The sequence below is a fragment of the Chanos chanos genome, chromosome 9 (genome assembly GCF_902362185.1).
Source record: "Chanos chanos chromosome 9, fChaCha1.1, whole genome shotgun sequence".
Classification (NCBI taxonomy): Eukaryota; Metazoa; Chordata; class Actinopteri; order Gonorynchiformes; family Chanidae; genus Chanos; species Chanos chanos.
The window spans coordinates 16,060,470-16,132,558 of NC_044503.1; the positions used below are offsets into that span (position 1 = coordinate 16,060,470).

At 41.8% G+C, this 72,089-nt stretch overlaps 2 protein-coding genes across 2 annotated transcripts; one reads left to right on the plus strand and one right to left on the minus strand.

The window, feature by feature from the left end:
• The first annotated feature begins 5,655 nt into the window (after positions 1 to 5,655).
• On the plus strand, positions 5,656 to 14,608 carry LOC115821312 (dystroglycan-like). Its single transcript, XM_030785102.1, has 3 exons — positions 5,656 to 5,663; positions 11,682 to 11,916; positions 12,299 to 14,608. Exons 1-3 carry the CDS (start codon positions 5,656 to 5,658, stop codon positions 14,606 to 14,608), a joined length of 2,553 nt encoding a protein of 850 aa, XP_030640962.1.
• Positions 14,609 to 20,486: 5,878 nt separating this feature from the next.
• Positions 20,487 to 59,600, minus strand: LOC115821419 (metabotropic glutamate receptor 7-like). Its single transcript, XM_030785248.1, has 10 exons — positions 59,091 to 59,600; positions 45,065 to 45,281; positions 39,891 to 40,026; positions 39,173 to 39,327; positions 38,348 to 38,485; positions 35,876 to 36,076; positions 34,426 to 34,568; positions 31,192 to 32,127; positions 21,895 to 22,147; positions 20,487 to 20,536 (listed from the first exon to the last, which is right to left on the minus strand). The coding sequence occupies exons 1-10, from the start codon at positions 59,598 to 59,600 to the stop codon at positions 20,487 to 20,489; spliced, it is 2,739 nt and encodes a 912-aa protein (XP_030641108.1).
• Between the last annotated feature and the right edge of the window lie 12,489 nt (positions 59,601 to 72,089).

The window sequence follows — 72,089 nt, forward strand, 5'->3', positions numbered from 1 at the left end:
CCTTTGAGTTGGCTTACTTCAGGTGAGCGCGGATGGACGGGTGTTCCGAGACCTCAGGCATGTTTGAGCACGTGTCAGGTGGACGAGCTACGCGAGCTTTTTATGGCTGTGGAACACCACACCAAAAACAGACTCCTGTGGGTGACGACGTATACCGGGTCACTGCAAATAGATTATTGCAGTCTTCAAGGATGTAGTTCACGGTCGATTTTAAACCCTAACGGATAGCTTATTTGCGTCATGATTTTATGTAAATAATCCCGATGAACTTGTGTATGACGAAATATTAAAATCAATGTTTGAAACCGACAAATCAAGTAGTTCGTGACTGTCCGACTTGTACTAAACTTTTAAGTCTCAACTCTGAGAAATGAATCATTTATACACTTTTAAATGTGCTCTCTTGTACATATTGTGAACGCATGAATAAACAGTGTTATGAATTTTTAGTTCAAAATTAATTTTCTCTTTCTACTCTGAAGCTTGCCGTGTCAAAACTACAACGCAGTCTTGCATAGAGTAAGAGAAAATCTCTTCGGTCTAAAACAAACCAATAAAAGAGTGTGTCAAAAGTATGGATAATGCGCTCAACCTCGGCTCTGGTTTTGCTCGTTCATGACAACCTGAGAGGGTAGAAGAGAAGTAGGCTCCGTGTAGCCTTTATGTTTTACGTTGAATTTAGCTAAATAAAGCCTGTTTTCTTTTACCCACCTCCTGGCTCCTCTGTTTCTGTTTGTGTGGACACGTTATAAAATTACTTCCCTTACACCTAAAGAAAACGTGGTTGGGTCCAAGGTGAAGATTCAGGTTTCGCTGTACTGACGTAATCACCCTTTTACAACGACCAATAAATGATCCTTGAGGTTGTGACAGGCTAAAATGTCTTTGGCTTAAAGTATTCCCGGCTCTCACAGACAGATGGGTATAGGCCTACTACACTGATTAAACTAATGTGGGCTTAAAGGCTGGCGCGACACGTGTCTATTGTAACGGTTCTTACTTTTCCAGTGAATCTGTCTCTTGTTCACTCTGTATTGAAAGAACAGTGAAATTAAACATAGCGACAGTGCGTATTCTCATAACTGCATGGGAGCGCGCTCTCCCCTCGCAATCACTCAGCTTCTGCAGCAAAATTAATGTATGATCCGCACATCCTGTACTCTCTCTCTCTCTCTCTCTCTCTCTCTGTGCGAAATTTTGTGAAGTTCCAAACTTTGATGCCAATGGAAACATACAAATGAAAAGAGATTATGGTCTTTAACTAACAATTCTTTCATCAGAAAAGTATTTGAAGCACAAGGAGTGTTTAGGCTTTCTGCACAATGACATGGAACACAAATACGTTAGGGTGATTAGTTCTATTGGAAACAGGGGGAAAATGAAGCCTTTGAATGTGTCATCTCAAGGTAAATTTGAGAGGTAAGATCCAGCAGAGCATACTGACAGTGATAACTTCAGGCTTTTCAAATAATGGCAAACACAATGCTAAACTTCCTTGGGAGGCATTTTCTGGAATAAGGGAAGATGAAAAAAAGAAAATAAGGTTGTGTATCCCACAGATTATATGTGCAATCACAATCACAGGTCACAAAACAACATCAGGAGAGCCCCAGCTCACGACAGCCTCACAAAGGCCACTTCCCACAGAGTTCAGAAAGCGAGAGGATCCCCCTGGGATTCAAACAATCTGCAGTTTTTGTGCTGCCAACAGCCTAAGCCCCATCCTCAAGTCCAAACAGGTATACCTGAACTTAATGGTACTCTGAATGTTTCAACACATGTGGGGAAAAAATGTGCACTCACCCTGTTACATCTTGAGTGAATGGTGTTTCGGGGGTTAAACAAATAAAAAGGTGGACAAGTAAACCAGCAGAGGCTTACTTTTTGCTGTGATTTTACAACAATGGTTCTTTGTCTCACAGAAAAGGTTAAATCCAGATAACCCTGATTTAGGGACTTGGAGAGATTATGAATCTAATCTATTTGAAGAATGTCCTTACTGGAACAGTTTCTCATTCTCTACTGATTTTTTTTTTTTTTTTGTAGTGTGAGCTGCTGTGTGTGTCTTTGTCTGTGTCTGTGTTAAGGTAGGCACTTTTTTAGCCAAGTGTATTTAGGCCTCACAGATGCTGTTTTACATATTCTCTCTCTCTCTGTCTCTCAGTTTCTTTATTTCTTTTCCTTTTCTCTCTCTCTCTCTCTCTCTCTTTCTCTCCCCATGTCAACTCTTATCTTCCTCTAACTCAAACACTCAGGCACCCCTATCTATGACTGTTTGTCAGAATGCCCATTGAAAGAACATGGAGTGAATTAGACTTTCAAAGTATGAATGTCTTTGATATGTGTGTCTAATCACCAAGTGAAAGTGTAACTCAACTCAAACATCTCTTCCTTTTTTGACATTGTTTTTTACATATATAGAGCAATGGTGAATGTGTGGTTGTCAAATGCTTGTTTCTTTTGGGAAGTCAGAGAACCTGCCGGGTTTCACATTGTGCTGTAACTGAGACTTGCCTTTGGCTCAAGGACTTTAGCTCCTAACCTCTTCAAGATAAATTTGAGCTCTCCTCTGGACACTGTGTGAGTGTGTGTGTGCGTGTGTGCATGTGTGTGTGCGTGTGTGCATGTGCACACGTGTTGATGTGCTTTTTGAAGCATTGAAACTGAAACAGCAGTCTAATGGTCAGTGACCCGCCTTAGAATGCTGTCCCCAGCAATACAGCTTCTAACACCTGCCTTGTCATCATGTCATTTAATTATGTACTCTACCAACAGTCCATATACCACAGCCCACAGTCAGAACCAGCGCAGTCCAGAGGAAGAGCACAGACATCACACATCTCTAGAGGAAGGACACTGAATTTCATACCTGCATTTTTTTACTTTTACTTTTTGTCTGCCTCAAACTGCAAAAAGCATCTCAGTTCAACCCATTCATTGTCGATTGCTGCCTGCATCCCAGACATTTCTCTGGGGGTGTTTCTGTTTCTGTTCTGTTCCGGGTGAGAACACGGCAGACATGGGCAACACATTTGCAGCGGGCATGGGGGTGGGGTGGGGTGGGGTAAAAGGGGGGGGGGGGCAGAATACATCACGCAGGTGAGGAGAAAGACAAATGGGAGGGAGGAAAAGGGCAGGCTGTGTCTTACAGGTATGTGTAAGACCTAGATTAGAGTTCAGTAAGGAGCTGTAAGCTCTCTTGTCGCATAGCCGCCAGGCAGAGAGGAAAACCGCCAAACAGAGTGGTGTCTGTGTGTTTTTATCTCTGGACTGTCTGGACTGTCTCCTGAAGGTACAGTGCACAAACAGCAGTCATCTGTGCTTTGCAAAGTGAGTACAAATTTTACAGCAATCCACTATACTTCCTGAGGCTACGCCGCACAGCACTGTAGTATGTTTTGCTATTTCACTCGGAATTAGAGAGGGTTCAGGACAGGATCTTTGGATAGACTGTGACGGACTATTTTACTCAATGAGGATGGTGCTTTGGTGTCTCTACAATAAAGACTAGAATTCAAGACCTATTCAAGAGTGCAGTTCTTAAACTTAGCGTAGTTCACAAAGATTTGAATGTCTGTCAATTTATTTTAAAGAGTTTTGGACCAGATTTTTTTTCCATTTTTTAATTTTGTTACAACTTCTGGAAAAGCCGATTTAAAATATACAAGTTTAATTTCTGAAGGTTTTATAGTTTATGAGAGAGTGCCAAAATAGGAGGGATATAAATGCAGTCAAATCATGATTCTATCATTCCATATGGACCTATAACAATGTCACTAAGCCCTGAAAGAGAAAAAGAGAGAGAGAGAGAGAGAGAGAGAGAGAGAGAGAGCGTAATGATATGATATTCTCAAATCTTTATGGAAACTATTCTCATTGCATGTAAGGATAAAACAGTGAAGGCTGTCTGTTCTGAGCCTGTATCAGGAGGAAAAGGTGACTGAGAAAAAGATGGCCAATCCACTGGGAGTTTTATGCAGGGAGAGAAAGAAAAAAGAAGAAACAAAACAAATGCACCCAAATACCAAGGCTCTAAAAGTGATTTGGAGATTAACTATTCTTGTCCATACCTAAATATGAGAATAGAACACTGTAACCTAGATTCAGAGATGGGCCTGTTTGAGTTTTTTTCACTTTCATTTTCATCCCGCTCCTTAATTCTCTGTTAGAGACTGTTTTCATTTCTTTTACCTTATTTAGAAAAATAGCCAGTCCTCCAGGCTTTTTCAGCATTGGTTTGGTCAGTGGGTTTGTACAAAAAATGATTTACCAAAAGGACTATTTTCAGTGTATGGTTTTATTTTTGCCTGCCTTTTGTTGGCCATAACTGAACTGAGCTTGCCTCATTCATTTATAAGGGCACTTATTTGTCTTAAGACTAACAGACTGCTCTGAATGGACCCCAGTTTAACGGCAGTTTCTGGGGCTGGACATGTCTGTTCCCGCACCTGCTGACTAAACCTGAGGAGTGTCAAAGAGAGGGAAAGAGAGAGAGAGAGAGAGAGAGAGAGAATCAGACACTTCTGACTCACCCACAGATGGATGTTACATCATGTCTACAACGTTTTACAGACACCCACTTTGAGGTGTCATTAGTTTTGGCATATATCTGTCACAGCATAGCCAGGCATAACATTACAGAGACAAATCTGACAACGCTGAACTGTGTGTGTGTGTGTGTGTGTGTATTATCTGGGCCCTGTTTGTTTCCTTTTTTTTTTTTTTTTTTTTTTTTTGGATTGTTGTTATAGGTTTATGATTGCAGTGGTGCACAGACGTACAGATTGAGACACAGAATCAGAATGGAAAGTGGGTGAAGGGGTAGACACGGGGCGGCAGGAAAATTCCTTGTAGGTCTCTTCTCTTTTATGCGACGTGTTTGGGCTCGCCCCTGTCAGGTATTAAAGAGTGCTGTGCCTTGTTTCAGAGGAACTCTCAGACACACAAACACACTGACCGCATACATTCTGAGATAGCACCCTGAGCTGCTACATATGGAAACACTGCCGGATACAGTGGGAGGGCTGACATGGAATAAACTCTCTTTCTCTCTTTCTTTCTCACTCTCACTGTCTCTCTCACTCTTTTCTTCTCTCTCTCGTACCTACACGTTCTGCCACAAACCCACTCAGTCTTGTTGTCAGTCAGTTCTTGTCTCAGGAGTTGCAGCTCCTTTATTGATTACTGTCAGATCAATGAGGCTCATTATTTGTCCCCAACAGACAGCCAGTACAGTGATTTAACCAGTCCCACAGACATTTAGCAGATCTTTAAGGCTGGCTCAGCTGTAATTTCATTGGATCCCAGGTGAGTGAGAATAAAACCGTACACACAGCTCACAGTAAGGATCTGGGATCCAAGGTGTGATATTCTACCGTTAACCTCCACACACACACACACACACACACACACACACAACAAAAACAACAACAACAACAAAACAAAATGCCATATGCACAAGATTAAAAAGGAAAATCATTTTATACACATTCTGTTTCTTTGAAACATTAAGCAATGGTACCAGAAAAACAAAACAAAACTTTTTTTGACAGTTTTCTTTTTTTTCAGATTTCTGGGAGTGTTTCTCTCAAACACAGAAAGATGTCTTTTAATATTTCAGCACATTGAGCTGAAATATGGACAGCTACGAGTAAGATGTCTCAGTCACTCTGATGGCGCTGTGGGGTTTGTGATAGTGAAGCTGAGAGTCAGCGTAAAGTGCCAATGGGTCAGGGAAGTTTTTTTCATTGTATGTATAACATCTGACGAACAGGGGGTATTCCAGAAAGCGGGTTTAGTGAAATCTCTGAGTTAGTTAACTCAGAGCAAGTAGTAAACCTCCTAACTGAAGAGCTCTATGGGTTTGTTTTGCTGGGAGAATGAAGTCATAGGGCTCCTCTATAAGGAGGTTTACTACTTACTCTGAATTAACTAATTCTGAGTTTTCACTAACCTGCTTTCTGGAATATCCCCCAGGTCACTATAGAGCTGTAAGTGAGTGTATTTTGCATTTGTAGCACCTTCTTTTGAGCCTGACCCGGCACTTGGATACCTATTTTAATTAAAAATGGTTTGTATGAACAGATGGTGGATTAAAGCAGGCTAGTTTGTGCTGTGCTAAATTATAAACATGGAACTATATTAGACTGGATAAGGAGGCATTGCTTTTTGGGATATATATTTCTGCACCAGGGAATCTTATCAGTGAGATGTGGTTGTGCCATTTCTCTCTCTCTCTCAAATAATAAATGTAAATGAATACAGATATTCTATCCATATTAATACAGATATATTTAAAGGTGAGAAAAGGCACAAGCACATCTCCACATGTCATATGCACACAAACACACACACACACACACACACACAGAGAGAGAGAGAGAGAGAGAGAGAGAGAGAGAGATTTTCAACAGCTCTGTCATGCCGTGTCATTCATAGGCAACTGAGCTGCAGTAAGGTAGTAATGAGGTAAGGTAGTAACGAGGGTTACTGTTCCATTGGATGTAAAGTTTATTCTTATTTTAACCGTCGCCTTTACGTTTCCATTACGTTGGCCTTTCATCACTCTAATCATCATAATCAGACACCATTTTCTCATACCGCTCTCACATCCCAAGGACTCGCTCATAGATCGATTAATCGAGACTACCGCATCTCTTCAACGAGAGGTTGACATCAATAGACATTCTTTGGTCTTCGCCCTCGGTATGAAAAAATGGATCAGCAAGGAAGGAAAAGGAGGCAAAAATGCTTATATAATGACATGTAAGAGCAAATGTAGTATTAAAATTTGTATATTGACGATAGCCTTCGTGGAAATTCGTGACAAGGATTTTTCCTTGCTCCTCCTTCGGAGCAGGTGCATTTCGATGTGTTCTACCCACGGCTTTATTTTTGTATTATGATTTTATTTATTTATTTTCATTGAAGGCAATTCCGAAGACGAAATGGCTATACATCGACACAGAAAAATCGCAACCATAATTAGGTTTGCTCTGTAATTTCATTATTTTCGGGGTAAGTACTTAGCCGTTTGAATAAATGGATGTAGGTGGGCCTTTTTGCAGCAGCGGCTTCTTTACCGTCACTAACTTAGCGAAACAGCTGAAGGAGATGTAGGCCGATGTCTTGGAACGCCGACGCTTGCCGGAACATGAAGGGTAGATCAATTAAAACTGTTTCATATTACGGTCATATCAACAGATCGATCGGTGATTTCTTTTTCAATTCTTATTTACATTATGCCTCTTGTAGCTGTTAATATGGTGGAGTAACTTCGTTTGAGAGCTTGTATTAATCGCAAATATGTATCAACGTTTCTGTCGAATATTTATGCTTCATTGTCACAGATCAGTTAATCAGTGTTGAACGAAACGATTGTGATGATTTTGTTAGTCTTAAATGCTGTCTCGTTATGATATATTCATGGTAGGCTGTTTCCGTTTATTTGATTGGAGTTGTGTACTCGTAAATTATGCGTACCTGTACATTTCCCCATTGTTTATCAAGATCTAAGACTGTCTCTTGGATAGATCAACATGCTTGTCTTAGTATAAAATTCTCCTGTCTTTATCTAATACCTGTTTGTGGAAGCTATTGTGTGCCTGTAGATACTCTCCAAACAGCATTTCCCAGCTAGGCTGCTTGCAAAAATACTTTCCCCAACGTTACGAGCGTTCTCAACTGACTCTCATTTGCAAGGCGGCTTCTCTTCCGTGAAAACACAGAAGGTCTATATTCCTATATTCTCTATTCCTATAGGCAATATTTTGTTCATAACCTGTAGGATTAGGAGATAGTACAAGCAGATTCTGTACAGGTAAAGTCCGATGAGTGTTCAAAGTACTGGTATTCCGCAGGACGGGGCTCACATTTAAGCTACAGTCTAAGGCTCTTTATACCGTGAGTGAGTGTGGCCCAGTTTGAAATTGACTCCTGGTCCCTTCAGGCCATACTGTAAGTCATAGGTTTCAGTTAATGGTGTTACCTCTTGGTTGGTTTATTGAGTCTACGGTATTAGCCTACTTTAGCGTATCCTTTCACTGTAGACCTCTCAGCTCTGTGCAAGAGAAGGGAGCAGGGATTTTGCGTGTATGTGCGCGCGCGTGTGTGAATTTGGTCACTTGTGTGAGCATTTCTCAGTTACACACACAGAGAGAGAGGGGGGGGGGCTAGTGGCGGTGAGCATTTGTGTTCTTTTTTTCCCCTCTGTGGCTATTAAAGAAAAGGTGTACAATGAAGCTTACAGCAGATTTGCAAATCAAGAAAAATAAACTGAAAGAAGTTCACAGACCATCATAGCAAGCTCTACTTATTGTCTTTGTTCCAACGTAATGGGGACTGTGTCACACGTGTGTGGTGTATTTGTAGGGATAAAACATAAGCTCTTCTCACTCCATGGAAAGAGATCATTGTGTCTCCGTGTCTAGCTAACAATTATAGAGACTATGTTGTTTTGTTCTTGTCTGTATAGTATGGTGAACATAATTACACATGTTCACTGTGTAGACATATAGTTCCTTTCATTAGTTGTTTTTTTGGGGGGGGGGTTGCAAGAAATTACATTGGATTATTAACAGAGATGAAACATGCCACATGTGTTTCTCTTTTATGTGTTAGGCTTTTAGGCTGGTACATTCTGTAGGTAATTAATTTTAAGGAGTTTGTGCGTCCAGAAAAAAACCCTAAGAAATGTGTCGCCAACCAGGCATCACATCATCATTTAACATGGTAGTAACATGCATTTCACTCAGACCAGATATTTCTAAAATTACCAGCTGTTCACCGCCTCTAGGCTTCTGTGGTAGACCTGGGGGTATTTCAGAAAGCGGGTTAGTGAAAACTCAGAGTTAGTTAACTCAGAGCAAATAGTAAACCGCCTAATTGAAGAGAGCCCTATGGGTTTGTTTTGCTTGGAGATTGAAGTCATAGGGCTCTTCTATAAGGAGGTTTACTACTTACTCTGAGTTAACTAAATCTAAGTTTTCACTAACCTGCTTTCTGGAATACCCCCCCTGAGAAGACCTAATATTTCTGAGTAAATACCATAAACAGACCATTAAGCCAATCAGGAGGCAGTATGAGTCACTGCCACTCTGCTGATTCAAAACAAACAAGCAAAAACACTGAATTGTCCTCTCAGAGTAACTCAGAGGAGGTGCTTTTGGGTTTGGACAGAAATGTGTTCATGTTGCTTAAGACTTTATGCTTCAAGTTTCTCCACAAGCCCAGGGCACTGAGTGATACAAAGTGCTCAAAACAAAAACAAAACTAAGCTTATCAGTAAAACTGGTTTAGTGAAGAAATGAAAATTCCATTGTTTGTTTGTTTCATTTGGAATATTGCAGCTGGTCGGTTTCAGCAGTTTCTTGTGAAACACATGAACATATGGCAAAGGAGAAGTGATTAGTCAGTGTCTGTAAGATGTCCTTTATGTTAATATTTTCCTGCTTTCAGAAATTGATGCTCTTAGAGGGTGGTCAATAGAAACTGTTCTGTTTGTGGTGTTGAGCCAATAGTGAGGCTCATATGAACTCAGTTATCTGAACTGTGAATAGTTTATTTATGATATCTTCAGTCAGAAGCTTGGATTTGGCCAAAAAAGACCACAGACCTCATTAGTTCCTTGATTAAACAAACCCTTTGCTGGTTTTTGTGAATATAGCATACTGAAGTAAAATGAACGTGTCGCAAAGGACATGCGTAGTGTGACAGTTTGTACAGTGGTTCATGGTTTTCTGGGATTCATATGTGGGGCACAGCATCTGAAACCTACTCTGATGCAGAGTACTCACAGGGGGCTCCGTTTAAGACCACTGACGGAGGGAGCCGATCTGTGCAAACTCACCTCAGAAACGGCACAAATGTAACAGAGCCATGAACATAGAGATATGTCTATAACAGTACACAGCAGATATTTGGGGGAAAAAAGGCTTCTGTTGTCATGCTGTCTCTTTGGTATCTTTGTTATGCATTTGGTAGCCTGTCACTGATAGGTTTTTGTAAACAAATGAAAACCTGGGGGAAACAGATCTGAACTGAAAAGTACATCTTAAAAGCATTAGTTGCTGATACAAAAAGAATTGGTTCTGTCGCATGCTTAGTTTAGAAAACAGCAAAAATGTCTCCATAAAAGTTTCTTATTTCATGTAAGAATTATCTTCACTTTGAAACTTTCTCACAGTTAATCCATTGACGGAGGCTCCTTCTTTTGAAAAATAGAGATAGGTATTCCACAGGTGATGTCTGGTTTCTGGTAGTTCTTAACAGAACTCTTGGTTCACCAGAAATTAAACTCCAGTCTTTGACATGTGGTCAAACAGTTTTTCATGGTTGAATGCATTTTTTCTAAAACTTTTTTTTACTTCCTCTTTCTCTTTGTGGCTGAGAAACAGTTTATCATTTAGTGGGTTAGAGAGTACAGTGGACATAAAACCCCAGCTTCACCGTTCAGACTAGTACCCATGTACCAGGGCCCAGGCAGACAGCCACCCACTGCAGAGCTGGCACTGATGTCCGCCCTGGGGTCAGCTAATTAAATCATGTCATCTGGTCACACAACCTCTCACCTCACTGCTGTCTGCGGCCATTTCTGCAGCACTGACCAGTAGAGATTAAAGTGTCAGACATCAGAGTTGTAATAATAATCAGTAGTTTAATAGTTCTGCCAATACAAGAATAAAAGCATGTGTCATGTATGTTAAACTACATGCTCTGTGACAGATTAGGCCTTCATGTATTCTTGATCAAATATTGTTACATTTTCATGAAGCTTTTTTCCTATTTCTCAGTGCTTTACAGATGAGTTCCTGCTTGAAAAATCCTATATGAATGTAACTGCACTCCTCAAGTGGTCTTTGCAAAATCCCATTAGAGCATCTTTACCTGTAGACCGTACCACTTCATGAGACTGCTGCAGGGACAAAAATAGACGCCAGGTTTACTCAGCCATTGAGTTTATTAGGGTGATGCATGGTAATGGGTGTGTAGTGCATATGCGTCACGATTCCATCTATTAAATTAATAAGTAGTTGTAGTTGTAGAGCACTGTTTATTGTTTCTTGAAGTAAGAGCATGTCAGTAAATTGCTAAAATATTGGTGAAACAACTTGTTTAAGGAAAAAACAAAGCAGCTTCAAGTGAGTATGGAAAGAACTTGAAACATATTTAGAGTAGAACTATTCCTTCTATTTAAAGCATGTTGTGATGGACCTTAAATTGGTTGTAAGCTAAATGTTATGGTTGAAAATTTCCTGTTCAACACCATTGAAATATATTAATAAAGGCCTATTTTTCTATTCTGTTATTGCTGTTGGGAAAACAAGTCATGTGCTTGCTCTGGCCTGGAGTTTCCATCTCTAACCAGACTTGGCAAACATGCCTTTTGGAATTTCTGAGCTGATCTCATTTGTTCTTACCTTTTCATTTCTTTGTCTCATTTACTCTCCTGTTGTCTCTCTCTATTTTTTTTTTGTCTTAAAAACAGACATCTCACTATGACTGCTTGATATCTCACTAAGCAAACCTTGATGGATTGTGACGGTGGAGAGAGGAGGACGAGTTGAGCCCACAGAGGACGAGAGAATTCAGCTCTGAGGATCATTCTGACACCCCTGGACCTGACCTGAAAACAGCTGCAGGATGAGCTGGAAGTCCAGAGTGTTTGTAAAGGGGGGCGGCAGTAAGGTGTGCAGTGTTTGGGGCCTCTTGGTCCTGCTGTTTGCAGCGATATGGGAGTCTGAGACACTAAATGTTGAATTGGAGGCATCCATGCACTCTGGCATGCTCTCCGATCTACACAGCATCGCAGCAGCAGCGCCTCCTACTGGTATCCCAGACTCCTCTGCAGTGGTGGGGCAGCTTTTCCAGATGAAGATCCCAGTGGTATCAACAGACTGTGGGACCAGATCAACAATGGTGAATTGATAAGAATTTTGTAATGCGCTTTCTCTTATTTATTTATTTTTTTTTCAACTTCTGACTGTACTTTGTTTTTGCTTTCCTTTTCCCCCCCAAATGAGTAAACAATTAGTATTGCCTTGAATGACATCTTATTAAAAGAGCTGGAAAGTAAAATAATTTCCAAAACTAAAATGCAAATATGTACTCGAGAGACTACAGTAATGTAGGAGTACCTCTTATTCAATTACAGTTTATAGTCCTTGACCCAAGTGCTGCTGGAATGCTTTTTATCGGTACAAGCAATCAAATGTAGACGCATGCTGCTTTATCTTATTTGTCTTGAGAACAAAGCTTTGGCTTCTTCATCTTTTCATTTATTTCTCCTGTCTCTCACCAGCTCTCTGAAGTTGGCAGGGCTGAATTACCTCCCTGGCTGCACTGGGATGCAGAACATTGTCTTCTGCTGGGTGTACCACTAGAGGGCGATAAAGGGCTCCATCATATTAGTGCATCTCTGTTAGAGCTGGACAGTGAGAGCAGCACCAACAGTAACTTACCCCAGCTGGAGGTGTTTACCATCACCGTGGCATTAGAGGAACAGTCAGAAGTAGAAGTCGTCCCTTTGGTGTCTCAGGTCGAATGTTACTTATCTGCTGCGTGTGTGTGTGCAAGTGGTCAACCAGTCACGGTGCTAACAGTCATCCTTGATGCTGACCTTACCAAAATGAGCTCATTGGACCGGGTCGCCCTGTTGAGTAAAATGAGTCATTTTGCCAACGTGGCTCCAGAGCAAATGCGAGTAATGCCAGTTGTTAATAACCGTCTTTTTGACATGTCTGCATTCGTGGCTGGTCCAGGCAATGCCAAGAAAGTGGTAGAGAATGGGGTGCTTTTGTCGTGGAAACTAGGTTGCGCCCTTGACCAAACCAACCTGCCTGATATCAGTGGTGTTCAAGTGCCAGCTAAAGATGGCTCCATGTCGGCTCTACTGGGCTACCCTGTGGTTGGCTGGCACATTGTCAATAAGAAACTGCATGTCCCCAAACGGATCAGGAGGCAGATTCACAACACCCCAACTCCCGTTCCCTCGCTGATTCCCCCAACTACCCACCCTGAACCTGCTGGTCGCATTGTGCCCACACTGACCTCTCCTTTCATTGCCCCAACCACAGACATCTCAACACCCCCTGTGCGTGGACTCCTTCCTCTGCCAATGAAACCCACCATCAGGATCAGAGATCAGGTGGCTCATACACCCACCCTTGGCCCACCACAGCCCACCCGTGTCTTGGGTACCATCAGCACCATCTCCTTACAGCCCACACTCACTCGCCCTGGCTTTGTGGAGGCTACTGCCTCCGTTACACCTCCGACCACCCGCAAACCCAAGACCTCCACTACCAAGAAGAGCAGGAAGCAGAAGACCACCCCTGTGCCGAGAGAGCCTAAAACCAGCACAATCAAACCTCCTAGACGCACAACCCACCCAATCCACCCCTCTGACTCCAAAAACCACAAACCCGAGCTGCGGAACGCTATAGATGAGGTGAAGGTGTGGGTCGGGACATACTTTGAGATGAAGATTCCAGCTGACACGTTCTTCGACCGAGAGGACGGGAGCACAGAGCACCTGCGTTTGACATTGCGAAATCAGAGCCAGATCATTGATGAAGGTTTTTGGATCCAGTTCAACAGCACAAGCCAGCTCCTCTATGGACTCCCAGACCACCATCATGCTGGACGCCATGAGTTCTTCATGCTTGCAACAGATAAAGGAGGCATGACTACCACTGATGCCTTTGAGGTCCATGTCAACCACTGGCCTATCAATGACCAATCACCTGTGGTGTTTGCTGCCCGTTTCCATGGAGAGCCTAAAACTTTGACTAATGATGTTCACAAGAAGATCCTGTTGAGCAGGAAGCTGGCTTCAGCACTGGGAGATCGCAACAGCAGTGCCATCACCCTGAAAAACATTTCCAAGGGTTCTATCATTGTGGAGTGGACCAATAGCAGCCTGCCACAAAACCCCTGCCCAAAGGAACAGATCCAAGCTATGTGTCGAAGGATCTCAGATCCCCAGGGCCGACCAACTCCTACCTTCTACAGTGCCATGGAGCCAGAGTTCAAACCCATCAACATCACTGTCCGTGGGATTCACAAATGCCATAGGTACATGTTTGTGCCACCGAAGGAGATGCCCATCCGTGCGTCCCCTGCGCCGACGTCATCTCCGGGAACAGGCCGCCGCAGCACCGATGATGTTTACTTGCACACGGTAATCCCTGCAGTGGTGGTGGCAGCGCTGCTGCTTACTGCTGGCTTCATCGCCATGGTCTGTTACCGCAAGAAAAGGCACGGGAAGATGACAACCGAGGAGCAGGCCACTTTCATAAAGAAAGGCGTACCCATCATCTTTGCAGATGAACTGGATGACGCTAAGTCCCCACCTTCCTCCAGCATGCCACTGATCCTGCGCGAAGAGAAGCCCCCATTGCCTCCACCACAATACCCCAGCTCAGCATGTGGAGAGGGGACATTACTCAACCATCAGACCCTGGAGGAGTACATTGCTCTTAGCGACGAAGACCCAAATGCCCCTCCCTACCAACCCCCTCCCCCCTTCACGGTCCCCATAGAAGGCAAAGGCTCACGTCCCAAAAACATGACAGCCTATAGATGTCCCCCTCCATATGTACCACCCTAGTCTTTATCCAGATCTCCAGCACAGGAGAACATTTGAACCTTCACAGCTATTTCACAGACGTTGATTAGAATAAGAGTATTATGGATAGACTGGATATGTGAATGGAACTCTAGCCCTGAGCTAAGGGCAGGCTGCAGTAAATTAGTACTGCCTTGAATGACTCAAGGACTGAAAAACTGTAGATCCCAAATGAACCTCTGAACCATCAGTAAAGTCAAAAACCACTCAGAGCTGCTTGCTCTAAACTATCACTGGCTGAGGTCCTCAAAATGGAGGCCCAAAACGGCTCAGACTGACTAACACTGAGCCACTGACAACAAAACGACTCCAAAATACGGACTGATTCTAAACCTCTGACCATCACTGACACAGTCAATTCCTGAATTACTCTGAACTATCGGGCAGAGAATTTGGGGAGACACATTACCCGCTCCAACTCCAGGACTTTTTTTTGGTGTCCTGTATAGTTTGGGTTGATAATCTTTTGTATTATTCTGTTTTTTTTTTCCAGTCTCTACTTGCCTGGAAACATTATTTTTATGCAGTATTCTGTTTCTATGTTGTAAAAAAACAAAACAAGTCAAAACAAAACAAAAGGAGACGACTGGCAGTCCCTTTGTATGGACATTGGCAGTGCCACAGTATATGGAGTTAAGTGATCATCTACACTTAGTATGAAATTACATTTATCTTTTTAGGTCTATGGCAAAACAGAACATATCTGGTCGTTAAAAACGACAGGGACACAGTGTAACATGCAGACTGTCTGCTGAATGAACCAAACCAACTTGGTCCAAGAGAGAATAGTGGAAAGGAACCTGCTCAAACACGCAGTCTGTGTTTGAGGAGTCAGAATTGTCTGGATCGGAGACAGAATTCACAGATTATGTTGTGTGGATGGACACAGCACACTCTTACATGCACTGTCCAATGAAACTCATTGAAATTCCACTTATTGTTATTGCTATATTGATTACTATTGCTATTATTTAGATAAAAGGGACTCTGGTAAAAGCACTGCTTTGCTTCTGACTGCTGTGTTTAGGGTGTGCTGCCCCCTATCTGTTGTACTGTGGCATTGCATTGCGTGTCTGTATATACGGTAATTGTGTGCCTGCTCCACTCACAAGTTCCATAATATTACTGCTGTAGATTAGGAGAAAAAAAAACATTTTATTTTACAATTGTTTTATTTTCCAGTAGTTATTCTCACATTCTCACTCTCAAACAAGAAATGCAATATTTTCTGGAATCGTCTATGATTTGCCCATGACTGAACATGGCAAATGGGCTGTGAATAGTTTGATTAGACTGATATGCCTAAGGAGATTTGAGTGAGATTGAACAAGGAAAAAAAATCACAATAAGGAATAATCGATTGAGAAAATTCAGTCTAATGTTTTTACTACATTTTTGATACTGTCTCAAATTGTTTATGAGAAATATATTAATAAAGCTGTACTAAAAGACACTTTGGTTGAGTTTTGTACCAGTGTGTAAGGTGTTAGATTTTGTTGTTGTTGTTGTAAAATAATGTAGATGCATTTATCAGAGTCAAAAACACAAACAGATATCAGAGAAAAACATCTGATCACAAAAATAAAACTGATTCACTAATCAGAAACCGTTCTCTTAAAAAAGGTTCTGACACAATGTCTGTATCATTAAGGACAATTTGAGAAGTAAGGTTTGTGTGTGTGTGTTTAATTTCTCATGTTGTCCCTACTTTGGAAAGTCCTACTACCTGTGATATTTTTTGTCAAGTCTCCTTCTTTAAGTTTAAATTTAGGTGATTGCACACACACACTGTGAACAGTGAATTTGTCCTCTGCATTAAACCCATCCAACACAACAGACGCAGGAGCAGTGGGCAGCATTCCTCTGCGCCCGGGGAGCATTATGGTTAGGGCACACAGCCATGGATGTTGGGCCTGGGAATCAAACCGGCAACCCTCCAGTCACAAGCCTGGTTCTCTAAGCTTTAGACCACGGCTGCCCCCTACATGCTGGTCTGCTCAGTGGGGGCTTTCTCTAAATGTATGTGAACTCTACTACCATATGCCTTTTCTTTCTTTTTCCGCTGTTTTAGCAGTGCAGGAAACCCTCAGGGCCCCTGCCATAGTCATACCATGGCACCAATGGTAACTGGACAGACTGTGTCATCTTGTCAATCTACCTCATTCCCAATGGCGAATGAGTGCAGGGCGAATTCCCTCCTTTTTGTCCTGCTGCTGCGCCTTACACCCCAACTAGGACCCTCCGCTCCACGTCCTCCGGACAACTGACGGTCCCCTCACTCCGGGAACCCGGCAGCCGCTCCTCCCGACCACGCCTCTTCTCTGCCATTGCCCCGAGGTGGTGGAACGACCTCCCCCATGCAGTCAAGACTGCGGAGTCTCTTACCATCTTCCGCAGGAAACTGAAAACCCACCTCTTTAGAACACACCTGTCCCCCAATGCCTAACCTCCCTTCCCCCAATGCCTAACCTCCCTTCCCTAGAGAAAAAAAAAAACAAAAAAAAAAACCTTTGTCTTGTATTTCTGTTTGTAAAAGTATTCCAGGGGCGCAATGCGAAAGGGCAATTTGACGCTCAGTCTTATTATGATCTCTGTTGAAGGTATTAGAAATCCGACTGATGCACCAATTGTAAGTCGCTTTGGTAAAAAGCGTCTGCCAAATAACTAAATTCTTCTTGAACAGTCTCTCTGGGACAGTCCCGTCCTGCTCCATCCCTCTGCAAACTTGTGCAGTCCTGGATCTGACGCGTTTGGCATTTTGTTGGTCTAATCTGAACTTCAGTCCTTGGTCTCAGTAAACTGTGCTTCATGCTCCAGAGAAGCCCAAGGCTTTCCTCCAGAGGAGTCATACTGCGTTGGCATCTGATACCCCTTTTTCACTAACAGCAAACGGGCTCTTGAACTGGTTCCGTTCAGGATTCTTTGAACCTTTGTGCCTTCTAGTGAACCAGCAGTTTTCCACCAGTTTTTAGTGGAACCATTGTAATCAAGGATGCGTCATCAACGGAGAGTGTTGCACAATGGCAGTAAAGAACGGTTTGCACTAGAAAAACCAGCTATCTTTTGGTTCCAGCTGGGAACCAACTTTTCAGGTTCCGAACCAGTTTGTTTTTGGTCAAAATGCTGTGAACGGTTCACAATTTATTGCACGAACCAGAACGGATCTCTGTTGGTGGAAAAGGGGTACAAGTGATCAGCCACTGGTCTCTCTTTTCGTATCCTCACTATGGTTTCTCCAACATCAGCTTCTCTACATTAGCAAGGTCAGAGCAAACAGGGACATGGAAACAGTACCTTAAGTGGACATGCCGGTAAGACTACCACTTAGGAGAGTGGAGTTCATAATGAGTCAGTGGAAACAGCACCGGTTCCCTTTTACACAGCTGTCTCCTTCTCCTCTCTCATTTACATATTCATGTACTTTTACCAAGTCCTGTTTGACTGACATTCCACTGGATGGCTCTTCCACTTCAGGAATCTCAAATTAAGCATATAGGACATAAGGAGACACTGATTGGAATTAACTGCGACCTGTTTAGTGAATGGACAATAATGGCAATTTAAGTGTGGATTAGATACCACTTGCTTAATGGTCAGTGTTTTGTTTTTTTTTTTGGAGGGGAGGGGGGGACTTGGATCTTGGTGTTCGTAATTACAGGATCAGTATGTGTGGTCAATCAATAGATAGCTTGGCATGTCCTTTTTCATGCATGTCACTTCATTCTTTCCCAAGCCTTACGTTCTCTCATCAATAATGTAGTAAAATGAAGGTTAATGTATCTCATTAAATTTTCATGAGTTTTATGAGAATGACGCTACTTCTCTCTCTCTCCATGACCGACGTTTAGTCCCTACAGGCTAAGCATGGCTCTCACTGTCAAGTGTCTGAACTTATCAACAGAGGCTGGCAAGTGGTTTAATGAAAATAAAAATGATTTCTGGCCTACTAATGGGACAGATTTTTACATTTTAAAAGAGGGTGACTGAAAGTGCCACACTGCAGTTAGTTGCCTGCTGAAGGATTTGTGATGTTGAGGAGAGGGCTCACTCTTGTTAAAAAAAACCCCACTGACTGTAATGTTAGCTTATAGCCAGTAGGGGGCAGTAACAACTCGTGTTGAGCCATGCTTCAGGGCAGCAAAACATTCCAGAACATCATTGACTCCCACTGTTTGCATCATTCCAATGTAGTTCTGCTGTATGTGTGTGAGAGAATGGGAGTAGAATAGCTGATGTGGTAAAAGTGTATGTGTATCTGTGTAGCTGTGTATCTGTGTGTGTGTGTGTGTGTGTGTGTGTGTGTGTGCACGCGTGCTAAGCCAGGGGCCCCTTCTGTTTTCAGATATTAGGTTCCCATGGGGCTGGTACTCAGGAGACAGAGGAGAGAGTTTTTGCCATCACATGTAGACCTATATCGCCATGTTAACACACACATCAGAAAGATCTTCTCTCTCCTGTCAACATAACACAGGAACAATCACAACTGCCTACTGTAGAAAAGGGTGAATAAAACAAGGTTCTTTTAATTTGACTAGAATCACTTAAATTGACATGGACAATTAGGCACTTAAACAACTACTGTGCAAAGGGGAAAACTGTTTGTAAAAGAAAATGTTAAAAGGTGAAAATAACCTTCTGTCGTGTGCATTGCTTGAAAAAATGGTTGTTGTTGTTTGTTTTTTTCATCCTATCTTGGTGAAATAAAGACAGTGTACGTGTGAATTCAAAAACAGCACCCATTCAGCTGCATTATGATACAATGTATAAAAATAATAAATAAACTTTATTTTGTTAATTTTTTTGGTCTTTTTTTTTTAAAATCCACAAACAAGATTGAAATCAACTTCTGTGTGTGAGGTATTACTGACATGTGGCTGTTTCTGTCCATAATAATAAAGGCAAAAAACAAACGAACAAACAACGAAAAACCCCAAAAGACAACTGAAAACATTTTGTGCATGCCGAGGGACGGGAAGAATATTCTTATCAAACGAAATTTCAGATCCTTCTAGACCTGATACAAAAAAAAAAAGATATAAGAAATTAACTTTTTGATTCGCCTCTCCTTTGAAAAATACAAGAAACACATACGTACACATGCACATTACCTGTGATTCACACATTACAAACTGAGTGTGAATTAGCTGTGTTTTTTTTTTGTTTTTTTTTTCATTTTTTTTATTCTGACCATGAAGGGATTCTTTGAAATATTTACAACAAAGCGTATAACTGCATGGACACTGAGAAGCCTGCCTTGCAGAGATGTCAGTACCACTGGAGTAGACAAAGACTGGGCTTTTCATAAAAGATCAAGGCCAAATAGCAATGCAAAAGTGGGACTTTGGGGCGGAGAAAGAATAAAGGGCGAGGAGGAAAACTGTTACATAGGGATTGTATGACTTTTAATGACACGCAGATAAAGAGTATGGGATAAACCTGAAGCCCGTCATAACAGGACTGTTACACACACTTTCTTATGAGTCTCCCCTGTGTGTGTGTGTGTGTGTGTGTGTGTGTGTGTGTGTGTGTGCATGTGCATTTTACCGGTTATGGAAGGAGTGGCAGGAGCGCTTTGATTGAAAAACTATTTTTTGATTAAAAAAAATCAACTAAATCATTTTATTCAGGACATTATGGGTGTGTCCCATGCTTTCTAAAGTGCATGCATAACACATTCACACATGTGTATACACACACATACACACACACACAGAAACATATATACAGGTGGTATACAGCCCGTCAAGAGTCTGTCATATCTCTGATGGCTTTTTAGACCAGGGACTGAAGGCGCACAATGACTCCATTAGTCTTCTCTCTTTCTCTTCTCTCTCCCTCTCTCTTTTCTCCGACCAAAGGCTCAGGTCTTGATATTGTTATAACTCACGTATGTTTTCTTTGTGGATTGACCTAAAAGAACAAAAGGATCAAAGAGTTTGCAGTGGTTTAAAAAAAACATGCCATTTGCATCCATCAAATTTACTCAGTAAAAAAAATGTTTGATAGCCACTCAAAGCAGTTGCCAAAATAGGCTTTTGGGTTTAAAAAAATGTGAGAATAATGAAAGACTTTCATCTGTTTCATCTTTTTCCAGTAATATTGGTTCCTCAGTGTGTCCTGTGCAGTTTCAGGTTTGAGGAAAGAAAGGTGAGGAGATTAGAGTTTAGAGATGGAGAATCAGGAGTGGAAATTGAAATTGACCCCTCTGATCTTCTTCTTTTCTTTTTCATTGTTATGCATCTCTTTTGTTTACTATAGAAAAGAATGAACAGAATATATGACCATCTCTGAGTAGGAATATATATACAAATAAAGACAGATTCAGACCAGTCTGTCAGTATCGCCATAGAAACCCAGTCCAGCATCGCCAGGTTTGTCAGATAAATATACTTGTGTTCCAAGAAAGGTCAAATCGCATTCAGTCTCTCCAACAAACTTCAGATCTTCAGAAGTGATGGTGTTACTATGACAACCAGATTTCATTGGGTTAAGTTAGGAGTTAGACTTTCTGTATTTAAATTACCAGTACAAGCTCAGATTTCAACAAATACACAGAGAAGTGAAGGCTAGTGAACATGTATATTTGGTCTGTACTAAAGCAAAAAATGCAGATTTTTTTTTTTTTTTTTTACTGTGGTGGTAAAATGTTAATATTGATTATGGCAGTGTTTTCATTGTGTCCTAGCAGCGTTGTTGTGTACCACTAGTGTGGTACAAGGAGATACTGAAGATAAAAATTAAAAACAAAACAAAAAAAACTCCTCTCTTTGCACCCAATTTGGAATGCCCAATTAGCCACCTAATTACGTCTCTTGTGAGGCTGTCACCTTGGTCAAGCTGAGTGAGGCTAACACAGCCTTCCTCCATCGCTCCTCACTCGTTTTTCTACACTACAACTAACAATCATGGGCTCGGAGGAACTGCGAATCTGTTTAAGTGAACTCAGAGACCCGACAGCCTGTTACAGTGGCTGAGTGAATCCATGATATTAGAGAAAGGGGTACTGTTTATGTGATGGTTTAATGCTGGCAGAGTGACACTGAATTGGTGAGTGTAGCACTGATGTGGTGAGCAGTAATACTGTAGTGATTTAGTAGCACTGGTATAGTTGTGGTATAGTAAAAGTAGCAGTTGGCGTTTTATGGTTGATGCGATGCTGGAGTGTAACTTAATGATGGTGGTGGTGGTTCCCTGCGGTTGTGGTATCAACGCTCCGTTACCGTAGCGACGCTGTTATGACGACTGGAGCCGAAGGCTGAGGTACTTACTCATGGGGTCAGTCGGTACTTTGTCACATAGCTCGGTCTTGGCCTCCCCGTTGGGTCTCTCGCTGGGTTTGAGGTTGAGTCTGGACGACATGGTGGCTGCTGTCACCACGGCCTTGAAGCTGCGTTTCCGTTTGGGCACATTCAGCTCCGGGTGAAAAATGATGATGTAGACCTTGGGCATGTAGAGCATCCCTAGAGCAACTGACGCGCTCAGGCTCATGGAGATGGTAAGTGTGGCCGTCTGGACGTAGAGCTGTCAAAACAGAGACAAGACCCAAGTCGGAACTCAATTCAAACTCAATTATGAGGAAATTTAAGGGAACTTTGTTTGAGGGGAACTTCACCAAAGAACTAGCCATCCACAGACATACAAATTACAGCATACACTCACAGCCGAATGATTTCATTCCATTTCTGGAGTAAGTTTTCCTTCTGATATTAGAAAGATGACAAAAAAAAACACTTACATGGAAAGTGAGTTGAACCTCAAGTTTGGTAACTGGAAGGTAATTAAATTACAACTCTCAAAAGGTAAGTCTTTCACAATTTTTATCCTTGGCTTTCTTCAGTGGTTTGAACCTGTTCTTACTGTGCCTACATGGAGCATTTTCATTCAAAAGACAAGACCCAGCAACATTCTGAGAACTCCTCAGTGACAAAACCCTGCAGAACTCCTTCAAAACCCAGCAGTTTCGGAAATGGCGGATGCCTACCCCACACATATTTTGCCACATAATTTAAATCATAATGGGCCCCGCATGAGGAGGTGCACTACTGAATGGAACGTTAATCAGCTCTCTGCTCTCTTTTGCTCTGGCTTCCTCCTATTTCCAGGTGGGGTTTTTCCTCCAACTAAAGTGGGACGTGACAATAGGGAAATGCCTGCTGAATATTGGCATAGATTCTGAGCAAAAATAAATAAATAAATAAATAAAAAATCCAAAGCATTCTGGCTGTGGCAGAAAAGTACAGATGAAAATGTGGATGAAACAATAAATATACTACAGACAGCCTATATATGTAACACTGCCCTACATACGCCAATATATTTGGTTTAGTACAGTCCCACAAGCTGAGGCAAACTTCCCCAATTAAAAAAAAAAGAAAGAAAAAAAAGCCTTTGCGTATCAACTCACATTTCATGAAACAGGGGACAACTGAGTCGCTGCTTGAGCCGTTAAAAGTGCTATCAGCCTAAATATGATTTTACAACAACAGTTTAGTTTTCTCCAAATGGTCTGTCAAATGGTCTGATTAAGTATGATTTTTACCTCACCTATTTTATCCCAAACGTATCTCATATTGAACAAAATAAGTCAAAATATTTCTTACAAAAACATCTGTTTACAGAATAGTTCTCAAAAGAGCAAGAGCCTGCAGGCAGCCATCAAGAGTTCTTATCTTTATAGACGTCAGATTGTTACACCACAAACAGAAATACAACTGAAAGCCTGTTTCTCTGCCAGTTCCACACAAGCGTGTGTGTGTGTGTGTGTGTGTGTGTGTGTTTCTGTATGTTTGTGTGGGTAGGGGGGTGTTTCCACTCAATGCTTCTGATCTGTACCTTTATTTAAATGCCAATATAATCATCAGAGCAGAATCCCATCTGGTTCTTCTGCATCTCTCAGCTCAGACATGAAAGCAGAAACTCACAGATATACATACTAATGATCTATACCCATTTTATTCATACATACGCGTACTCTAACCAACATTATTCCAATTCAAATCCAGGCCCGGGGTAAATGAATCATAACGGTATTAGAAAATGCTGTTTTTATGATCCTCATCTCAGTTTTGCTGTAGTCGTGGGGGAAAGCATTCAGCTGTATCTGTATGTGTATGTGTGTGTGTGAGAGAGAGAGAAAGAGACAGAGAGAGAGAGAGAGAGAGAGAGAGAGAGAGGGGGAGTGAGAGGGAGAGATAGGTAATGGTTTTGTATAGCCTGCTGAGCACTTTTCCGATAGGGGTAATTGTGTTAAACTGCCATGAAACTGAGATATCTGGAGCTGTTCTTACAACACCAGTTAGGCAAACTAAACATTTTTTACAGCATTCACATTGCTCAGGATGATAGCAGTGGACAGCCAAGACAGTGGGGTCAAAGCTCCATTAACTGGTCATAACCTTCACTTTACAGCCTTAGGCATCTGTAATGACTATTAAATGCCCCTGAAGGCTACCAGCCCAGTGATGTAAGACTGGCATCGAATGCGGTCTCCATAGTAACATTCTCAAATTTGGAATGTGTGGTTACCAATGCTGCGCAGAGAATTATTCCCGATGATTCTGATGTCTTATGAAAAGGTTCCTGCAGTAGCTCTAATGGTCTACTTTAGAAGTTCCACGACCGTGAAGTGATGGGAAGAACTTGAAATGGGGTCTTGCATTCAGTTCAGTTTGATTGACATGTGCTGTACTGTGATAAACTGTGTGTTCATGCATGTTCGAGTGAGAGATAGAGAGAGAGAGAGAGAGAAAGGGGGGGGCAGAGAGTGTGAGAGCGTGAGAGAGGACAGAAAGAGAGAGAGAGAGACACAGAAATGGACTGTGGGTATAATCGTTTTTAAGGAGCTGGACTTCATACTTATGAATAAAAGGTCCAGTTCTGTTGTCTGTGAGTGTGCCTCTCTCTGAAGTCCAGTTTTTTTGGGTCTAAATGACTGCAACAGTGTTAATGTTTTTGAGTGTGTGTGTGTGTGTGTGTGTGTGTGTGTGTGTGTGTGTGTGTATTGGCAGAGGAGGGTCCTGAGAGTGTGTGCAATACCCTGACCCAAATTCGGCAGATCTCCTCTCCGTTCTCTTCTCTGAAGTGCTCCTGTCACTCTGCATCCATAATTCATTGCTGTTGCTTTAACATAAATAAATACATGAAGCCAATTTCACCACTGCTTGGCAACCTTCTATTTATAGACACTGTGATGATTTATTGAGACAGTCATCAGAAATCAAATTATCACTCAAAGTGAACATCTCACTCTAAAGATCTCTAGGTTTCAAAAAGAAAAAAAAAATCAAATGACTAATGAGTCAACTCGTCAAATCATAGCTACATTTTTTTTTTAGTTTTACCCAAGCGAAAAGTGGTTGCAAAACAAGCTCTAATTTACGTACGCATTTTAACATTCATTTCAAACTACCTTTCCAAGCACTGCGGGTATGACAGACTACGCCAGGAAAGACAGACAGGCCTTCACCTCAGGGCTTTTAAGGTTTCTCTCCCCTCTCCTTGTCTCCCCTCCTCTTTTGATCGGCCTACTTAAAAGTGAGCTCTCCTCTCACTTCAGCCTCAGCGTATGGCTAATGAAAGTTCTGTGGCCCTGGTCCATTGTTTGATGGGATCACATAAGTTCTGGAAAGATCCCCTGTCATCCCTCAGCAGGAAAAAAGAGTGAAGACTGACTGCTAATGTAACAGAGAGCTGACCTGAGTTTTCTCTGATACAATAACCTTCAGACACTCAGCCACAATACACACTTACAAACCTTAATGTACTGTGGTTTCAGTGCACATAAAACTCAGTCTTCAGGAACTGCTGACAAGTGGGTGGAGATGTACTATACCAGCAGCTTAGGAGATCTTGACCACCAGGTTACATGTCGCATAATAGCCCCAACACTACCTCCAGTCTAACTCCAGCCAATCGGCAGCACAATCCTAAAATTACAGGTAACGGTAAAGAGTGGTCCATTATGTAATTCAAGACCTAACCCTAACCTCTTCCTTACTCGATCATGAATCCCAAACACTTTTCGGGTTTCTGATGTGCCTTTTTTTTCTCTCTCTCTTGCCTTGAAACTGTATGAACTAGGAAACACTCCAACTGTACCCGTCGACATTTACTCAATGCACACTTCCTTTATGGCGTGGTTTTCATTCTGCCTGTCTTGGAAGTAGCTTTAGATAAAAGCGCCTGCCAAATGAATAAATGTAGCGTAATGTAAAGTAATGTATACCTGTGACAGAACACATGTGTGATAGTTGGGGGTGATGCTTCAGTTTAGCGCCTTCCACAGGACTGAAATTCACCTTAATCTATCTCGCTTATTCCTATGTGTAATTATGGGGACAAAAGTACATTTAATCAAACATACATGATTATATATTTCACAAACTTATTACGACACCACCGACTCCCTCCCTCATTCTAGTTTACACACTCACACAATGCTCAGCATTCTAGACCAGCATGTTCTCTCATACTATTGAATTCTTGTACTTTCGGACTACCCAACGTGCAGCGAAGGGCCTTGATCGGTTTGTGGTGAATGTAAACACATGGCAGACAATACGCTTTTGGACTGCTCTGTGCAAAATGCCTGCATGCTATGGTTTGCTTACATAAACATGTTTCGTGTACTCTGGATTGCATGATGAAGTACTACAGCTGTATGTGGAAAACAGAAAGCGTGAAGTGATATTGCAACTGAAAAGACAAAGCGTAAGCCTTTGAATGTTTCATACGGGACCCATATGTTCCAGGTTCACCTCTCTCTGGGTAATATGAGGTGGCAGGATGGAACGGCGGACGGCCCCGTTTCCACGCGACACCACCTGCAGTGGCTAACGAATGTCAAAATAATGAGGTTACCAACCAAATGACATGAGATTGGCTAAATGGGATTATATAAATACTCTTTTCAGACATACAGAAGAAATAAATACCAGCTAACTTGTGCGGCTGGTTATGTAAAACCCTCTAAAACAAGTGCAACAAAGAATTCATTTGTTTTCAAATAAGGGTGTGGATTCCTGGTTTGATTTGGTAGGGCAACCGCAGGTGGTAAGAATCAACACGTGTGAACCATACATACGTTTGAAATGTTTGATTTTTTGGACCATTAACTTTCTAAAACTTTCAGTTGTTCTGAACAGTTACTGCTCTGAATGTCTCCGAACCCAGGTTTCTGGCATTTCAATGTCATGATCAGCCAAATAGTAAAAAAAGTGAAAAAACTGCTTCTAATTATTCCTTGCCTTCTGATTTAATTTACTGTTCATAACTGGGCCACTGCCATGTCAGTTTTGCACCACATGTTAGAGGCTCCAGCATATTGAGATTACAAAAGATAAGCCCGTAAATTCATGACCTGTCACATGGAAACGTCATACAATGTACGTCATACAATGTACGTCATACAATGAATAGAAGAATAAAACGTTTCTGATTCAAGGAATATTTTTAAATGTAATTTGAAGAGTTATTGTAGGCTAATAGTTCTGCCAAGCTAAAACGGCACATGGCAAAGTTTTTTTTTTTTTTTTCACTTAAAGGATTAATGGATGTACATTGTACAGCTGTTCACTGAAAAAAAGGAACATTTTAACAAAATGTGCCAAAACGAAATGTCAGGAAAGCAACTGCAGAAAAATAAAGCGTAGTGTTATTATTCATTGATACGATCCCAGCAGCTCTGTGCCCATTAGAAGTCTTTTTATCAAAAGCACTTTTGGAAAGGGAGCTGTCGACCCTCTTTAGGAAGACCCCAGTGCTCTATTCGTGTGACTCTGTCAGCACGAGTGTGAGGAGAGTGCTCTCTCATGCTCTGCGCCTCGGGACGTCTTTTACAATTTGCACAGGAACTCACGAAACACGAATTTCAAACAGAGGGAAGAATAGAAAATACAAGGACACTGTCAAAGTGCAGTGCAACACTGAGGCCGAAGGCTAAGACAAAGAGACACGTAGTTGGATCTCTGTGCAGCTTTGGACACGGGCAGGAGCAGCAGATGAATGAAAACAGGAGTAACAGGAGTACGCAGAGAGACCAAGCATTGAAAATATGGCCCATACTCAGTCGGTGAAAGAAAGTGATGGAGATAAATGGGAGACTTCCAATCTTAAAGCAGTGCAGTGTGGGAGAGAGTCGTGGAGGGAAGGAAGGAAGGAAGGAAGGAAGGAAGGAAGGCAGAAACATCTAGCAAAAAAAAATAAAACACTATAAAGCTAGAGGGGGAGGGGAGAGAGGGAGAAAGAGAGAGAGAGAGTAAGAAGAAGGTGGACAGAGGGACAGAGATATAGAGACTGAGCAGTTTAGAGAAGTTCTCATCTCAGTGCTGTATCACATTACCGGAGTGCCATCCACTTAGAGATAAGCAGCCCGCCAAAATACAATAATCATCTGAACTCACATGCCCTTCTTTTTCCGCCTGTCTCTCAAGAGCCATCATCACTGACTCTGTGTGTGTGTGTGTGTCTGAGTGAACACACACACAAACATACACTGGAGCAGGGCAGTGGGTTGAACACATAATTCCGCTGTGAAATAAACACATTAGTAGCTTTTAGGACAATTACATTAGGAAGCTCTACATTACGAGCCACCAACAAATCTAATCTGTGAATCCAGTTCCCTAACCATGTGTTTATAAAGCCTAGTGTTAATTACCTGATTAAGTTTTTAACATTGATGTAGCATTTAGGGGGAAAAAAGGAACAAAACAGTTTCTGCTTTTTTTGGGGGGATTTCGCATCTGCACTAACACCTGAAAAGTCCAGTCGATTTATAGCTTGGTTCAGCCAATGGGCTGACCTGACGAAAACCTCATGCATGCACTGTTTTGGCCTTTTTTTATTAAAGACAAATGTTTTTCTTTCATCTTACATCAAAAATATGCTCCATCGTGAAGCACTGTCAGCTAGAAAATCTTCCTTTGCCTTTTATTAGGACATTTTTTTTTCACTGTAATGCAGTCAGAACATTGCCAGTGTGCCAGATTCTTGGCTGGATCTCATTATCTGCCCCTTATTTTAACCATGGTTTTTTCCAGAGCTATGTAATCGGGTACATGTACAGTTACAGCTGAAATTCTATGTACTATTAAACACAACTGTTACTTGGCTCTACAGAGCTTACAAACCTGATCAGTACTAAAAACAGAACTAGATATGTTCTGTCAGGTTCGTTTTAGTCTTGTTTGACTGTTTTGTTTGCGCTTTTTGTTGGCACTTGTATTAAACCACACTCTGAATGTTTATTGCATGTGTTACTATCCAGTCCATCCTGTCATGTGTGTGGATTTTTTTTTTTATTCCACAGGGTATTTACTTTCAGTATATCAATCCGTATTCATTCCACAACAATTCATCTCACTTAATCAAGTAAAGTTGTCAAATTACAAAAATATCAAATTGTCAATCAGTATCATAACTTCATTTACTTATATCGCATTATATCAAATTATGTGAGAGTTAACAACTGTGCAATGAGGTTTCTTGCAGCACTAAGGCTGTTCCTGTAGTTTGGTTTGTGCGTTGAAGAACGCAGTGTTAGAACATAAAATGCTGTTCTGGCCTTCACTCAGTCTGCACTGGATTCGTTTCACATTTATGGCATGGAAGTATCCGGACACTTGTGAACAAAACTGAAATTCACTGTGGCTGTAAGTAATTTTTGTCAGCATCAGATATTTGGATAGAACTGACTCTTTTTTTTTTTTTTTGTTAGGTGGACCATTTGATTGTCCTGTTACGTTGGAATGCAGTTAAGTAATTATGAGTAAAATTTAGAGTGCACCACAACACAATACGTTTACCTATCTCTTTCATTCTTACTCTGATATTTAGACTGAATTATCACATCAATGAAATTGAGCCTGCAAATCTTCAGACCAAACAACGCACTGAAAAAATGTGCCGGGAAAATCTACGGATAGAGACTGACAGGGGAGGTGGGCAGATATAACATTTGAGTGTCTGACTCAGACCAAAGACGAGTGCACAAAAGAGCTTCTGTGCATTATGCTTCACATTATTTAACTATCATTTGTAATTATAATAATAAATAAAGACAAGGCTGGCCACGCCAAGGCTTATGTCATAAAGGAAGCCAATGATAAGTCTAATGGGACCCCCTCTCTGTGTTCGTCCTTCATTCTCTTAATTTCCCTCCCCACCCTCTTCTTCATTTCTTCCACCCATCATTCCATTTTTTTGTGTGTAATTCGACTAAGCCCCCTCCTCCTCCTCCTCCTCCTCCTCCTCCTCTCTTTTGCTTCCCCCCTCTCCTCTTCTCTCTCTGTGTGTCTCTCATTCTTTCTTTACTCTCCAGAATTAGTCACAATATCAAGAGCATGGCTGCAGGCTTTCGCTGACGAGGTTTGAAAAATGCAGGTCCCTGCACGATACCGTGGTCTCTGGAGCCACTGTTTCACAAACCGCTCCTAATGATCTCTTCGTCTACAGCAATAACACGTTGGGTTTCTCAAACTCTCATTCATTCAGTTGGAGACACTAATGAGAAACAAGACTCTTCAGAGCGATCGCATGTCTCTCAGCGAGACACACCCGAGCAAAACCACCAGGCACTTCAAACTTTCACTCAGCTAGTCAGAGATGAAAACAAGAAGAAAAAAAAAGTTCTTTAGAAGAGCATGGCCTGGTTATGTGTTTGCCTATGTGTCTGCCCTGTGATGGACTGGTGACCTGTCCAGGGAGTTTCCCTGCCTTTCACCCAATGAGAGCTGGGATAGGCTCCAGCACCCCTCGCAACCCTAATTAGGATAAGCTGCTTGGAAAATGAACGAATGAATGAATGGCTTTCTCAGTGAAAATTAAAGTTGTATGTATTTGCACCGAAGTTTTTGGTTTGGGATGTGTCCTTAAGTTATGCATTGCAAACCAGACAATTTCCGCTGGCCAAGGTTTCAGATGATGTATAAAACTACACTCTGGTTCTCATATAATTTCCATACCCACAATCACATACATTCCTTTATCCCAATTAGGGTCGTGGGGTACTGGAGCCTATTCCAGTGTTCACTGGGCAAAACGCAGGGAAACATCCTGGACAGGTTGCCAGTCCATTGCAGAGCAGACACACATTTATTATCTCCAATTCACCTGACTTAGATGTGTTTGAACTGTAGGAGGTCCCAGAGGAACCCCACGCAATCACGGGTAGAATATGAAAACCCCACACAGAAAGGAGCCTTGTCGCTCAGCAGGGAATCGAACCCAGGACCTTGATGTGAGGCGACAGCGCTACCCACTGTGCGCAATTTATATTTCTATTCCAGTCCCCATGGGCTGTAAAGAACAGGTACATGTTCTTGCTTATAAAACTACAGCAACATGTGTGCTGAAAGTTGTTTGAAAAGTCTTATCATGATGGAACATTTCACTTTGGGACTCTTCAGCAAGTCATTGTAGGTCAGCCAGCTTGTGTGAGAGTGAAAAAAACCCCAAGAAAATTGCATGTTTCTCAGTCAAACAAATCCGATCAAAGGAGAAACAGCCTCTGGGCATTTCTCAGTGAAACAAACTTCAGAGAGCACGTATAACCCTGGAGAACTCACCTTCTCAGCCGACTGGGCAGTGCCGAAAAAGATGGGGATGAAGGCCAGCCAGATGATGCAGGTGGTGTACATGGTCAGGCCAATGGGCTTGGCCTCATTAAAGTCCTCAGGTACACCTCGCGTTTTGATGGCATAGACGGTACAGGTGACCACCAGAAGGATACTGTAACCCAACGAACAGATAATCTGCAGGTCGGTGATGTCACACTTCAGCACACCAACCGCCCTTGCGGGATCCACTGCCTTCTGCTCCTCATAGTCCACAAATGTGTCCGGGGGATCCACAGCAAACCAGAGCAAGACCCCCAGAAGCTGCACCGAGATGAGTGTGGAGGTGATGGCGATCTGGGAGGAGGGGCTGATGAAACGTGGGGCAGTCACCAAACGCTTGCCCTGCTCAAAGATGCGGTAGATGCGGTTAGTTTTGGTGAGAAGAGCGGCGTAACTGATGCACATCCCCAAACCCAGGAACACTCGACGCAGGGCGCAAACGCCCGGGTCGGGCGTGGCGATCATCAGGAAGGTGCTGATGTAGCACAGGAAGATCCCAGTCAGCAGGACATAGCTCAGTTCCCGACCCGATGCTCGAACAATGGGGGTGTCATTGAATCGCACGAAGGTTGCCATGACGAAGACAGTGGCAATGATGCCAAGCAAGGCCAGCAAAACAGGGAGTACAGCCCAGGGGGAGCCCCACTCCAGTGTTACCACGGGAACGGGTTCACAGGCCGTGCGGTTGAGGTTTGGGCGCATGTCATAGGCACACAAGCGGCAGGAGGTCTCATCGTGTTGGTACTGGTAACCGTCGCATAAGTGGCAATGCCAACAACAGGGCATGCCTTTCACGTATTTTTTACGCTCTCCAGTCTGACATGGCAGGCTACACACAGAGACGGGCACTGGGACATCTTCAGCACCCCACCGCAGATCCTCCATCTGTAAATACAAACATCAAACATGACATTCATATAAATTCATATCACACATTCTATACACAAATATGTTCACACACAACAACACCCCAAATGTAAAATGAATACCCACAGAGATAGGTATACACACAAATCAAACACAAGTACCACAGACACACACATCCACATATGAGGATACATTAATTTAAATTGATAAATTAACACAAAAGGTGTACTGAGACAGGTTTTGTGTGGATCTGGAGGGCCACTATGCAATCTAAAATCACCTTCTAGAGATAATAATACCCTAAATAACATGAGACAAGGATAACAGACCTATAAAGCATAGCAGAGATGGCAGCTGCGGGAATCACATGGGTCTCATCAAACCGACAATAATTAGACTCACAATGGAGGTGTTAATAGGCTTTGCTGAGAGGAATGCGAGAGGGTAGGTGCACAAAGGGATAATTTGCCAAAAAGTCAATTTTCCATTATATTCCACACACCTCCAAGGCTGTCAGTCAAACCCAGATAGTTTCCAGATAGTGTCTTTTTCCAACCCAGTAGATTTGTTAAGCTAAAACAAAAAGTTTAGCTTCTATCATTTTTTGGGTCATTTTTTAAAATAAAAACTCTAACCCTAATCTAATCCTAACCCTAAACCAAAATGTTTGAAATTCATGATTTTGTCACAATGTTGACACTCACACAAACAAACAAAAATGATTACAGAGGACAATCTACAAAAGCACATCAGTCCAAAAGTGTCCAATTACGTCATGTGATAAGTCAACCTTCAGAAACATGAATATGTATCAGAATTGGGTCATAACCTTAAAACAAATAATCCATATTCAGAGATTCTCATTCTGTGATTATGAATGATAATGTATTTATAAATATATGTATTTACAAATAAATATATGAATTTAATATCTTTATAAATAATCTCAAACGTCTGATGAATACTAATAGGCCACAATCTCAATACCGTTGGTTTGTCAAATTTGATTATCAGGTCTCCTGCGCTTGGACTTCCAGGATGTGAGGATTGACCACACCCCTCGTGATCGGTTTAGAGATCAGTCTATTGTTTATAATTTCATTACAAACCATCTCCCAGATCTAACAGAGTCGGATATGGTACAGACAGAAGTCATTTTATTCTTCCTTTTTTTTAGTTCATATTTACATATCTTCTCAATCTGCCCATCGTCCGTGCACACAATCAAAAACATATACACTATGTCTTTTGGTGTTACTGATGAGTTTCACATCTGATATCTTTGGTGTAATTAATTATTTGGACAGTGGATCTCTCCCGACTCAACGCTTATAATTACACACTGCCATGTCCTAATGAGATTAGCTGCCCTGTTGCTATGGATACATGCTCAACTTGTCACCTTGGACGGATGTGCTGCATCCTTGTGTGTGTGTGTGTGTGTGTGTGTGTGTGTGAGTGTGTGTGTGTATGTGTGTGTGTTTGTATACATATGTATGCGTGCATGTGTGTGTATGTGTATGTTTGTATGTTTGTATACACGTGTGTGTATGTGTGTGTGTGTGTGTGTGTGTGTTTGTATGCTTATATTTATGTATGTATGTATGTATTTGCCCCTATAAAATCTGAGCTGTATAACAGCACACAAAAGGCTATCTTCAGCCCAGAGGTTATTAATCATGATAACAGTAAGCTTTGGTGAGTGAGAATCCCACAGTAACCATGTGTGTCTGTGTCCTCCTGTTTTTAAGTGTGAGAGGAATGGGAATGGTTAGGATGAGATCTCTGTCAAACCCAGACAAACGCCTTTGAGTGAACCCTACGCGAGCAGATGTGCCGGCACGCCTACTCACGTTTAAGGTTTAGGAAGAGAATGACAGTAAGCGTTTTCCCTGACAAACAACATGTGCTTAACTAATACAGATATACACAGTCTCCTCAATGCTATTGGGTTTTACAGATACAAAATCTACATACAGATTTACAGATATATGACCACAAATTTGAAATTAGCCCAGGTGGGGAGAATGAACTCAGTGAATCAGTTTTATGAATATCAGCTGAAACTGTCTGATTTCCTACAGGCTAGTGTGGACTGTATCTGTAGTAACCATCTAACAGAGAACGTTTGATGTCCTCATTTTTGACTGATTCACTGTACTTTCTCTCTCTCTCTCTCTCTTTCTGTTTCTCTCTCTCTCTATCTCTCTGTCTGTCTGTCTGTCTGTCAGTCTGTTTCTCTCTCTCTCTCTTGCTAAGCAGTCTTCCTTCATCCAGTAAGAGATTCGCTTCAGGCTTTCTGACTGCCAAGAGCACCTTTAGATGGAGAAAGTCCATCCACTGGCCAATCAGATGGTACTCTGGAAGAGAGGAGGAGTTGTCACTCTGAACTTGGAAAAGGTCATAACGGCCTGGAGCATCACCGTTCTTGTCAAACATAACTGTTGTCCCGGCGCTGCCTGAGAGAGAGAGAGAAAGAGAGAGAGACAGAGGGAGAGAAATGAGAAACAAACTAAAGTTTTGCTTAATAAACATTGTTTCTGCCACACAGGCCAAAATACTGTTCAGTATGGTGTCAAGTTATGGTGGCCTAAATACTGTTCAATTTTGGTGACTTTGTGTGCATGTTGAGAAAAAAACAAAAAAAAACCTTTCGCTTCACTTTTGATCCAAAGTTTGGATAATGTAGCACAGAGGCAACGCCTTTTTATTAGATGATCAAATCTGCAGATCTCTCCAATCACCCATTCATCCCCCTTTCCCCTCCCCTCCCCTCCCCTCAACGTCCCACTCCCATCAACGGGAGCGAGTGACTGTGACTCACTGGACTCCCATAAATGACCCTTCTGAAATATTCGACAGGGCAGAGGAAAAGGAACGGAGTCATGAAGCGTGTGGAAAAATAGCTCACAACTGGGCCCCATAAAGGGCCAATACAGGCCTGGTGATGTCTGGTTCTATACAACTTAATGACGGCAAACACCAGGGAACAGCAAACCTCCCGTTCCGACAGGTCCCTGAATCATAAACTGCCAGTTTAGTCACCGTGGAGACGCAGCCTTTAACGCCTTATTTTTTTTCCCTCTTTGATTTTTTGTGTAGTGAACAGGTTATGATTGACTGCGTCATGTCAAGAGAGGTATGAGACATGGTGTTCAGTGAAAAAACTCCAGAGAGAGAGAGAGAGAGAGAGAGAGAGAGAGAGAGAGACAGCCTGGAAAAGCACTGATCTGAGTAGGAGGACCAGAGACTTCAGTCGACACTAGAACTCGGCGCTCTCTTAACACTGCCCACACACACGGCACATAACACAACACACATAACACACACACACACACACACCAGCACTCAGTTACAAAACCATTAGTGCCAAAAGCTGAGGACAGACGTAGAGGAGGGGGGGATTGACAACAGACACACCAGAGGCAGAGTCTTTTTCTCTCTTACTTTCTATAAGTCACATACCCTGTCACACTGAAATGGTTCAGTTCCAGTCTTATCCTGGGTGAAGCCAAGTCTACATGAGTGTAGGTGTATGCATGTTTGTATGTGTGTGTGGGTTTCTATGTTTATGTATGTGTGTGTAGGTGTGTATGTATATGTTTGTGACTGCGTATATAAGACTGCATAGGGGTTTCTGTGTGTGTGTGTGTGTGTGTGCGCGCATGTGTGTACGCGCATGTGTGTGTTCATGTGTGTGCGTGTGTGTCTCTGTGTGTGTGTTTGTGTATGTGTGCTTGTGTGTGTGCACTGGTGCGCGCCTCACCATTGAAGGTGGCGTTGCGAATGTACTTGAGCAGGACCTTGCCCGGTGCTTTGTCCATCTCTGGGCAGACTCCATGGTGATCTCCACACAGGTCCCTGTGCATGCTGTGTAAGGCATGAGCCACGGAATACACTGCATCTATCACAAACTGTACTTTCCCCTCCTGCTCATACCGCGAGTCTACCCCAATCCTCTCCTGACCTGAGAGACAGGGAGACAGAGAGAGGCAGAGAGAGGGAGAGAGGGAGAGGGGGAGAGAGGGAGAGGGAGAGAGAAAGAGAGAGACAAAGAGAGAGAGACGAAGGGAGAGAGAGAGAGAGAGAGAGAGAGAGAGAGAGAGAAAGAGGCAGACAAAGAGAGAGAGCGAGAGAGAGAGAGAGAGAGAGAAAGAGAGAGAGAGGGAGAGAGAGAGAGTGTGAGAGACACAGACAGACAGACAGAGACACATAAACAGACAGAGACAGAGAGAGAGAGATAGACAAAGAGAGCAAGAAACAGAGGAAGAGTAATTACAGTCTGAGTCTTCATTTGTGTCAGAGGAAACTCCCTCATAGGATTTTGAAACAACATAAAATCTCCCAGTGGCCTTTAACATGTGTGCATATATGAAGTTCACATGCACTGGCTGTGTGGGGACGTGTCATATATTCTAATTAAAGGGAGCTTTCCAGGATCTGCCAACAAACATGGCCACACATTACTCTGCTGGCCGACGGCCGACACAAAGGTTTTCCCTCCCAAACCAGTCTGTAAACAAACAGAAAGTCGTCACGGCGACAGAGAAAAGGCCACGTTCTGTCTTGGGTCTCATATGCATTTCATAAATTCCATAAAATGCATCTTTTCACTACAGTAATATTCTTCAAATGCCATTTTCATAATAACCTTTACGGATCCATTTGGAGACCAATTTCATTTACAGCAAAAAAATGAAAATGAAAAAATGAAATGAAAAAAAAGGGAAGAAAGAAAACCTTTGCTTCATCAGTTGTGGATAATTCATTCCAGCTTATTTGAGCTGAACTGTGTAACGGAGAGGAGATGTTTACTTCTCTGCTCTCTGATAAACACAGACGTAAAAGGGTCGCAAATTTTAAATGTGAAACACTCTCCAGTTCTACACTTTCCCTTTCTCTAAGACAATAAACTCATGCACACAGTCCCTCACAAAGACATTTAATCCTATGGCTTCCTGGAAAGAGAGGAGAGAGGAAAACAAGCAAAGAGGTCAAGAGAACATGCCAAACACACATTTCTCTTTTCTGCCTCCCCCTGACTCTCTATCTCTCTTCTTTGAAGGGCACAAACCTCCACCCCCACAAAGAACAGCACAGTGTCTCAAGCAGTAAACAGTTTACCTTCATGGCTGGCTATAAAAATAGTATTGAAATGTAGTAAGAGAGAGAGGATGGAGCTAGGACTGTCTCCCTTAGGCTGGTTCTGAATACAGCAATGTTTTTAAACTGATCTTCTTTTAATCAAAAGACTGAAGGGCTGAAATCATCTCATATTCACCTAGTATATCATTTAGTAATATGTATATATGATATAATATTATGCAGTCTATCTATCTATCTATCTATCTATCTATCTATCTATCTATCTATCTATGTATCTATCTATCAATCAGTCTGTCTGTCTGTCTGTCTATCTATCTATCTATCAAGATATAGACTGATGGATAGATGATATGCAGTCATATATTTTATAATAAAAATAATGATTAATGATGAAACATTAATTTATAATAATAGCAATTATACTCTGAATTCCTTACTGAATGTTGAAAATACAGTATAATATATGTACTGGTGATGAATGTTGGATATTGAACAGTATAATACATGTACTGCTGATGAATGTTGGATATTGAACAGTATAATACATGTACTGCTGATGAATGTTGGATATTGAACAGTATAATACATGTACTGCTGATGAATGTTGGCTGTGCGGCCCAGGCGCTTTTATGCCGTGTTGGAGAAATGAATACTGATGAATAATCCTGCGACATGCTCCCAAGGTACAGAATTATAGCACACATGTTGGAATACCGTTGGGATATTAATGACTACTGATAACCGTTTGAACTGCGCTGTAGTATGAGGCTGGGAACATTCAGGGAATCGAGTATGTGATGAGGAGATTTGCATTTTGAATGTAAAACTACAATTTAGTGTCTACATATAAGAACCTAATGAGCTCAGAGATGAGCTGTTCTGAGTCCTGAGTCCTGCCTACTGAAACACTGGTGAGTCACAGTTATCGTAAAAAAAAATTGTAATGGGTATAAAAAAGCAACTGAATGCGTCAATGAGTCAAAGTAACTGAGAAAAAAAACAATGGGTGTTACATACTATAAAATGAACTGTATGTGATTTTACACTGGAAAACAATACTAGCCCATTGGCCCTGCTCTGTAAAACACACACACACACACACACACACACACACACACACACACTTTTGTACCTGTGCACTTGCGACTGGTGTCCTCTCGTTTAGAGGAGGTCAGAAGCTTACAGTCAAAGTTTTCCTCCCAAAACTCAGCAAACCACACATTCCTGCGATTATTCTCTAGTGTGAGAGATGTGAAGTATTCATCAAATCCTGCAAAGCACAAAAAACCCCACTGCCATCACCTCAAGCAAATATCTTCAACTTTTACCCAAGTTATAAATTACAGGTAAATTGAGTTATGCTCACTGACCGCAGCTGTGAGTCACACAAAGCCAGTGCTTTGTGAAGGAGAGCTTGGAGTGTTTTACCATAAAATGTCTCCATGAATCATTATGTTTTGAGAGAAGCAGTGAATCTTTAATATCTAATATTTCATTGGGTAGAGGTTTGACTGAAATGTCATTTTTAACAGTAGAGCACTTGGACATGGGGCTAAAACTTTAATGGTCTGATTTTAGTTCAACTTCAGTTTTCTTTAAATGTGGAGTTTTTGATCTGACTAAGAGAGCTTTCCTTTTTAGGACAGAGCTATACTGTGTTATGCTTTTTCTCTTTTCTTTTTTCTTTCTTTTTGGATCACATGTTAAGTGTCTTGATTCTGTAAAAGTTTTGAGCCCTAGATTTGCTATTTTGCCAAACGAGCAAGAGACTCAACTGACTCAAACATACCAGCTCTGTTTCAACAAATCAGTCTAAACTGTTATGAAACACGAAAATATGTCACAGTGTTTTGACTGGACAGGTGAGGCTGCACTTGCAGCAGCACAACATTTGGATTAGCCAATGAGAACTTTACCTCTACTGAAAGAACTTGGAATTAGCCAATGAGGACCGTACCTTTGATTGTAGAGCGTTTGGGTAGAATGGTGATAGCTCCTTCTGCAACATCTTCTAACTGCAGGATAGGGCTGTTTTTAGTTCCCCAGCTGTCCGACCCGATCCACAGGAAGTGCCCCGTCTGATTGGCTCTTTTTGTGGCATTCAGGATTTCCCTACGAAGAAAGAAACGCCCACGGAATAGCAACTGACATTCACTGGTTTTCTACATGTTAAATGTTAGAGGAGGAGAGTTGATAAATACAGTCTGGTGAGTCTGGTGACATTTAAAGTGGTTCTAAGAGGTGTTTTTTTGTTTTTTTTTTCATTTTCCTTTGGGAGCAAAGGATATCAAAAATGATTTCTCTGATATGAGTAAAAAGGCTATAACTGTTTAGAGATTGAAGCATAGCGTTTAGTCCTTTATGAGTTGAAAATCCTTTTAATGACTCCATTAAATCACTCTATAAGAACACAGAAAACATTCTGAAAATGGGACAGCCAATGAGCCGAGGCTGGCTGTGTTGGGAGTTTACTCATAAAACGGTTTCTCTTCATCTGCACTCTGTCACTTCTCTGGCACTGCTCCTGTCCTTTTGTGTCTCTGCATTAGAGATGGGTCAAGGCCCATTCTTCTGTTACTCAACACAATGAACTCGGAAAAAGATAGTCTCTCTCTCTCTCTCTTTCTCCCCCTCACACACACACACACACACACAGTCATGCATGTGTGCTGTACCGTATGTCCTCCTCATTAGCGAAGATTACCACAGCTCGGGCATGTTGTGTTTCCAGAAGCTGCTGAATGGTCTTGTCATAATCTTCTGGTTTGGGATTGTGGGGGATTTTTAGGGACTGGGCTATGCAGATGCCACCTACAGAACAAGAGAAGAGAAGAGAAGAGAAGAGAAGAGAAGAGAAGAGAAGAGAAGAGAAGAGAAGAGAAGAGAAGAGAAGAGAAGAGAAGAGAAATCACTGCGGGGTGTTTCTGCACAGCCTGAGGGCAAAACGCCAACTCATTCAGCACACACCATACATACACACACACATACACACGTATACATGTACACACACACACAGACAATGAAACAGTACACACACAAACAGTGAGCCAACCTCACATTGATTTTGATATCATTGCTCATTTGGACCCAAATCTCTAGGGTTAACAGTAATCTGAGTATGAGTATGTTTGAGTATGTTTCTCTTTGGTCTCTGCTATTAGTACATGTCCAGTTCAAGGCAAACTGTACCACCCTTCACAGAAAGAGAGGCAGAGAAAGAGGAAGAGATAGAGACAGAGAGAGAGAGAGAGGGAGACAGAGAGACAGATAAAGAGAGAGAGAGAGAGTTCTAGTGCCCAGGATATCAATAACATCAACCCAACAAAGTCATGCACATATCATTACTGCTGGCCTTGAGAATGGTGCTGATTACAGAAGTCATCTCCCTTCATCTGACTGAGCTATGCATTCTAATGAAGCCCGATAATAAGAACTAATCAGTCAGTCTACTAACTGAAGTCAAATGTAAAATAATATGCTTGCCAACCTAATCTTCCTGCTGACTGAACCCAGAGACGTGCGTGTGTGTGTGTGTGTGTGTGTGTGTGTGTGTGTGTGTGTGTGTGTGTGTGTGCGCGCATGCACGCGCGTGTTTGCGTGCAAACAAGAAAACAATTGGTGGAGATGGAAAACCATTGTCTTAGATGAAAGCTGTAAATGATCCTTATGGAATGACAGGAACGTCAGTGAATAGAACAATGGGGACAGTGTAAATAACATTCCAGGGTCCAGCTGAAGAGACTTAACGCTGTGACATTATTTCACAATAATGATGACTGCCAATACCTCCACTCACTCAGCGAGATGTTCACAGAGATAATCCATGTGTTATACATGTGTAGGAAATATAGGTGTTCCAAATGCACGCACGCGCGTACACGCACGCACACACACGCACGCACGCACACACACACACACACACACACACACACACACACACACAGACTTTTTACCCTTGAGCGAGAAAAATACAGTTTCTTAATGCAACGACAGAAATAAATACCATCTTTTCTCTCTCTTTTTTTCCCATACGCCAATTAGTATTCCTCCTACTTAAATATAATACCCTCCAGTCTTTCAGATACATCAAAAAGACAGTAAAAAACAGGAGGAACTTTTTGAATGGTGAAATTCCTCTGGGTCATTACTTTGATATAAACAGTTTTCTGAGGACAGTCCAGCTTCTCTGTCCAACTTAATTGTAACATATTCAAAGGGAATACAGAAAAGGCAACGTGGATGATGCTCTAACGTTCTCTTGGCAACAGGGAATTGTACAAACCTTTTCTTATTGCAACTGACTGGAATACCAGTTTAATTTATTCCTGCCAAGAAGAGATGATAGGGATACACTAGGCCCTTAGAAAGAAAAAAATTGTTTGATTTTAGAAATCAGACGCCCAATATTCAGATGGAGGTTGTGCAGGATCTGCAGCTAATGTTGTTGATGTGTAGAGGCTCTTTCTCACTTCATAAAAAGTCAAATATGTTAAAAAGGAAACTGTAGCTGAGGTCTGAGCCAAACATCATCCAAAAACACATAATTATGCTATCTTAAGTTAAAAATACTCCAAAATGACTCTTGTAAACAGGCAAGGGGTGTGGGGGAAGTGCTAGGAAAAAGTCCTCACGTGTCTCTAAACTTCACTTGGGGAGTTTTAAGCTCTAGACTATCATCCTCTAAGATACACTTTATTTTACATCTTTAATAATGTATTTTTCCATATGAATGTTCTCTCTCGCTCTCTCTCGCTCTCTCTCTCTCTCCCTCTCTCTCTCTGTCTGTCTGTGTTTCTCTGTCTCTGTGTCTCTTCATATATACACACACACACACACACACACACATGCGTGTGTGTAATAGGGAAGAATATATTGTGAATATATTCAGATGAAGTTTGCCTCGGTTTTGTCAGCGTCTTGGTTTGTTACTGCAGCCAGAGCTATGGAGCCACAGGTGGACCCGCATTAATGTCATTCAATTATTCATCACAATCCTGGAAACCTGAAAATGGACTTTGCCGGACACTAAAAATGCTCACTTTCCATTTAGCCTTGCCGAACGCTTCCTGGAAACTCTGCAGAGTGACTCCAAAATGGATGCCAGCCTGGAGGGGAGGAGGGTCATTGTTGTTCAATTACGTTCAACCCTTGGAGCTGTGTGGCTGGCTAAGACTGCCAAAGCCATCCCAGACCACACACGGGTAGAGCTGGGACTATTAAGGTAAGTCCCCCCTTTGAAATCAATAGGCCAGCATTGACATCTTTGGTTAGCGATTGCATTAGCCAACAGCTGCATAAGCCATGAGCTAATTCTAATGCACACACACACACACACACACACGCGCGCGCGCGCACACACACACACGCACACACACACTCACACATGCACACACAGAATGTGAAAAACAAGACAAAACAAAGCAATACAGAACAATTTATACATATCCAAATTTAAACCTTTACAACATGAAGATTTAGGCCTTGGATACAACAGATTCAAAAGATTTAAAAAAGATTACAAACATTCTCCCAATTTGAAATGTCCAATTATCCGTGGTCTCTCCTTAGTCTTCTGCTCACGTGGCAGCTTTTTCAGCTGAGGTGAGTAATGCTAGCACATGCATCCTTCAATACACGTGATGCTATTCACAGCACCTTTTCACACAAGAGAAACACACCGAGCACCCTAAGACTGAGAGAGAGAGAGACAGAGACAGAGACAGAGAGAGAGACAGAGAAAGAGACAGGGACAGAGACAGAGACAGACAGACAGACAGAGAGAGAGAGGGAAACCAAATGACACACGTGCCCAAGGCCAGAGGTAGACCCTAAATCCCGTCCCCTCAGTCTGCACATGTGAGATACACGTCTGTGCCAGTGATTTTACCAGGTGTTCCACTCAGGTTATAATTTAACATCCACACACACACACACACACACACAAACACACACCTCAGACTATCCACTGGACAGTTTTCAGACTGGCCTGTATAGTTGTTGCAATTCTAAGACACCTAAAACAGAGAAAGTTATGAAAAGTTCATTTCACAGCCACTAACTCACTCAAAAAGTGAGAGTCAGAAAATCCTGTGAGAGCCCCCGTCCTCTCTGCTGTCCAACAACAGTGATGAGCTCTGTTTCTTTCTCTTATTGAAATATGAAGTATCACACAAGGAAAGTCCATCCAACAAAGGACTGGCAGCATCAAGAATGAAGTTCTTTCACAATTGGCCTAATCTACCTATGCCTTATCATTGTTTTCATGCACAAAACAAACACAATACATATTTGGCCCATTGCAAATGCCATGACCAATCACTCTGGTGAATTTAGATCTACACAAACCAATCCCTCCCAAGAGAGAGATGCCCGACTATCTATTGACCCTGTGACAGACTGTGATTCTAATCTCTGTTGTAATGATTATCAGACACTGGTGTCCAGTCACCCCTGAAGCAATGCAGGATCAGATTTAATTGAATGACAGGTGCAGAGTTTATTTTTATTGATCATGCTTCAGGATCACGGCAAAATGGCAAAACAAGATGTCTGGTTATGACAAGACGCTGTTTTTGTTTTGCTTTTTTAAACAAGCTGTGTATCTTACGTCTGTGCCAATACGCATATTTACAAAATATGCAATATGCATTAAAAAAAAAAAATTTTTTTTGAATAAATAAATGAAAATTAAAACCTAAATAATGTAATGACAGGCTCTGATCCCTGCTCCCCCTCTTCAAAATTTAAACTGTCTTAAACTGCTCTGGCTCCCCACAAGCCACAAACACCACAACAGCTTCGTAAAGATTTAATGAGAGATTAGTTCTCACATGAGCGCACACCTCTAAAATATTCATGTGCGCTGGACGTACAGAGGCTTGCCCAGGGGAGGCCGGTAATTCTGTCATCCGTCTTAAAGGCGCTCGCCCCAGCCTTCGCCTTCCGATTCCCTGGCAGCTTCCCGCCGATGCCGTGTTTTGATCGGCCAGACACGGGATTTGTGCGGGAACCCTTTACGCTATCGGAAAAAAACTAACGAAGCAGTGACGCTTAAATTGTGGTGCAAAAATGACCAGTTGGATTAGTGAGGTATTGGTTGAATATGTAAGTTTCTGTGAGTTTAGATCAGAATGCGAATTATACAAGGACAGTTGGGGGGGGGGGGTGTCAATTTTTTCTCCATGGCTATAGCATAGGATATAGAAATGCCCCCCCCCCCCCAATTGTTGTTTTTACCTCTTTTGGGTGGGTGTGTGTGTGTGTGTGTGTGTGTGTGTGTGCGGGGGGGGGGGGGGGGTCCAAGTCTCAATTAGGGGGGGTCAGACCCCCCAGTCACCCCCATAATTCAAACCCTGGTTTAGATCAGTTTTTTTTATTCATAGTAAGAAACACCCAAAGCTTACCATGTTTCTTTTTTATTGTCTGTTCATGCACGCCCTTCATCTTTGTTTGAGAGGGTGAAAAATAGGCTCAGAATGATCATAGCGTTTTTTCAGAATGGCAGTTTATAAACCTGCTGTGACTGTGAATGTCTTTGCTCTTCATTCATCCCATCTCACATTTTATGAAGGAAGGAGGGCATTTATCTGCCTTGCTGTGAAACGGAAAAGGAAGTACCAAAAATACCACAGAGTATGCAAAAACAGCGAGCGCAGTTCACACCACCAACAGGCAGCCAAATATCAGAGCTGCTATGTAAAACAAAACAAATGTAGCATTCAAATCAGGCTGGACACTTTGTTGTTGTTGTTGTTGTTGTTGTTTCTTTCTTTCTTTTTGAGTTCTCAGCAGTGGAGCAGACAGACAACATGAATTCAAACGGTAGCTTGTCTAAAACTTATGGTCTGACCAGCACTTTTGGAGAGCTGGGTAAAGGTCTCCACCCCCTTCTCGCCGTAGCTCCCTTCTGACGCCACGGTGGACACGTAGCTCCAGCCCAGCGCCCGCAGTATGTCCACCATGGCCTGGGCCTGAAACGAGTCTGGAGGAACCACCCGTGAGAAGAAATCGTAACGCCGATCGTCACTCAGCTCTGGAGCCGTGGATGCGTAGCTGACCTGAGGAATCTGTAATAGGGAGAGAGAGAGGCAGAGAGAGAGGTAGAGAGAGAGAGAGAGAGAGAGAGAGCGAGAGAGAGAGAGAGAGAGAGAGAGAGAGAGAGAGAGAGAGAGAGAGAGAGAGAGAATCTCATTAAGACACACCGAGTAGTATAAGCCCCTGTTAATCTGAAGGCCATTGGCCAAAGAGGTTAAAAAAGGATCACATCTATTATAATGTTTAGGTTAATGACACCATTTGTTTATGTACCAGATGGGTAAACCAGCTCAGTCTCCTGAAATCATGAATGAATGATTCATACAACACATGAATATTTCATTTGTATAAGTTATTGTGCTGTAATGCAGAGATATGTCCTGTTGTTCAAACTAACATTTGAATCACAGCTACATAAATATGTTAGAATTGCAGACACGCAATTGGTCGCATTCCCTCTTGTCAGACAGAGAGCATAGTCCTTTTGTGTATCATTACTAAAACAACACCCTTTGAGAATCTGCAGCCTGTGGGGGAAGCTTCTAGAATGATTTTATCAACAGACCTCTGGCATGTTGCTTGGTTGGACCACGCTGTGATTCCAGCTGTAACAGAAACGTGTGGATGAAAACCAATCACCAAAGGGCTTTCAATGGAGTGAATTCTGACTGGTTTCTTTCACCTCCCATTTCTGGTTCATTATATGATCTTATATGCCTGTGTCACTGTGTAATTCATTAGAAGAAGGGAGAATGAAAAAAAAAGTATGTCAGCAAATAGGTCGTGGATCATTAGCATAAGTAGGCTGATAACATATATTGCCTGCTTATCTGCTAATGAACAGAGGGCAGTTGCTGTCTTAATATATATTGGAGGAGGTGTGTCTGAGAGTGAGTCCCACTGAATAACAAGGGGGAGGGACATGCTGAAAATGGGATGGAGACTCACTGGCACAGGCTGTCAGCTGATGAAACTAAGCTTTTTTTTTAATGCATGGAACAATTTCACCAATTTAAAAAAAAAAAAAAACCCCATAGAGCCAAATGCATATTTTTTTCTTTCCTTTTCCTTTTCCTTTTCCTTTTTCCTTGAACTTCACCTGACTGAACTAATAACCATGCTCAACTCCAGTCTGACCTGTGACTGATCCACAAAACTGCATTTTGTCTCCAGCCGTACTGTATACCCTGAGGCGCCTGTGCAGGACACGGTTCAGACGGATACGGTTCAGACGGATACGGTTCAGACAGATTCGGTGTGGTTGAGGTTGGTTGAGGGTCAGCGGGCTGCACTGAGGTAGCAGTGGTGTGCCACGGTTCTCTTTTCACTTCTCACCTCAGGAGTTCACACAACTCATCCACCTGTTTTTCAATTAACCTCCAGCTCTCCTCAATGCCTGAAGGCAAAGAATCACACCAGGGTAGCCAGAGCTGCTTTATGAGTGTGTGAGTGTGTGTGTGTGTGTGTGTGTGTGTGTGTGTGTGTGCATGAGTGAGAGAGAAAGACAGAGAGCAATAGAGAGACACACAGACAAACAGACAGAAAGACAGCGATAGAGAGAAAGAAAGAGGGGATAAGAGATCAAGAAACTTACAGACAGACAGAGAAAGAGGTAGGCAGAGAAAAAAACAGAGAGAGAGAGAGAGAGAGAGAGAGAGAGAGAGAGACTAATCCACAGTAACCATTTTACAGTCTGTGAAATGTTTGTGTTTAAAGCTATCGTCTCTCTCTGTTTCTATTTCTCGTTAGTGTATCTTGAAATTCTCTTTTTTTTAGGTTATCTACCAAACCTTGATATGGACAGTTAATTTCTTATTACGGCATGTAGTGCATACAAAACGCTGGCATCTCCAGAGGGTTGAGAGAGTGTTTCCTCGCTCTGACACTGAGAGAGAGGGAAAAGGCCAGTCTTTCTCAGATTTCCAATGTTCTAAAAGCCTGTGTTGTGGTGCGCGTGTGTTCGTGTGCGTGTGTGTGCGTGCGTGTGTGTGTGTGTGTGGTCCAAATGGAGGTTAGGATAGCACCATGGTCCTGTTTACTTTCACTTAAACGTCATTACGCCGGCAGAATCGATCAGGGAGAAACAGTGGGGTTTGTCAGGAGCCATACTCCTGTATTGATCTATATGCACATGGCAGAGGGTGGGAAGGATAGTGAAAGAAAGATTGCCAGATGGAGAGAGAAAGAGCGAGAGAGAGAGAGAAGCAAAAAGAAAACGGGGAAAAGAGAAGACAAAAAGGACAAAAGAAATAATGAAATCTGCTATTCCTTACAGCTCCTGCATTTAGTAGGATAAAAGCATTGTTATTCTAAATGTAGCGACCGCAATACTTAGGACAGGATCAGGGAGAACTGGCTTCCTTCTGTAATAGTGTATGAGCTGGAAATGGCTGTTCTTTTTACACCAAAAGACGAGACCACCAAATGACTGCCAAAAATAATGAGTGCATTCTGTCAGAAAAAAAACATATCTGAAAAAAACACACACAGATCTCTGGGTAGAAAAGCAGGAAGAAGAAGGAGAAGAAGATGTAATTCCCTGCTCCAGTGATGAACAATAGTGTCAGTCCTCCCTGCCTCTCTCTAATTCAGGAAAACAAACAACTGTATTTAACCAATAATAGACTGGAGCTACACTATCTCTCAGCCTGAATAAAGACACTCATGTATATATGAAAGATAGCGAGAGAGTGAGAGAGAGAGCGAGAGAGAGAAAGAAGAGGGAGAGAGAGAGAAAGAGAGAAGCCCCCGCCCAGAGTGGCTAATACTAGTTTTCTCTTTGGATTTAACTGAAAACCATAGGATTCAGAGTCACCTTCAGAAACACAAAAAAAACTCACCCACACATGGTATTATGTGGTAAAAGGCCAAATAAACATTGCCAGTCGTCACGTTTCATGTCCTCTAAGACACACACGGATGCGTAGTCAACATATAGTTCAATCTCAATGACACCACCATATGTCCACTGTCATTGTTATGCTTACAGGTAAACAAACAGTTAACTAAGGCGATACAGTAAACACAGTTTTAGTTTAAACAGAGTTAGCAAAAGGAAATGTAAAAGGCTGTGTGAGGGGAAAGCCACAGAAGCCAAAGTTCTGGAGAGTAACGGAGGCATAAGTGAGGTGACCGTGGGTCAGCTATCGGATCATTCTGGATAAAGCCTAAAGGAAGAGGGAGAAAAATGTGACTTATCAGCTATGGGCCCAAAGGAATGGGGTGTTCTCCCACCTCGCCGTGGCCAGCTCATAAAAGGGCCACTTTTCCAGGCCACATGGGACTCCTCTGTGGAGACGTATGAGGGTATGATTTGGGGGAAGTAGAGAGGGGGGCTGGTATGTGCTATTTAGAACATGTGAGGAATACACTGTTCTGTGCATCTGTGTTTAAGCACGACTCTGACCCCAGTCAACGTGTGTGGGAGGGTGGGTGTTTTCAAATGATAAACCATAGCCTTAACAGGGAGACTGTGGCTGAGTCAATCCATAAAGAGATAGATAGATAGATAGATAAATAGATGGACAGACAGACAGATAGATAGATGGATAGATGGATGGATAGATAGATAGATAGATAGATAGATAGATAGATAGATAGATAGATAGATAGATAGATAGATAGATAGATAGATAGATAGATAGATAGATAGATAGATAGAAGTGTAAGAAAAACCACACCCGTGTAGAATAGAAAGCGATGAGATTCACATTCTTGATAGAGGTAAAGACAGAGATATGGTTCCTGAATCTCTGACTACTTGCCGTCTTTCTCAGTGCTCTGGATCAATCTGCACTTTAATGGCTGATAAGGAGTGCATTGGATTTCAGCTCCAACACAGCCAGCATAAAGATACACTACTCCTCTCATTAGAGACCACATTGCATGCCGTTCTCCAAACCTGTAAACCCTGTAAAACTAATCTGACAGTGAGTGGAGAGTCGAGAACCTCTGTGGTCTTTAGAAAATGCCTCAGACACACACACACACACACACACACACAAACACTGCATTGCTCTTGCACTGCCTCAGGTATCGTATTTTAACTGCGGCTATTGATTTTCCAGCTCCTCCCATGCTCGAGTGTAATGTTTTATACTGCACCTTGTACCATGGTACTTTTTCCCCACCTCTTATCTGACATAGATGACTGCTAACACTGCACTGTTGTCTCAAACAGCCAAAATGACACGAAGACGGGGATCTAATGAGGAGGAAAATTATGCCAGTCCTGCCCTGACAAAGCACCAGCTGCCAGGACGGGACGGCAGACACACACGGCACAACACAGAGAAAGACAAGGAACAAAATGCTTACTTCCTCTCCAGCATTACTCATTACTGGAGACACATTTGTGTGTGTGTGTATGTGTGTGTCTGTGTGTGTGTGTGTGCGCATGTGAGAGAGAGAGGGAAACATAAAGAGAGAGAGAGAAAAAAAGTGTGTAACAGACAGAGAGAGAAAAAATAGAGACAGAAAGATAGATAGCAGAGGAGAGAGCTCTTTCTTATCGGTAGCATTTAGTCAGATAACAGTGTTTCAGTTTGACAAGAGGAAAATTAATGGAAGAAGCAAAAAAAAGGGAGGAAAGGAAAAGGAAAGAAAAAGAGAAAAGGGAAAAAATGAGAATAAAAAAGGGAAATGAAAAAGTGTGTCACAGAGTGAGAGAGACAGAAAAGAAAGAGAGAGAGAGAGAGAGAGAGAGAGAGAGAGACAGGAATTTCTCTGAATCTAACTCATTGGTGCGATTCTGTCAGGTTATTTGTCTCTGTCAGTGACATTGTCTTGGTGTGTCTTCGTGCTGTGCCCGTGTGACTGGCACGTCTGTGACGGGCACATCCACTCAATGCACCTGTCATGCGGATCACAGAGAGAAGCCAAAAAAAAAAAGAGAGAGCACCTCTATTACAGTAATTCATTCTCCTCCACACTGCTCACGTCAGTCATAAAAATCTATTATAATCTATAATATATCACACATCATCCAGCTATATTCTATTTATGCAACATATACTGTGCCTCACTCTTTAATACTAAACAGCAGTACATGTATGCATATCTACACACACCAACTCTCTCTCTCTCTCTCTCTTTCTCTCTGTCTGTCTGTCTCTCTCTCTCTCTCTCTCTCTCTGCACATTAAGTACAGATCAGTTACCTAAAGGATAAGCATTTCATTAAATGCTGAAATAAATTTTAGTACATTTCTCCTAATGCCCACTAAATAAATGCACTTTGCATTTTATAGATGTGTAATTAGTAATTGCACACAGCTCATCACAATGTTGTACAGGTTTGGAACAGAAGTCTCTATATGAGTCTTTAAGCATGTATGTATTATGTAAATAGCCAAGCAGCGGATCCTCCATACCTTCCCTCATGCCCTGTTCATGTGAAATCTAAATGTCTTTAAGCACGGTTATCAAAGTGACATTCTTAGTGTTCCTCCCCAGCAGGAGACTGGCAGCCGTTCTGTAAAAGAGCCTGTGTTTGTGCAGGGTTTCCGGCTCTAATCTTCTACACCTGAACCTAATGTTCCAGGTCTCATTAGGACCCTCATTAACTGGACTGGGTGTGCTTGTTTAGGGCTACAGCCAAATCTTGCATTCACTGCACCTTTCCAGAAGGATGATCCCTCTATCACGCTCTGTGGCACACTAAGACTTCAGTCCCAGATACTATCAACGATTATATCATCCATTATCAATGATGACGATGCAAACTGTTAACCCTCCAGTCAAACACAAATATACTAGTTGAGATATAGACAAAATAGAGAATAAAGTGTTCATTAACTTCCAGCGGGAGAGAAAGTTCCTTCGACCTGCAGTAGAAGTTCTTCCCATGAAGGGAAGCAATGCATGCAAGTTCTGCCCTTTACAAATCCACCTTAGCCTGTCAATGAAGGCCCTTACACACCCCAAAAACATTAAGGTTATGGTTATAATTTAAACGATTATTAAAGAGCAAAATTATTGTGGTCATGGCATTCAACAGAAAAAAGACAAAACACACATCAGGACTGTTTAGTCATAAATACACATAACTAATCAGTGTAGTAACATGCACAACAATGTTAACAACAACAACAACAACAACAACAAAAATAAACTGACATTTATGCATTCAGAAGTATCTAATTGGGAAGGAATATGTAATTAGGAAGCTTAGTACAGATATTTTTTCCAAATCTCTGCAGTTGAGTGGATCATGTAGTCAGACTGGATAACACGCTAACTCACGCTTCACAGTGCACAGGGCACGCTTCATATTTCAACAACATTTCACCCCAAAGTCAGACTGACCCATACCTATTTTCTCTCTACCGTATACATGTTTGCATCCACATGTAATAACTGTATAAAAAAAAAGACAAAAAAAGTGGCATAAAAGATTCTAGAAGCAATAAATAAACAAATAAATGAAATGATAAGATGACAATTGGATTAAACTACTATGAGAATTATTAAAAAATCTAAGACACTGAATGGATACTGAATATAGAGACAGATGAAACAGATAATGAATATCTTGGTTTTGATATTAGATATTTTTCCATAATTTTGAGACAGAGAGGGAATAAGTTGAGTGCCAGCCTACCACAATCTGAGAGCAATTCCTGAGAGTTTGTTTAAACAGACACAGTTGTGGGGCACGAGCGACTGAATATCTGTCTGTGATGACAACACTTTAAGAGTGAATACGACAACTGTGCGGGAGCAATGGGGATACACGTGCACTGCAATAATTTGAAGTTTGCTTAAATTTTTGTACCCATACATATTCAATACATATGGCATTAATTCAGCGTCATTAATTGCACATGTTCTTGTTAAATACTGAGTGGGAATCGTCTGTGTTAAGACAGATGATAAAAACATCATGTGCTGTCACTCAGCGCTGAGAAGATAATTCAGATCTGTATGCAGAATGACTGTGAGTGCTCACGCACATCATTTATGAACCAACTTTGACTAATTTGGTAATGATGCTTTTAAAAGAATGCACTGCTGGAATACAGACAAACGCTCTCATCCTTTTTCACTTTGACACAATGAAACATGCCCCTCTGTTCCATGCGAAATGTTCTTATCTTAATGTTGATCGGCTAGCTCTCACATATTTGGCAACTAGCTAGGTACCAAACTAGGACCAGACAGTGGACCAAAGTTGATCACTCACCCTCTCAAATGGACTTTTGGAGCAAATTTTAACAGGTAATTTCTCCATGCTCCATAAACAGGAGGATCATTTTTGAAAAATGGACTTTTTATGACCATTACATCAGCTTTCATTGCCTCCTCAGATGATTTTTACAAAGACATTGATTTATTGTCCCATAACCCATCATGGCTAAGTCAACGATGAATTTCTACATAAACTATTTTTTAACTGTCAAATGGGTATAGAAAAAACAGGGTCTGTTTTTTAAAAATTTTTTTATACCAGAGTAGGATTTTGAGTGATGTGTAATCTTGTTGAGAGTGTTCTCATTCGTTTTCGTATCTTTTCCCATTAGTCTCGAACATCTTTTACTGTCGCTCTTTAAGATAGCATATATAATACTATTTTTACTTTGGTCAGCCCACAAAACTCGCACGATGATGTAAGTCCTCAGTATCAGTTCCAAAGAAGCAAATGTCATCATGTCCTCATGTCAACAAGAAAGAGCTTCCCCTTTCAATGCCCTCCTTTAGTTACTTAAAGCATGGATACACTTAGTCATAAAGATACGACATTAACACCAATATTAATCACATATAAAAGGAATAACTGTGCTAACCTAAGGAGAGTCGATGTTTTTACACTCTGTTTAATTAACATTGTTGAAATGAAAAGTGTAATTTGGTATGATTACATGTGGGCTTGTGATGTTAATAACAACATGGGGGGAAGAATCAAGGAGTCAAAAGATTCATATGTCAGAGTTAAATATTTTGTTACTTTCCTCACTGGCCAGCGTCACTTTGGAGACTTTAATACTCAGTCATTCACAAATAAAAAGAAACTTATATTGCTGAACAAATAAGCAACGGCAAAAGAAATCTCACATGAAATTAGGGTAGTATGAAAATCGTTGGTGCAGCATCCTTTTTCAGAACGAATGCAAGTGAAAACCCTGTTTATTTTTGATGAAGATCTGCAAGTGAAGAAAAGCTATGAGAGGCTTACTGCACGTCAGTGGCCAATTTGGCAACCCTCTTTTCGACTAAAGTATAATGTTTGTTTTTGACAAACACTGTCATCTTTTGGGGTAAGATGTGGAGTTGAGCTTGGTGTGGATTCGCAGCCTTTGATCATATGAGGTTGTGATGTCACCGCTGACCAGAGATATGACTTTCCTTCTGTGGCCAATAGCATGCATTTATCTGCCATACACAACCAGACACAGTCTATACAGGATCACCTGGAATCAGGAAATGATAAAAAAAAAATGAACATTTTGAAAACTGAGTAAAGTATTTCATATGTGGTTTTTTCACAATGATGTATTTCTCACGTCTTACAAAAGAGGGAGTGGCATGATGTTTACGCATTATTTGATGCTTTAAATGTTCTTAAAAATCACTGCATTCCTCCACCTGAGGAAAAGAGCCAAGAAAAACGACCGAAAGGCTAGAGAAAGAAAGAACAGGACTGTAACAGATGAATGTACAGTAACTCATCAGCTAGTCCCAGGATAGGTTAGTAAGGAGACCACAGAGGATGAGAGCCATAAGCATCTCAGGTCCTACAGTGCTACACATGCAAAGACCTTCGTAATTTCAGATATTAGTGCAACAGGTCTGAAATCCCTAATCTGCTTTAGCGCCTATCATGTTGTGGTGGTAGAGTCAGGTGTGCTGAGTTAGGGCAGGAGAAAATAAAATCCTGTGAATCCTCTGGCTCTCCTGCAGAGCCCAGGCCTGTCTAAGACTAAATACACCTGACAAGTGAAAGGTCGCGATACGACTGTATGTTTTAATTCTGACAAATGATGGACAAGCACAGCAATCGCTTCAATGACCGGTAATAACCCGCCAGTCTCAGAGAAAGAGACGAGGGACGGAACCGTGGTTTGAAATGGAAGGCAAGAGATAGAATGATTGACGAATGAATGTAAAGGATAAGAACTGACAAAGGCCACACATACACACACACAAACACACAGACACATTCTCAGTCTGTCTCATATTCATTTTAATATCATGCCAGTGATTTTTTGAGTGTGATGGTTGACCATTTCTTAAAAAAAAAAATCTCTCCCACTCAAGAAAAAAAAAATCTTTTCTGTTATGATCTGTTGCTAATTTCAAGTAGTCATATTACAAAACAGAATGGTTTCTGGTTTCTGACTGGAAGTTAAAAAAAAGAAATGTGAAGGGAGCCCTTTTCTCTATCGTTGTGACTGTCATTCCAATTTTGGCTTTGTACAGAATGTATCCTAAATTCCAACGGATTTACATTTGAGCATCCAAATCCTTTCAGCTGATTTCAGAGTCTCTCAGCTGCTGCAGCTCCTACACGGTTGAAAGAAAAGGAGCAAAAAAACAAACAAAAAAAAAACATCGAAGCTCGTTGGTTGAAGTAAACCAAAATAATCTTGTGAAAGATAATCTGATTTAAGTTTATTCACTTATCGGCTCCCTCTCTCATGTATATATTACTTCCTCACGCTTCTGTAATCTTTTATTTAGCAGTTTACGTCAGAGGCATTTGAGTTTGACTTCGTTTGCCAATCCACTGGTTTTCTGATCAAATTTCCGCACTGGCTTCAACTTAGGTATTTATGTGCTTTGGTCTGTTTGCATAAGAGGTTCTGTGGATGGGCATGTGTTTTTCCCTGGAAAGTGTCTCAGGTGTGTTCTCACTGTCTGTTTCTCCTCTGTTATGCTTTTGCCACTAAACAGCACTGAAGGCAGCTCCCTGAGGGAACGCAGCTCTTCCACTAAGTTAGGCCTCCAACGGACCGAGAGAGAGAGCGTCTTGTGGAACGACGGAAAAACGCTTGTGTGTGTGTGTGTGTATGTGTGTGTGTGTGCATGTGTGCTTCAAGACATGAGTCATGGAATGAAGTAAGAACAGTTGTCTGTATGTCTATATGCATCCTCTGGTATTACGAGAGGGTGAGGAAGAGTGCGGTGGACTGTCAGAGAAACCTCTGTGCGTGCGTGCGTGCGTGTGTGTTGTGTGTGTATGGGTGGAGAGGTAAATGTGTGAGTTTTAGCGACTAAAATGACGGAGAGGGTTTTGTGCGTGAAGTCTCTGTGAATTGGGCGCACCTCCCAACTGTCTTTTCTTCCTCGCTTCTCAGAGTCTGACTGCAAAAGTAACATCTCTCAGCTTCCTTTGAGGAAACTCCCTGTCACAGGCAACTCCAACGCTTTAACTGACAGAGTACGACTTTCTGAATGTAACAGAGGGAAAGAAATGCACATGTGTGAATTTTTAGGGTGGTGTGGGTGTTGGTGTCTGCGTTGTTTTTTTATTTATAAATGTTGAACATGGAGAGTAAGACTCACAGTCTTGTGTGTATGTGTGTGTGTGTGTGTGTGTGTGTGTAAGTGCTTGCATGCATGTGCCAGTTGTCTATGTACAAATGTGTCTATGCCTGTGTGTAAGTGTGCACGCGTGTTGTCTGTGAGTAAGTGTATGTATGCTTTTATGCATGTGGGTGTATGAATGTGTACATGTTTATATGCCTCTATGTGTGTGTTTGTGTGCATGTTGTCTGTGTGTAAGTGTATGTGTCTTATGCACAGATGCATACACTTACTGTGTGTGTGTGTGTGTGTGTGTGTGTGTGTGTGTGTGTGTGTGTGTGTGTGTGTGCACGTGCTCACATCTTTGCAAGCATTTTTAATACAGTGTCACACGCTTTAGGGAAGCAGCCTTGAGGGAGGATACCACATTCTACGGCCTGACGTGCTGGTGATGTAATGGTATAATGGAATCCGCCAATGTTTTATCCATGGGGGATATTGTGTTTATCCTATTAATACTGCATCATTCACTTATGGAAATGAATAACTGAGCCGAAAAAGAACAAAGATCCAGATTGTTATACTAGCTCTCAGAGGAGGGGCTGGTGGAAGGTACAGGGAAAAATCCTTCATTAAAACTCTTCTTACCAGCATATCTTTATAAAAAGCAGAACACTGACACACACATGCTCATGCACACGCGCGCGCACACATGCACACACACACTCACTCACTCACTCACTCACTCACAGACACACACACACACACACACACGCACACACACACACATTCACGACAGCCAATTAGTGCTCAAACCCTGGGCTTAGACATTCATAAGCACAGAAATTCACTTGTACAGAACAAATAAAAAATACTCCACAAACGAGTGGTTAATGATGTTTATGTATGTCTGAGTCAGAGGTAGCGAGTCACAGAGAAATGAGAATAAGAGAGAGAGAGAGAGAGAGAGAGAGAGAAAGAAAAGAGAATGAATCAAATTCCCACATTTGCTCTGCCTGTGAAAGTCTTCTACATTCACTCTCATAGTTGAATAGGTTAGCAATCAGCAGTTCCCAGACCAGAGAAAATGAGAGGCTTCTGCCAAACGTTTTAAAATAAGTTACCGTGTAATCCTTCCCTCTGACCTCACAGTCACAACCTCTTTGCCATGGCAACAGTACCAGTCATTTCTCTGAGATACCTGTCACTCCCTGTCTGCCACACTGGGAGTCAGGAAATCTGAATGGAGAATTTCTCCAATTAAGACAGGTGTTTTGTTGTTGTTGCTCTGTGTTGTCTTGGTTTGCTTGTAACAGATAGAGGTGACTCCAGAACTAACACCAGACATGTCTTAAAGTAGACAAGGAAACATCATATGATAATCCATTCACACAACCTGTATGAGCAATGAATGATTAAGTTGTTGTTTTAGTACAGCAGTATCATAAAAAATACAATGATTCTGGAGAGTAGACAAGTGTCCAGTAACTGTCATAACTGGTGAAGATCATAAGAGGCTGAAAACATTCAGAAGTGAATTGTGTTTTAATACAAGTGATTTGTTTTAATAGAAGTGATTTGTGTTTTAACAGATTTACTTTACCACATCAGTGATATTCTGTTATAGGTCAACAACCATAACTTGACTCATAACCACTGAAAAGACTGTGTGATGACTCCCACTGAAGTGTGTGTGTTTTGTGTGTGTGTGTGTGTGTGTGTACATACGTGTGTGTGTGTGTGTGTGGTGATTCAGTGAGACAGCAGGTGATGGCTGGTTCTCTATGATGATTATGGCCTGTCACAGTGAAACAGCCTTCCTGAAACCACTAATATAAACGTCGGCCAGTGAGAAGCCCTCTTTTCAGTGGTTTCATTCGTACCTGCTGAACACAGACACAGCACCCTGGGGCTATGACTGGAAACTGATAATATTGAAAATGATAACATCTCACTATCAAACACTGTCAGGAATGGAAATCAATAACCATATAAGCGTGTCTACTTAGTTAATTAGTGGTTAATTAGTTAGTTCAGTTTTGTTAATTAATTTTAAGCCTGTTATGGATGAATCCAGTAAATTGCTATTGCAGATTGATCAGAATGATTCCCTACAAGATGCCAGTTTGATTCTCTTCATCTCAGCGTGATGTTGACTTGATGGTTGACCTCAGGTTTGTCTGTCAGTCAAACACACTGACTGAAAAAGACTGAGGCGAGACAGAGTGTTGGCTCTTTGGTTTATAGAAGATTGGAGGTATGTGCTGGCAGTTAATAACCATAGAGTCGCCGGCTTTGAAACCCATGTGGGCATCGCTGAAAAATGAATCGATATGTAGGGCTGCAGGTTCAAAGTGAATAATAATTATGGATTAATTTTCCTGGTTACTTAAAGGGTTAAAAATGGCAAAAGTGGTGCTCTTGAGATAACAGTACTAAGTTATGGATAATGGATTATCTATTGTGTCAGTTGGTGTCTATATATGAGAATCAGAACCAGTCTTTGAGTCATCCTCACCATTTTTCACCAAAGCGATGCCAGACCATGGAGTACAAAAGATCTGGACAATGGACAAAGTCTTGACAATGTGATTTTGGCTTACAGTGATCTGCTGCCCTTAGACAGTAATGAACTTCTTATACATCCAGCTACCTCTGTTTCATACATACAAGTAGGCCTAATTCCTCCAAATTTGTTTGTAAACACAAGTGAGCATCTAAAAGTTACTGATGTGAGAAATGTATTTGTGTTTCTTGTTAGGAGGCAATCAAACTTTCTGTTTTGCCAAGCTTTATAACTAATTTAAAAACTACAGGCCTGTGAAAACAAAATATCACTTGCTTCCAGATTTGCAACAGCCAATGTGTTTACTCTGTCCAGGACAGCAGCAGTTGTGGTTATATTAATGTAAACTGTAAGTGTACTATAAATGTACTATAAATGTACATTTATTCACAGTTCACTGTAATGGGATTTGGACTAAAAACAGCAGCTATTGTACTTCAGGACTAAAGTATTTGCTCCTCACTTGTAAATTCAAAGCCCTTCAGTTTGTGTGAGCGGGTGAATCATGGTACTGTTTAGTTTGCTGATCACAGACAAGATATGGAACAGCTCTTAAAAAACTGCTCTGAGCGCTATAGAACCACCAGCAGTCTGACCCAGAATTTAGAGCAAAACCGCGAGCCAGTGTAAAATAAATTAAATTCTCTAAACTGCGATGTTTAAAACGAAACCCTTGAAGATGAAAACCGAACAAACGCATTTGTAATCTAAAATATAAACTTTAAACTTCTGCAAAACTTTTCGTTATTTCAGAAAACCGTTGTCTCTCTGAAAGGCGTATGTTGAGTGGGGAAAAGTAGGCTGTAACTGACCTGAAATAAGCGCAGTATATTTGCCACCATTATGGACACAGAGCTGGCCGAAGCCCCGATAACGCTTATCACTTTCTCCGGTTTGACAAACACTGGCGCCTCTCCGTTCGTGCATTTTACATCAGATGTGTCTTTCTGAATCAGAGCTTGAACGAAAGTAAGGGACTGCTCGAGCGCATACGTATCCCGGGAGCAGGTGTCCAAAATCCGCGCGCCTAGGGTAATATTTGGCAAAAGTTGGTCGTCACTGTTAATTTGGTCCAACGCGTACATCATAGCCTCTAGGCGATGGATTCCGTTCTCCGTTTTGATATCTCCACACGGTTCCCCGTCGGGACCCCGCGAGTGGACCGGGAAGAGCCCCCCCAGGGTCAGGTGTCCCTCGGTTCGAATGGAATGGGGCGCGTAAATTTCCTGTGACAATGAGAATTCCACAAGCACCCTCATGAGCCACAAAACCTTCCACGGGAGATGGGGATTTAGAGTCGTTCCTGGCGCGTGTCGGACCATCTTCTATCGGAAAAAACCTGAGAGGCTATATAAACCACTTGAAATGAAAAGCACGAACCGCTCTGGACTCAGTCAGCTCAAGATCATTCCTCCAATTACGGAGATGATTCACCTAGCTGAGCGGGAAAAAAGCAAGAGGTTTTGGATTATTTATCCAACCAGCGGCCATCGCAGGCTATCTCCGCTTCTGAGACACAAGCATAGGTTATCGTCCTAGTAATTAAGCTCCAAATAACACAGGATCGTTTAGAGTACACTGCGTATAGACATGTTGATTTAGTGAATGAAAAGAACACATTTATGACAAATCATTCGACCCAGTCTTACTGGAATTATGCTGAAGTAACCCAGTAACAGCGGACAAAACGAATCGCATTCAAACTGTTGCAGAAGGTGCGCGACTAAATCTTTCGCTGACACGCCGCAAATAAGAGTTTCCGCGCTTTGTGGAGGAGCCAATCTCCGGGGTTAAACTAATCCCGCAGAACTGGGTGACATCCTCTCCGACCGCTGTGAACTTCACACGGGTTTACTCATCGATCAGGTGTGCGTCGTGTCTTCGTGGTTCAGGCGATCAATCGTCCATCTAATCAAAGAAATCCCCTCTGTGAAGGGCGGGAGTGTGTCGGGCGATAGCACAACACCTCCACATGAGCTGAAGTGGAGCGTGAGGAGCTGCGCGAGCGCTCTCCAGGCGGGTGAGCACGCAGACACATATGTGAGTCACTGACCAGACTTCGGCTATCTTGCAGGTACGTTCGCGAACGTCATCACTTGTGTCGTTAGCGGGAAACACTTCGCGAGGACAGAACTGTAGGCACTACAGCTTTGTCTGGCAATTGACTAACATTTTATCTACATACTAACGCTTTCTGGAGCATCCCATAAGTAAGGACCTCTCTCTCCCTCTCTCACTGACACACGCGTTCACAGAGGTAAACGCATATAACCCCTCTCGAATAAATAAAAAGCGCGTATCATCTTTTGGCCGCGTGTTTCTCATGCACAGTGATTTCAGTGACTCTTTTGCTGTAAAGCCACACTCTGAAAATACAGAACTTTGACTACAAACGCCATCCGGACCTCTTCTTAATGCCTGACATCTTATTGAAAGAGTTGTGTGGTGAGTAGGCTAACAAACACACCACACATCTGCTTGAGACACAACAATATCCCAGAAATGATTGGAACGTGACAACAGCTGAAAGCTAAGGCAAAAATCATATTTTCACAGTCCTGCAGTTACCTTGGCAACACACCTACACAGGACTCTGGTTTTCCTGGTGTTGGGTGTGTGTATCTGTGTGTAGAGGGGGTCAGACACACAGGGCATCACACCAGTAAGCATATGGAGGACAAACAATGGCAAGAACAGTAAAAAAAAAAGAAGAGTTCAAAACCACATTAGAGGTAAGTATATAAGAGAGAACAAAAGAGCGCAGGTCAAAATCAGGGAAGACAAGTGAAAACATACTTATTCCAAACAGTGGTACAATCCAAACAGACGTGCACAGGTTAAAACAACACAGAGACTCCTGGGAGCACCGTATAGCTAAGAAAGACACAGAGTTCCAAAACACAGCACTAATTACAGGAGGATTGGGAACAGAACAGAAGGGGAGGTCAGCACAGGAGAACAGGATACGGCTCAGACAAGAGGAGTGCACGCGAGACTTCAGGACACAACACAGGACTGGAGCTGAGAGACGTTAAGCCGAGAGCAGCACACATCAGGATATCAAATTAAAGTATATGCAAATATGTATGTTTACAGATATGCATTAGCATTATATCAATCTGATTATATATATATATATATATATATATATATATATATATATATATATATATATATATATATATATATATATATACATATGTGTGTGTGTGTGTGTGTGTGTGTGCGTGTGTATGTGTGTGATAACTTGATATATTGCCAATGCATTTCTATATACATCCCCAGTTTTATACTCTCAGTTTTTTGTACTAATACACAGGGCTATGTGGTTAGATCACTCATTGTTCTATGTGGATATGCCTTCGGGGTATTCTATTGGACTCTACCCTACCCGACGGCGTGGCTTCATTTCGAAGAGGCGGAGAGGCCTGAGGCCTGAAAAACTATCCATCCAGTTCCCTCATACCTGATCATCTTATTGCTACTGTGAGATATAGACAAAGCCTCAAACGGCTATAACACCAGATTTCCCTCATCAACCGCATTGTATTTGGTTCATTTACTCATTTAAGTATAGGGAGAGTGGAGAAGTGTTCTGGCCCATTTAGCTCATGTTGTTTCTCTCTGCCTAACCAAAGCAATGGTTGGTTTTGTGTTACTAATTATTGTTGTGTGTGGCCACCTCCTGTGACTGGTCCACCCTGTGCTGCAAATGAAAAGAGAGCTGGTAGTTCTTCGGTCTTCAGTCATGAGCTCTACACCTCTATACACATGTGCGCGCACACACACACACACGCGCACAGATACATTGACGCACACACACACACACAGACATACACATATACACACACAGACAGAAACACACACACATATACACACCCACAGATTTCAGGAGAGTGAGCTAGTGAAGTGTTGCTTTTTCAACTCCTAATGTTCTCTCTGGAAAAACACTTGCCCGTACATTTAATTCACTAACCTCAGAAAGACAGAAGCCCTTTCCCCAACCAAGATTACACATCAGTCTACATCTTTCTCTCTCTTTCTCTGTATCTCATCCACATTCTGTCCTCTCCACTTTATTTCAGTTCTACTACACTGAGACATTTACTGCACTGAAGTCTGTGCACACGAAAATCAGGAACAGATTCACCTCCAGTTACACACACACAGACACACACATACACACACACACACAAATGGGCTCATTGCAGTGTGAATGATTGACATGAATGATAAATGTGGACAAATGCTTTGAGTTTCTCCATTACCGTGAAGACTAAAAGTCTTGTCACATGTGACAGAAGGATAACGTAACACATATCAACACAGACAACTTATACTCTGTTATTCCATGTTGTTTATGAATTATAATATTGAGAGTTAGTAAGACTCTTTCCTCTCTTTCCTTCCCTTTGTGTTAGGGAAACCTGTGCAGTCCTTGTCTTCGTGTTTCCATGGTGATAGAGTGGTTACCTGAGAAGAGAAGAACGTTTGGTTTAGATGACGAGCTCTGGACAGATTATACCAAGAGACTCTCTCTCTCTCTCTCTCTCTCTGTGTCTCTCTTGTGCACATACACAAACACAACCACACACACACACACACATGCACGTGCATGTACACACACACACACACACATGCGACTATTTAAACAGGCCGCTTGTGCGTCATAATCAACTCTGAACTCACAGCTCTGATCTCACCCATGCTGGTAAGTGCCAGTTTGTGCGTGTGTGTGTTTGTGTGTGTGTGTGTGACAGCACAGCGGTGTATTGGCAAGGGGGGCAGGACCCATATGTTTGACTGCAGTGGAAAACTGGCTAGGTCAGTGTTTAATAACTGCGTGATCTGTGTGTGTATGTGTGTGTGTGTGTGTGTGTGTGTGTGTGAGCATTTATAAAACTCTGATGAAGCACTGTCTCTTCAGTTTCTGACCCCTGTCACTCAGTCGTTATCAGTCATTAAGTGAAGACCTGGATCTCTGTGAATCATTGAATTACTCAAGCTACATCACAATAAACAGACTATATATGACTGCAAGCATCTGAAACCTCAGTTGGACTTAGATCTTAGAGATGAAATATGTTTTGGGGTTAATGTTTCCTGTACAAGCATTTGAAACTTTACTTGGATCCACATGATGCTTGGACTTACACAATAAAAATAAAATGTTATGGAATTAATAAATGAAACAATGAAATTTCCTACATAGAAATGATGTAAATGTCTTATATTACAAAAATGTCTTTAAATATTTCCTTCTTTGGGAAAAGAACTTTTCCATAATTGTATTTACATCATACTTTCTTCCCATGGTTAAAATACTGTAATTATGAAATATACATCTGTTGCAACTGCAGCTATGGGAAATGTATTCATTTATAACCAAAGGAAAATCTTTTGTGCAGTAATGGTTAACATGCTATCAGCACCCACTTCAAAACTACTCTGAACTAAACCAAAAATATGGAACATATATAAATGCACTCAAAAGAATCAATTACCTGAGATTTAAATAAATGAATTAATAAAACAAATTGACCATAGATTGCTTATGAAATCAAACTAGGATCTTAATCGAACTTAAAACCAAGCTAGTCACTATTTCAGAAGATCTAGATGGTTCAAGAAGTGTAAATCAAGATGGCCATGACTGAGTGTAAAGTCATTTTCCCCCAACATTATTTGGATTGCTAAGAGATTTCCTCGATAAACCCATATGAAGCTTGGTTTTCTCATCTTGGTGCTTAATTTTTCACCCGCCTCCGTGTTCTTCTTGTCTCATGAGTCTGAGATTACCAACATTAAGTACAGAGGAACTTCCCTAGGAGGCTACAACTCCTGTAGCCATGACGACACAGCATGGTAACAGTGTGTCGCCTTGCCAATGTGCATTAACACTCCTTGGTGTGAGACACTTGCAAGATGCACTCACTAGGAGAAAATGAACACACACATACGCACACAGACACAGACACACACACACACACACACACACACACACACACATACACAAAGACCACAGATGTCTGTATCTGACTCTGATACACTAATGCTGTGCTCAGTACTCATTCACACAGGCCCTCTGTGAAAAGCTTTTTGTCACACTGTATATGAGAAAAGAAGACACATCTGTTTTTCAGAAGTTGAGACTGTCTCTGGAGAGAGAGCTAATAGTGTTCCTGGACCTCTCTACTCTCAGGAGGAGCAGAGCATTTTGGGTGAACGGCGCTGAGAACAATCCTCCCTTGGGGGGAGTGGGGGGGGGGCCCGTAGGATGGGAAAACTAATCAGTCTGTGCCCCTGTTCCAGCTGCTCAGCGCCTTCTCTGGCCACATCTTAGTGAAGAACAATTGTTCTGCTCTTCTGTGTTGACTGGTGTACAGTACACATTTTGTGGAGTGGATACATTTTTTTTGGGTCACAATTCATTGAGGAAGCGCTGTTAATTTTAGTCCTGCAATAAAACATCAGCATAGCATCATTTGTGTTTTCAAATCAAACACCAATAGGTTCAAATAAGCTCTCTCAGTTCACTATTACTGTTAGTATCCCCTCTGAATAAATGTTATGAATTTACTCAGAGAAGCATTTTCAAATAGTCTTTCTTGTCTAGTGCTAGTCTGCTTGATTGAATCAAGGCTTGGTTTGATCATTTGTTGACTCAGTCCTGTAGACTGCTCAGAGTCCTCAAGGACGAGGCTAAAAATCCATGGTCTAAATGACAAAGGCCACCCCAGCACGGGGGATAAAACCTAGTTTAACGACATCTACAGACTGAATGCACTCAATGAAGAGAATATGGTCATAGTGTTTCGTACACTTGCACATTAAGCCTCCCAAAATATTACTTATGGGACTCCTGTGTTTTATATAAAGGACAGAACATCACAGTTTCCACACTTATTAACAGTCTGACCTGCTCTCAACATTGTATAGTCGGATATGACTCATTCGACATGAATGGACGGTGGTTTCTTCTTTTACTGTTTATTGTTTATAGGATCCCCTTTAGCCGAGCCATACAGCCCCGCTATTGTTCCTGGGGTCCAAGCCTTTTGGTGATTTGTGGTAAATGGCTAAGGGAACAAGAGCTGGTTATGTTGTCCCTCTCCATTCTTCTCCTCAAAGTGCAGCATTTTAGCACTGTAGATGCCCAGAATGTTCCAGAACGTGAATTTACTAAAGTAAAGAAAAAGCTGCCTTTCTGAAATGAAAGGTTTGTTGCCCAAAGATTAACCACCATAGCACAAATGAAGCAATGGACAGTAAGCATGAGCTCTGTCTGATGACACTTGACTGTCTTGGCCCTCACTATTCTAGCACACTGTCTAGCCATCACAGCTTTTGAATCATCACCAGATGGATGTCTTGCATAGAGACTGTTGACTACTACACTTAGCCAATCAAAGAGGACTATGGGGTGGTTTTTCATTGACTGGTTGATCAGCAGACTTTTTGTGTGGTTTGTGTGGCTGTGTTCAAATCTCAAAGTCAGTTTTCAGTTTGTTTTAAGCAATGGTGGAATTAAGAGATGTTCATTTTATATCAACTACCTGAGATGTTCAGTCCAGCATCCAAAGGCCTAGAGTGGGTACACCCTCTCTCTCTCTCTCACACACACACACACACACACAAAGCGAGATTGGAAGGGCATTTTGGAGCAGTGAAAGCTGAATAAGTTTATCACATGCTGACAGGACCCAGTGAAACAGCGTCAGTTCTGCTCCAACTTCACAACAAATCATGTTTTCCACCCCCACCCTTCCATGTCTGTCACTCCCAGACAGATGGACTTCCTCTCTATCTTCTCTCTGCACAAAAAACAAACAAATAAAAAAAAAAAAAACCCCAAACAAACCCCCCCCCCCCCCAAAAGTCTTTTTAAAGTTACATTCCCGACTTCACTTGTAGTTGACAAAGAAACAGGCTCTTGAGGGTTTGTAGGTAAATAAAACACCCTGCCCTGTATTTACAAGCTTTATCGCAGCGTTTCAGATGCGCGCAGTAAATGCTGACTTGAGAAAGCAGAGTTCAGAGAGCAGTTCCACACTTTTGGCTGCGTAGCTGCTAAACCCTCTCAATGTCATTCAGGCTATTTCTCTCTTAGAAATCTCTCCTTTCAGCACTTAAAAAGGGAGGGGGGGCAGATCTATAAATCAAAGGAACTGGAAAGGTGAAATGAAGCTCGTTTAAATCCTCTTGGAATTTAAATGGTTCAGGCACTGAAATAAACAGGAAATTAAAACAGAATTCATCAGCGGCGAAGCATTATCCAGGCCGCTGTGCAGAGACAGGTAGGGCAGGTAATGCAACCACACTGTTGAGTCCTCCTTTATATTCAGTTCAGTTCTGACGGTGGAAATGGAGGAAAATAAAATTCTATTAAAATGCCAGGGGTGTCAAGCACTCAGAACAACCTGCATTCATCATTGCTGCCAGATGAGGGGGAAAAAAGCATTAGTGGCCTTTTTTTTTTTTTTTTTACGTTGGGTTGGGGGTGCTACCACTGAGAAATTATACCACTTTTCATTCCTGCCAACAGTATTAAAGAATGGGAAAATGAATGCCTTCAAATGAACCGTTATACCCCCCCCCCCCCTTCAAAAAAGTATTCAAATGGAGAAAATCAGTTTAATTGTGAATTTTTTAAAGTGATCAGATGTGGGTAGAATTAGACATAGGTCAAGCTGATAGACTTTGTGAGAGCAGCAAATGGTACTGTATTTTCTTAACTATACCCAAGCTGGCAAAACCGCTGTTGGAGTTCATGTCAATGAGGATGTGAGTACAGACAGGCTGGGACAGAGTTCTGAGGTCCAGCACTGTGTGGTTCTGTACCACAGTCCGGGCACGATGCTAAAGCGTGAGAGCGATGCATTTCCCTTAAGTACCCACTCTCTATTGAACCTCCAGTTCCAATCTCCATAAATTCTCAAATCAATTATTAATCCAGTGCTCATTTAATGTGGCAAACAAATCTCAAGGGAAACACTAATGCAACAAACAGGAAACGAGATTGCCAAAAAAAGCTTCACAATGACCTCCATACCTCATTAGCACAGATACACTCTCAGAACACAACATGCAACACACACACATACACAAACAGGGTCATCGTTGGCACATCATTCTGCAATTTTTTTTTTTCTAAAGGTTGTAAATTTTGGAAGTGGAGCACATCTGAAGATACACATAAGTGATTTGAAAAAGGTTTAAAAGCAAACCTAGACATTTCAAACAGAGACACTGCATTTCAGACATTACTTTAGGTACAAAACTATCCTTTTAAGAAAGCTCCTAACCATCTTGACATAAAATAAAACACAGTGACAGGCAACAGCAATGTCCGTTTCATCCCGTTTCTGCTTTTAAAATATTTAAAACAAGCTCTCCAAAAACAAATCTTTTTCAAAAAAAAAGAAAAAAAGAGTCTTCAGAAGATGCCAAAGAATGGACCATTTCACCCGCCGTCTGGACATATCTGCTTCAGGCTCTCCCCATTGCCCACCGATTGCTCATTCGCTCTCTCTTTCTCTCTCTCCTTCTCTCTGTGTGTTTATTTCTTATGATTCTGCTCAAACACTCTTGGCTGCTGATTATCTAAAATTACGTCTTTTGTTGAAAGGCCTATAAAAACACCTCTTCTAGCTAAGGAGAAAAAAAAAAACACAGAAAGGAACATTTTGTAACACAACCACTTAATAACCCGATTTGGATGAGAAATGTTGAGACTAAAATCGTCTGTTCTGGAATACCCAGTGAGTTGTGCACACAGTGCTTCAGCCTTTATCACAAGCCCTGAAAGCTCTCCGCAGAACTTCAAAGAGGAAACGGATACTATAAACTCAACTCAAGCACTGCAAAGAGGCCTAATATAATTAAAGAGATGCACTCAGCTCCGTATTCAGACCATATCTTCCCAGACCAAAGATATTCTCCATGGGGAAAACTCTTTCTGACTAATACCCGATACACCCTCTATAAAAGCACCAAATCACAATCAAGGTTCTTGGCTCAGAAACACTGAGATACTGTGTCAACAACTGAACATACATTGAACTGTGTGTGCATCTAGTATCCAATGGCCATCACAAAAAATGATTTGTGTATACAGAGCTGATCTAAAAGATAGATAAATAAATAAATAAATAAATGGCACCACAGATTAATTATTTAGGGGAGGTCCAAAAATGCAATGACTGTGCCATCTCAGAGAATCAGGATATCTTAGGACAGTAGAAGATATAGATAAAACTTGGTTTTAGAAAAGTTGCTGAATATGACATTAGTCAGATGGTAGATGGTCAGGTTTTTTTTCTCATTCCTTGTGCCCAAGCATCATCTTTATAAAAAGATATGCAAATCGCCTGTTGTTACCTTACTGAAATGGAGAAGTTCATGTTCATACATTTCCGACTTCAAGATGATACGTCATTGTCATTTTTTTTCTTGTTTCTTTAAAGATGGAGGCATTGAAATGTAACTTCTGCGTTTATGCATTTCATTCTCCTCCAAAAGCATACTTCTGTTCCTGCGATGAAGAGCAGAGAAAACGATTTTTGCTTTAGGGCATTCTTGAGTGGCTCTCATAGGTGTATCAAGTGTGTTAGGTGCTTTTTTCATAGCCACAGCGCCTCTGCGCTTGTGTGTTTGACATTGTGATAGACTGCTCTCTCTCTCTCTCTCTTTCTCACAGAACCCCTGTACCTGAACAGCTGTTTCACATTCAAGAACTTTCCAGAACAACAGTAAAATGTGTTTTAGTCCATACAAACAGTGAAGGACATTGTGCGAAAAGACTAGGCCATGTAGTACTAATGTCTCAGTGAGGGAGAGATTTTGGAACATGACATGATGCTCTGAGAGTTGTGTCAGAGGTCAGGGTGGATTTAGAAAGCATGACAGAGTTTCAGTAGCTGTCACTGTAGACCATAGCTACGCTGGTCTCTGAATGCTTTTTTTTTTTTTTTTTAATTTTTGCTTAATATGTAGAGTTTGTCCATGTTTTTCTGATTCTTTCTGACACGCTGCTGCTCTTTATGATCTGTTCTCCATAATGTTGCTCATTTAACAGAGTAGTAGCCCAGGGCAGAGTGTGTGTTAAAGGCTGGCCATGAACCCCATGCAGAAACTGGCAAAGTCCCCCTCCAAAACTACAGGTCTACCCTTCATTATCACAAAATGACCTTGGACCCGTGCTTTACTGCCCAAATGGAGTGGACTTCCCCAGTGAATCTGCCTTTGAGCCATAGGTGAATAATTTTTTTTTCTTCTCTTTTCTTTTTCATGAGACTTCTTTATTTTATGCATCATAAAAATTTACCCAATTCTGATAAACAAAATCATCATTTTATTGCTCTTTTCTGGCTGTAACTTGCTGAATCCCAGATCTTCGGCAGGTGACATGGTAGATGTCTGTGGACCAAACAAAGGGATGCTTCCTAAAGAAAAAGAAGGTCACATCTGACTTTCCTCTTAAATGACCCCACATAACAGTGCATCTCTTGGGCCACTGGAACACTTATATTTTTATAGAGTAAATACAGATTCCAGGAGTGCGCGGGGACCAACTGAGAGAAGCGCTAAAGATTTGCGTGAAAATCCTGTTCTTCTGCCGTTTCTGCACAAACCGGAATAATGTGACGCATTTAATCCACGCTGCAGGACTAAAGGCGCAGACCAGGACAGATTCTTCGGTGGCTAAACACACAAATGCGCACACACGCTCTGTTAGTGCTGACCGCCGCCTGTGCTGCGTCTCCTCAGTTTTCTGAAATTTTGCCAAATGTCAGACTCACGCAGCTGTTAACGTACGAAAGCTTGTTTCCAGAGGGTTGAGGAGAACATAAGTGAAGTCTCCTGAGGGTTGGTAATTTCAGAAAGATACTCTCCCAGTAATAGGCTGAGAGGACGAATCGCAAAAACGACATAGATAAAACGATCAACTTCGTCACAGGGGATAAAAATAATCTCTTTCTCTCTTCGTGCATGTATATGTATGTCTGAGGGAGAGAGAGAGAGAGAGAGAGAGAGAGAGAGAGCGCATTATTAAAATTGTGGAAAATAGAAACTCGTGTGTCAAAAGCAAAACAAACAAAACCTGTAGAATAACTGGTTGCCTCTTGGCCTGTACCCGATGCGTGATATTCAAACAGCGTGTAGGCGATCAGTGGGATTCAGTGCTACAAAAGAAATTTCCTCCGGGCTAGACTGCAGTGCTAAATAAAGCAAAGCATTGTGAGGGCATTGTTAGAAGATAGCAACCTTCGGTCTGTTAATCAGCTCTGAGTAATCTATATGGGATGGGCAATACATTGAAAACACCAGTATAAATGAATATCGTCAAATATATGGATAGCAATTGATTAGTAAGAAATTTAGCCAGGGTTGGCCTTGCCGACGAGCTCCAGACCCAGCTTCAGTCCATTTTGGAGTACAGACAGTCACATCCTGAACTGTGATTGACAGAACGCTTGATAGTATTTCAGTTATTAGCGTGAAGGGCGTGGAAATCTATTACTCACTTCGCGCTCTAAAATTTAATGTAACAGTTAATCGATCTGGTGAATGGAGAAGCCATGGAAGGTGTTTCGCCTAATCCAAGTGTTAGCAAAACCGCTCTGGAATCCGTTTAGCCGTATGTATGGAGGCGTTATCTTAATGGAATAAGTGAACATCTTTAGGAAATTCCGTGTTCCCTGCCGTTATTCTGCTATGCAGAGCAATCATCGCATACAATGACTCCTCCGAGACGGTTGCCCACCTCATGGCACGTGACGCGTCCATCACCGTGTTGAAATGTTTCACTTTACAGTTACAGTTGTTCCCCAAATGGCAGCCCCAACAGCAGATGCTAGATTCGCAAAAATGTGGGATATGCAGTTTTTCTTGAGACTAGGTCACAGAGGAGCACGTTCTGTTCTAAACTTTTGAGGCTTTAAAAAATGCTTACTGTTCCGTCAAGCGTCCGTCTATCCCTGACAAGTTTAGCGCGACAGCTGGTCCTCTTTTCGATGGCCTAGTTTTTTCCCATTTGAGGCATACATTTTTACGATTTTCGATTGTGTTCCCCTTGTTTTCTTTGATAAGCATGCACTTGTTGTGACTAATTCACCTCCATTATATGTACTGACATTTTTAGCATCTTTCAAACTCTAGGAGAGATCTCATAGTGTTGCTTTAAAAATATTCCAGGCCATGCCGATTATCACGTCTTTCATAGCTGACACCTCCGATGTTTTCACCTCGATAGGACGCGGTCGCTGCCTTCATAACTGTGCCTTAGTTAGTTAGAAGTTGGACGAGTGTTTCGTGTGCCATTTTCGATCAATTTGAGCCCTTTCCCGCGTGTTTGAGAGTGCATATTTGTGTATGTGTCGCCATCTAGCGAAAAGAGGCGACATGGCTTTGAAGGCAGAAACTAAATCTCAAATTTGGCCAAAATCATGTTTGTCACTTCAGCCGTTCCTCAACTACTGTTGACTGGGATTGTGTGTGTGTGTTCAGCATGGTGAAACATCCTTCCATGTTGTTTCTGCCTGTGGACTCCTGCCAGAGAGGACAGTCAAAATTCTGCATGTTTTGATAGTGTGCACCCCTCCCCTCCCCAACACAGAAGAGTATGGTAGAATGGGCAAAGTGAGGAAGAGAGGGACCACAGAAGGAAGCATTTAAGGACACTGCCAGATGACAGACAGTGTCAGTTTGCGACAGAGATGACAGTTAAGATCTTTGAAAGCAGTTTTTATTTCAGTCAGAGAACAGAGAGAGGGAGAGCAAGAGGACATAAATAAAGAAAAGAGAATGAT

What these genes read in the sequence shown, in the direction of transcription:
- LOC115821312 (XM_030785102.1), top strand. An exon ending in GTGGGACCAGATCAACAATG is followed by an intron (nt 11,917 to 12,298) that starts GTGAATTGATAA and finishes GTCTCTCACCAG; the next exon opens with CTCTCTGAAGTTGGCAGGGC.
- LOC115821419 (XM_030785248.1), bottom strand. Translation starts at nt 59,600, where the DNA reads ATGGTCCGACACGCGCCAGGAACGACTCTAAATCCCCATCTCCCGTGG. An exon ending in GCTAATGAGGAGGACATACG is followed by an intron (nt 39,328 to 39,890) that starts GTACAGCACACA and finishes CTTTCTTCGTAG; the next exon opens with GGAAATCCTGAATGCCACAA. An exon ending in TCGCAACGCCACCTTCAATG is followed by an intron (nt 34,569 to 35,875) that starts GTGAGGCGCGCA and finishes TCTCTCTCTCAG; the next exon opens with GCAGCGCCGGGACAACAGTT.